We start from the raw sequence: 72,089 nt of genomic DNA, 5'->3' as shown, positions 1-72,089 counted from the left end.
TCTATGCTGGAGGTTCACAAATGGAGATCTCTAGCTCTGACCGCTCCCATGAACTCCAGACTCATATCTCCAACTACCTGCTAATTATCACCACTTGGAAGACTAAGAGACAACTCAGGCATCGTATATCCATGAGAGAATTCTCGGTCCTCCACTCCTAACCTTGGGCCCCACACCTGCTCTGCCCTCTACCTTTCTCAACTCAGTAAATATCAGCTCCAGGGTACCTGTTGCCAGGCCAGAAAATTCGCCCTGACTCCTCTTTGTTTCTTACACCCCAATCAACAAACACTGTTGAGCTGCATTCAGAATCTTCTTCTCACCACATTCATTGAGTTCACTGTACTGCATTTTACATCATTGTTTTCTTAGATTGTTATAGCAGCTTCTTAACTGGTTTCTCATTTAATCATTCTCTCCCCCTGTGTTTTATTTTTTACTGAGCAGCCAGAGAAAGCCTTTAAAAATATAAGACAGATAATGTTTCTTATCTGCTTAAAATCTTCCAGTGGCTTTCCAGATCAAAGTAAAAGCCAATGTCTTGCCACAGCTGGCTAGGCCTTCAATCTTCTTGTTCCCTGATACTTCCTCGATCTCAAGTCCAATCATGTTCTCCTCTCTCATTGCCATCCTAAAAGATGCCAGGAATATGTGTTCTGCCTCAGGGTCTTTGCACTTGTGGTGCCCTTTGCCTGGAATGCTCTTCCACGAGATATCACCATGGCTTACTTCCTCTCTTTATCCAAGCTTCTGCTTAATATTACCCTATGATAGAGGAGTCTCTCTGACCACTACATTTAAAATGGCATTTCTAGGGGCGCCTGGGTGGCGCAGTTGGTTAAGCGTCCGACTTCAGCCAGGTCACGATCTCGCGGTCCGTGAGTTTGAGCCCCGCGTCAGGCTCTGGGCTGATGGCTCAGAGCCTGGAGCCTGTTTCCGATTCTGTGTCTCCCTCTCTCTCTGCCCCTCCCCCGTTCATGCTCTGTCTCTCTCTGTCCCAAAAATAAATAAAAAACGTTGAAAAAAAATTTTTTTTAAATAAAAAAAAGTAAAATGGCATTTCTATCATTACCTATTCCCTTATATCACTTTATTCTCCTTCATAGCATTCTTACTACCCGGCTTATTTTCTGTGCACATTTTAAAACTTCCTCACTGGTTGCTTCACCTCTCCCCTATGTGAGCTCCATGAGATCAGGGACTTAATTTTGTTTGTTGCCATATCTCCAGTTTTAAAAATAGTACTTGGCATATAGTAAGCATGAAGGTAAGTATTGCATGCATGGATAGGTGTTTTCCAGAGGTACAGTTTTTATTTTATTTTATTTTTATCTTATTTTATTTATTTTTAAAATTTAGATCCAAATTAGTTAGCATATAGTGTAATAATGATTTCAGGAGTAGAATTTAGTGATTCATCAGTTACATATAACACCTAATGCTCATCCCAACAAGTGTCCTCCTTAATGCTCATCACACATTTAGTCCATTCCCCCTGCACAGCACCCCACCAGCAACCCTCAGTTTGTTCTCTATGTTTGTATTTAAGAGTCTCTTATGGTTTTTCTCCCTCTCTGTTTTTATATTATTTTTGCTTCCCTTCCCTTATGTTCATCTGTTTGGTTTCTTAAATTCCGCATATGAGTGAAATCATATGATATTTGTCTTTCTCTGACTGACGTATTTCACTTAGCATAATATATGCTAGTTCCATCCATGTTGTTACAAATGGCAAGATTTCATTCTTTTTTATCACCAAGTAATATTCCATTGTGTGTATGTGTGTGTGTGTGTGTATGTAACACATCCAGTTAAGTTATTTTAAAGGTTGTTTTAGTGGGCTGGGTGCTGAATATTCATTTCTGAAAGAAGAGAAACAAACAAATAATAGGGGGCCCAAATCATTTCTGCAAGTTTTCCCTCAATCTTTGGACTAGCTTAATACCCCCACATCTCTTCGTTTCTGGACTCTTCATGACTCACTGTGTCTCTGGCCCATTATTTGATGATTGTGTTCTACCTTATATTGGTGGATTCATTTTTATGTACATGTCCACTCTTTCTCAGAAGACTATAAATGTCTTCACAGTAGGGACTAGATCCTATACTTGTAGTAGATACAAAAATGAGATTTTGACACATAAGTTAAACCTAGTTTGGTAGAATCGATTTTAGTTATATCTTCAGTGCATATAAGTGATTAAAGATTAGGGCCATATTGCCTATTACATGGCTTTGGGTTAAAAAGTTAGGGTAAAGCATAATTTAAAGAAAAAACCTGGAACATATCACCTGTACTCTTTGCTTCTCTAGTCTGAGTTTTATTTGTTCTATATACTATATTTTATATCTGACTTAGCAAATCCCTGACTTGCTGGAAGTTGAATGTACTAACATCAATACCAACCTAAGTATTCACTTGAAAAGGTCCCAAGTGACAAATATTTGGACAGAAGTGTTCTATATTCCATTTTAAGAGTGTGAATGGCAGTTTAAGTATTTTCTAAACACTTTCAACACAGGTTGTGTAACACAGGTGTTTAGTACAAGAAGAAAGGGTGGGTTCCCTTAGTTATTTATGAAGAAGAAAAAGATCCATAACTTTCTTCTGTGCCATAAAATACCCCAAAATCATGTGTAATGCAAGATTTTAGAGTTAGCTCCTGATGGGAGGAGAAGCCAAGATGGTGGAACAGCATGGAAGGTTTTTGTGGTCTCTCATTCATGAAATATAGCCAGACCAACACTAAACCATCCTGCACACCTAGAAAACTGATCTGAGGATTAACACAATGATCTGCACATTGTGAACCACGGAATTCAGTAGGTATGCAGTGTGGAGAGGTGAACTTGGGGTTAGAGAAGCCACGGAGGGCAGGGAGCTGCTTTTGCGTACAGAGGGAGGATGGAGATAGGGGTTGGGAAGAATATGGGAAAAGCACCCCTCCCCAAAAGCAGCTGGAGAGAAAGTGGAAAATTGGAAACAGCCACAGGGAATGAACTAAAAAGGAGAAAGGAGAGCTAGAAAAGAACTAGAAAGGAGAAAGGAGAGGGTTTAAAGTCCATTAAGACTGTAAAGGGGGGAGCGCAGAGTCTGAAACTCTGTAGCTAGATACCTGGCGGTGCTTTGGTGGAAAAGGAGAATCCCTAGGAGCAGAGTGGGGTCCAGAAGGTTCTCAGACCACCCGGGGAAAAGCAGTTCCACTACTGGAAGGATGTTTGGTAGAGGCTGTAAGGCCACCTGGGCCCACAGACCCCAGAGAACGGCCACATTCACTGGTGCTGGAGCAAGGTCATTGGGAGTGAAGCCTGGTGCCAGATGTGTGTTGTGATTTTCCATAAACCCTGAGGCGCTGCTGCTATGCTGTCTCGTGAACTTTTTCTGCGGTGGGCTGGCACCTGGCCACAGTCTCTGGGCATTGGCAGCAGCACGATTCCGCAAACATTCCTGGGTGAGGCCGGCACCCAGCCATTGCTTGGTGAGACCCTCTGCAGAGAGGTGGGGTGGGTCAAAGCTGCAGTCCCTCAGAAGTGGAGTGCCGGGGAAGGCAGCAGCATCTGAGACAACACTCGGGAGGGAGGTGCTGCCTGGGGCTTGGTCACAGACAGTGCGGAAGCAGGGAGTGGATGGGAGCCAAAGACAAAGGACGGGTGTGCGATTGTTGATCGGGGAGAACAGACTTCCGATACTAGAGACTGGGTAGCTGGGTGATGCCATTTTCACTGCTCCCGCGCCTGTGCATGCACACCTACAAGCGCCACAACAATCCACCCCAGTAGGATAGCAGCACCATTTAGTGGAGAATGGAGCCATTAGACTAAGCCCTGCCCAACTGGGCCAACCTCCCTCTTCAAGAACATAAGTCTCACTGCCTGCTTAGTATATGGACTATAAAGCGCTTCATAGTTTGACTTCTAGGGGAAAACGAAGTAATTTCAGGTGTATTTCAGTCTGTTAGCTATAGGTCCAGCTATTCAATTTTCTTTCTCTCTTTTTTTTCTTTTTTTCGTTTCTTTTCTTTTTCTTGAATACAGAAAGAGAAAAAATTAATTTTTACTTTCAATTTTTATTAAAAATATTTTTCTTTACTTTTTTCTACTATCTTTTTTACTTTTATGTAAATTATTTCAAATTCTATTTTACTTCCATCATTTCATTTTAGTCTACTTCAGTGTATTCATTTTTTTCAAATTTTCAAATGATTTCTTTTTCTTTTTTCTTTTTGTTTTTTTTTTCTTTTTTTCCCCTTTTTTTCTCTAATCTATCAAGCCACTTTCAACACCCAGACCAAAACACACCTAGGATCTAGCATCATTTATTCGATTTTTTTTGTGTGTTTGTGTTTAATTTTTTAATTTTAATATTTTTTAATTTTAATTTTTTCTACCTCATTAATTCCTTTTCTCCCTTCAAAATGACGAAACAAAGGAATTCAATCCAAAAGAAACAGCAGGAAGAAACAACAGCCAGGGACTTAACCAACACAGATACAAACAAATGTCTGAACCAGAATTTAGAATCGGAGAGATAAAAGTTTCCCAGACAAACAAAAATTAAAGGAGTTTGTGACCACTAAACCAGCCCTGCAAGAAATTTTAAGGGGGACTCTCTGAGGGGAGAAAAGATGAAAAATCAATAAATAAATACCAAAAGCAACAAAGATTAGAAAGGACCAGAGAACACCACCAGAAACTCCAACTCTACAAGCAACATAATGACAATAAATTCATATCTTTCAGTACTCACTCTAAAGGTCAATGGACTCAATGCTCCAATCAAAAGACATAGGGTAACAGAATGGATAATAAAACAAGATCCATCTATATGCTGTTTACAAGAGACCCACTTTAGACCTAAAGACACCTTCAGATTGAAAATAAGGGGATGGAGTACCATCTATTGTGCTAATGGTCAACAAAAGAAAGCCGTAGTAGCCATACTTATATCAGACAATCTAGACTTTAAAATAAAGACTGTATCAAGAGATGAAGAAGGGCATTATATCATAATTAAGGGGTCTATAGATAGAGAAGACCTAACAATTGTAAACATTTATGTGCCAAATGTGGAAGCACCCAAATATATAAATCAATTAATCACAAACATAAAGAAATTCATTGATAGTAATACCATAATAGTAGGAGACTTCAACACCCCACTCACAGCAATGGACAGATCATCTAATCAAAAAATCAACAAGGAAACAATGGATTTGAATGACACACTGGACTAGGTGGACTTAACAGATATATTGAGAACATTTCATCCTAAAGCAGCAGAATATACGTTCTTCTCCAGTGCACATGGAACATTCTCCAGAATAAACCACATTCTGGGACAAAATCAGCCCTCAGCAAGTACAAAAAGATCGAGATCATACTGTGTATATTTTCAGACCACAATGCTATGAAACTCGAAATCAACCACATGAAAAAGATTAGAAAGGTAACAAATACTTGGAGTCTAAAGAACATCCTAGTGAAGAATGAATTGGCCAACCAAGAAGTTGAAGAGGAAATTAAAAAGTATGTAGAAGCCAATGAAAATGATAACACCACAACGCAAAACCTCTGGGATGCAGCAAAGGTGGTCATAAGAGGAAAATATATAGCAATCCAGGCCTTCCTAAAGAAGGAAAAAAGAGCTCAGATACACAACCTAACCTTATGGCTGAAAAAGCTGGAAAAAGAACAGCAAATAAAACCCCAAACCAGCATAAGACAGGAAATAATAAAGATCAGAGCAGAAATTAATGCCATTGAAACCAAAAAAACAGAACAGGTCAATGAAACCAGAAGCTGGTTCTTTGAAAGAATTAAAAAAATTGATAAACCACTAGCCAGTTTGATAAAAAAGAAAAAGGAAAGGACCCAAATAAATAAAATCAAAAATGAAAGAGGAGAGATCACAACCAACACAGCAGAAATAAAAACAATAGTAAGAGAACATTATGAGCAATTATATGCCAATAAAATGGGCAAGCTGGAAGAAATGGACAAATTCCTAGAAACATATACACTACCAAAACTGTAACAGGAAGAAATAGAAAATTTGAACAGACCCATAACTAGTAAGGAAATCAAATTAGTAATAAAAAATCTGCCAAAAAACAAGAGTCCAGGGCCAGATGGCTTTCCATGGGAATTCTACCAAACATTGAAGGAAGAGTTCAACCTATTTTCTTGAAGTTGTTCCAAAAAATAGAAATGGAAGGAAAACTTTCAAACTCTTCCTATGAAGCCAGCATTACCTTGATTCCAAAACCAGACAGAAACCCCATGAAAAAGGAGAACCATAGACCAATTTCCCTGATGAACATGGATGCAAAAATCCTCAACAAGATATTAGCCAACTGGATCCAACAATACATTAAAAAGTTATTCACCACTACCAAGTGGGATTTATACCTGGGATGCAGGGCTGGTTCAATATCTGCAAAACAATTAATGTGATTCATCACGTCAATAAAAGAAAGGACAAGAACATATGATCCTCTCAATAGCCCCCTGATGGAGTTTGCTGGATGTCTGTTGAAAGACTACTATAAAATCCAAATAAAGACATTATAATTTTTCCCTCAATTTCATTGTATTTCTTTATTTTCACATTTTCTATAGCATTCCAAAAGTTTTTTTTTATGTTTTCTTAAATATGTACACTCTATAGACATCTGGAGATAGTTCTATCTCTCCAGAGAGAGAAATCTGATCTTTAACACAGATCTGATCTTTCAAACTTTTCACACAGATATGATCTTTCAAACCTTTTCATATAGGTTATTCCTAGAGTTTTTTAATTATTATTTTCTCCCTCTTAAATTTACTTAGTTTTTCTGACTTTTTTCACCAGCAGTCCTAAGAATTAAGCATAGTACTGTGATGCTGATTCACTGGGTCCTTTCTGAGATGATCATGTCACTTTTAGCTAAGTGGGACTAGATGCCTGTGTTTATAGTACCCACACCTCAGTCATTGGTGTGTGTGTTTTTTTTCTCCTAAGCTGTCATCACTCATAGTAAATCTTGTTTTAGTTTCTTATAACAGTTTGGTGTCTCTTTTACTATTATACCTTTTCAAGGACCTTCCTTCCATTACAGAAAGGTGTTCTATAACATTCCCTGCAGAGATATTAGCTTACTAGGCTGGATCTTATTTTTATTGCCTGCCTCCATTTCTAATCTGACTGTACTACTTGGTTTCATTTCTCAGCTCCGAATGTTAACAACGCCGCACAGATGGATGTTGTCATTTGCCTGCCGAGGTTATTAACATGCTATTTGTTTCTCCTCCCTGAAGCCATTAATTAGGATGGGGAAAGCCAGTTCAAAAGTAATCCCTGTGTTATGGCATTAGAAACTCTCCCCCACCCCAAACAGACTTAATATACCATTACTTAACCTTTCCTTTCGTTTTCTTTCATTCAGCCCCTCGAATCCCTTTCAAGATGCTCATGGCAGAAGACACAGAGCCCAATTTTGTGATTTGAAATAGACAAGACCTTGATCTTTTGTGTTGTTAAAGTCAGGACTTGGGACCTTTTCTTTTATGAATTAGTATTAGCTACATCCAAAGAGCTTAATGAGATTCAGCTGGCATGATTAGTAAGGTGACTAGTTTTTAGAATTTACTGAAAAAGAGGGGTCCTTTGATTTGTTATGCTTCCAAGGAGTAGAAAACAGCAGCTGGAAAAGCATATTGAAATGGGTCAGAGAGTGTTAGGTTAGTGAGCTCCTTTGCAACAGTCTGGTGGGGGATAATTTTGTGTTCGAGTTATACTGGTATCGGTAGTCTGAACCAGACGACATGCATAAAGGCCCTATGGTCATTCATTGAACAACTGAATATTTACTCTAAGCAGTGGGATGGCAGTGATGAATAAAATAGACACATTTCTCACTCTGCAGACATGTCATACTGGGGTTAGCTGACAAGTGGAAAGACGATTTCAGTACAGAATGATCAGCGCTATTATTTGGCAAGTTCAAGGTGTCATAGGAACTCATTGCAGAACCACCTACCTTCTTGAGAACTGGTACTAAGCACATTTTTATGGGGGGAACAGTTAGCAGTTCCTATGGAACTGGAATAAAAAAGTTGGGTGAATCAGCATTGGGTACTAATTTACTTGGGTTAGTTAGCATAGACTAATAATTGTATTTCTTGGCAAAAAAAAAAAACCCAAGAAACAAACAAAAAAACCCCCTAATTTATAAAGTGAAAAGGAAGAGCATGGGAAGTTTTTAGAATGGGTGCTGAAAACACATGGTACACAATATAATTGTCATAAAAATGTGATAAGAGCTTGTATAAATGCAAGGCAATGTGAAGCCATAGAAAGAATACTATTGACTAATACCCATTGATTACTCTTCACAGCACAACTGTAAGTACTTGGTAGACATTTATCTAGTTGGTGAACAGAATGAAGGAGATACAGAGGGGTATAATTAGTTGAAATTGAAATTAAGCCATGTATATTTCAGAGGGCAAACTTCATTTGGGTGATTTCTAATGACTGAGAGAGAGGAGCTGTCTATCCCAGCATTGCATCCCTCGTGAGGCCAAGTCAGAGATTCTATGGTGTGGCCATCCAGCCCCTTCGCTTACAGAGAAATGGGTATCTATCTCCAGTGAATTTTAGGAAGTGCTCTTTAGGTTGGTGCTTTTGGTGGATCCCAGGAATGGAGTGTGATACAATCATGAAACATTTAAAGATGGCTTTGCCTCCCAAGGACACTGGCTAAGATAAACCATGAGGTGCAGCCGTCCAACCTGGCTATCCTGGCCTTTAAACTTGTAGGAATGCCCTTGGTGCAGAGACAATGCAGCTCGCTCTCTGGACAAGCTTTGCCTGTGGCAGTGGAGCAGTCTATGATGTGTTAGCTTGAGAATCTTAGATGTAGACTCTGCTTAGCACCAGTGCATGAACATCCTTGTTTGTGTTCTCAGGTTTTATTTTATATACATGCTCAGTTCTGATATTTTCCGCATATTCTCTCTTTAAAAATTGCTGCTGTACCAGAATATTCCTTGCTTCATGAAGGTGCAATTACTTGGATGGCTACTGACAGCATTCCCCTTCCACTCTCCTTTTTTACTACTCTTTTTTTTTTTTTTTTTTGGATTACCTGTATCTTCTACCCTGTATCAACTCCTGGTGTTGGCCTCAAATTCTTCTGATATTAGGAGTTCAAAATAAAAAAAAAATGACTTCTTTTACTTGCCAACATCTCCTTAAAAGAATGTAAGGATGAGGATAGAAGACCACAGAGTATAGGACAGAGAGAAGGAGACATGGTAGCAGGGCAGAAAACAAAAGAGTGTATGGATTGTGGTTAATCCACTTTGTGGGGACTCTAACATTCGTCAGCCAAGAGACTTTGGTGGTTTTTGCCATCTTAGAAATGTTCCTATTCTTGGGGCGCCTGGGTGGCTCAGTTGTTTAAACGACCAACCCTCGATCTCAGCTCAGGTCATGGGCTCAAAGTTCATAAGTTTGAGTCCCGCATCGGGCTCTGAGCTGGCAGCTTGGAGCCTGCTTGGGACTCTCTCTCTCTCTCTCTCTCTCTCTCTCTCTCTCTCTCTCTCTCTCCCCCCTCTGTCTCTGCCCTTCCTCTGCTCTCTCCCTCGAAATAAATAAATAAGGTTTAAAAAAATGTTCCTGTTCTCTCTGTTCTGACAATGGTGTGCAGCCAGTATGGTCTGCTGAGAAGAAGCCTTGATTAAAAAAAAATTACGGTTGTAATCTGGATTCTTCTGAGATGTCAGATCATGAGAAATGGATTGAAAAATGGACACTTACTGTGAAAAACCCCATTTGGGTGATAACTGAACACATGAAAGGCAGGCAACACTTTGGTGTATTGTGCTTCACCACAGTGTAGCTGCCTGCTAAATGAAAAATAATAAATTATAAGGAATTTTTATAGTGGTAAAACTATTCAGTTTCTAGACTGTGATGGTGGGTATGTAAACCTACTCTAGTGATAAAATTGTATCAAACAGGGGCGTCTGAGTGGCTCAGTCGGTTAAGCATCCGACTTCGGCTCAGGTCATGATCTCGCGGTCCGTGAGTTCGAGCCCCGCATCAGGCTCTGTGCTGCCAGCTCAGAGCCTGGAGCCTGTTTCAGATTCTGTGTCTCCCTCTCTCTCTGACCCTCCCCCGTTCATGCTGTCTCTCCCTGTCTCAAAAATAAATAAATGTTAAAAAAAAAATTAAAAAAATTGTATCAAACAATAAATGCACACACACAAATGACTACATGTATAATGGGAAAATCTGGATAAAATGATTGAATTATATAATGTCAATTTACTGGTTGAGATACTGTCTTGTGATTTTGCAAAATGTTGCTATTGGAATAAATTGGGGAAAGTATACAAAGAATCTCTATTATTTCTTATAACTGCATATGAATCTATAAATATCTCAATAAAATTTTCAATTAAAAAAGACTTGCAGTGAAATGTCTGTCTGGTCTCAATATTACATCATCATGACTTTTGCTTCTGACAAAAATAAATTAGAGCAAATTGCTTTAAAAATTAGGATATAAGAGTATAGTTGCAAAGGAAAAGCATCTCTGGAAATTTTAACGAACTAATTTGATTGTAAGGAGATTGATATCTTAATCCAAGAGTTTCTTGAAAGGAAATTTAGTTTAAAAGGTTCAGATTAATAAAAGCTATTTGGAAATAATGCATAGAGATGTATTTTCAATAAATTTAAAAAAAATTAATGTTTATTTGTGAGAGAGAGAAAGAGCACGAGCAGGGGAGGGGCAGGGAGAGAGCAAAACACAGAATCCGAAGCAGGCTTTAGGCTCTGAGCTGTCAGCACAGAGCCCGATGCGGGGCTTGAACCCATGAACTGCAAAATAATGACCTGAGCTGAAGTCAGACGCCCAATTGACTGAGCCACCCAGGTGTTCCAATTAAAGGATATGCATGTTCATATGTGAAACTTTAAATGAAAACTGTGAAATAGTAGGCACTATGACATAATTACATGATTATTTAGAGAGCAGAATCTGTATTCAGTATGTTTTAAAATCTGTAAAAGATGAGTTCTTCCACTACACATCCAGAATGTAGCCTAAATACATAAAATCAAGTAAAAAGTCAAGTAGTACAAATACTAATCTTAGCATTCTAGGCGTTTGCCACTTGAGTGTGTGTGTGCACGTGCACATGTGACCTTGGAGGGCCACATACTTATCCCAGCTATGTTTTCTTAGCTCAAAGTGTTCTCTAAATTTTTCCTTTTGAAAATGTCTTTGGACTCTATGGCACATTGATTTGGATATCATCAAGGGAGGGAAGTGTTTGTTTTTAGCAAAATAGTCAAACTCTATCAAGTTAAATCTGGTAAATAAAATGGTAGATGAGATTAAATCATATTCTGTTGGGTCAAAAACAAAGGGTAAAGCAATGTATTTTCTGTACAATGCTGTAAAGCAATGTATTTGCTTTTCTTGAGTGGTTCGTTTATTGGTTCTGAAAAAAGCAAGAACTGTTTAGAGCTCAAAGGGGTAAGCATATATGATACCCATTTACTTGGTTATGTTTGTCATAAAGCCAGTTATGCATATGATTTGATACACTGGTTATCAACCAGTTAATCAAGTCATATTTCCGAATACCTACTATATTCCAAATGATGAAGGGATTAAAAAAGAATATTATATGTATTCTCAACCCAATGAGAAGATTCTATTCCATATGTTTTATTTGCTCCTTATACTTAATTACTGGTGGACAAATCTGTTACTCTTGACCCATTTTATTGAGAGAGACTGGTGATGACTGCACCCTAGACTGTGCACCCAAATGGAGTATCTAGTAGGTGTGTGTGGCCCTGAATCCTTGTGGGTCAGAGCCACCAGGTGTGAGGAAGCCCTAATGACACTGAGCAGAAGGCATCCAGCGAACTCCTAGAATGAGTTGATAAAGAGTTTGGGAGAACTCTTGCGCTGGACATTCTGGGGAGATTTCCTTGTTCACAGAAAGAGCTGAGAAGTGCTTCCTGGGACCATTAGCATATGAAAGCTATGCTCTCCCATTTCTCCTCTAAGGGTGCTCAAGAAATGCTGCACTTCCTCACAGCTCACTTTTAGTTCAATACCAAGGTCCAGAAATCAGGGAATTCTTTAGGGTGTTATGTGTTCTTGAGAATGAACCTCTAGGCTCTTGGGCAAATAGGAATTAAATCCTAGTTACGTAGGGCCCTATAAATTACCCAAAGGCTCTGGTCTGGGCCCACAGATTGTGGGTTATGGTCAAGTCACTGAATATCCATGTTGCTTCTTCAATCAACCTTGTTTCTGAATGTTGATATCTTTTAAAAAAATATTTATTCATTTATTGGGGGGGGCAGGGGTAGAGAGAGAGGGAGAGAGAGAGAATCCCAAGCAGGCTCCATGCTGTCAGCACAGAACCTGATGCAGGGCTCGAACCCAGGAACCAAACTGTGATATCATGGTTTTGGCTGAAACCAAGAGTCAGACACTTACCCGACTAAGCCACCCAGGCAGTCCTGAATGTTGTTTTTGATCAAGATTGCAAAGTGACCTTAACCTTCTGGCTTCTGTATTGAAAAATGACTTCTCTGCAATCTCAAGTGAGTCATCTAAAAATTTAATTTAATGACCTATTGTGGTCTATGGACTACAAAAATAAACAGTATATATAATACATTGCATGTATAGAAAAAAATAACAAATATTTGGGCTACAGATATTACAAAAGGAAGGCTCACTTTTAGAGAGAGAATATACAATATAGACAGCTAGATGTGTTAAAAAAAGAGAAGGGGATTAAAAAAACAATTGGAATAAATTGTAATTCTTAGTTTTTGTATTTATCTCTATGTTTTGTGAGATCCAGTTCTATGACAGAATTTCCCCTATTATTATTCTGCTGATGGGCCTTATAATTGGGAAAAAACTCAAACTGATTGGGATCCCCCTTGCTAGGTTTTGGTTGAATAACTTTATTCTTGGATTTAGCATGAATATAAGGCTTAGATTCAAATCAAGCTTATAAAATAAAATATTCTTTCTTTCAAATTTGCCTCTGAAGCTTCCATTCTTCATCAGGTGTCAAGATTAATTCACTTATCTTGCATACAAGGCTTTTTCTTTACATAAGAAAGAAAGCATTGTTTTCTTACAAATAAGTAGAAACCGCTGAAAGATGGAGCCCCAGCATGGAGCTTTTATCTTGAGTTTCTGGGAGAGTCAAGGTGCTAAGAGATATTATCCATCCTTCTCTCAGATATTGTTAAGGATCCCTAGGCCTCCCATGTGCTGGAAGGTGAGAGAGGATTTAAAGTCTTTCTGAGAACGATTCCTCACATTACTGTGGTTTTCTATTACTTCTATTACTTATTTTCCCAACATCTGTGATGCAGCGTTTTTCTTTTTCTTTTTTTTTCTGTCCAAGGTAATGAACACAGGTAACTGCTCTTAAGAAGCAGAAGAATTAAGGGACCCCTGGGTGGCTCAGTCGGTTGAGCGTCTGACTTTGGACCAGGTCATGGTCTCACGGTCTGTGAGTTCAAGCCCTACATTGTGAGTTCGAGCCCTGCATTGGGCTCTGTGCTGACGGCTCAGAACCTGGATCCTGCTTTGGATTCTGTCTCCCTCTCTCTCTGCCCCTCCCCCGTTCACACTCTGTCTCTCTGTCTCAAAAATAAACGTTAAAAAAAAATTTTTAAAAAAGAAGCAGAAAAGTTAAGCATAAGTACTAGATTGTTTACACTTAGCTCCAAATGGTTCAAATTATTCATCTCCTGATATCTTTTTTGTTTTCCTAAGAAAAGTGCTGCTATATGTGTACTAAAACTAAAGAAATCTAGCTTTGGAGAAGCAAGTTAAGTTTTCAGCAGCTTTTGCCTTTGTTTTGGTTATTATTTATGACCAGGAGCTCTGGTTATCCCTTGTGGGCCTACCACTTGTAAAGGGTGCAAGTGTCTCTTTGGATGCTGCAGAAGAAGGCACGGATCCGTTTTGGCTGTAGAGGACTTCCAAAATGTGGAGTGTAGATTTCCATGAGGAAAGGGATCTTGGGTTCTTTAGTTGGCTGTTCTATCCTGATACCTAGTACTGCAGAGCAGATCCTTAGTAAATATTTGTAGAATGAATGAATGAGTCCTCAAGAAAAACTGTAGGATGTGGGGTTTTTGGAGCTTGATCTCCAGTGACCTTTACATGGGGAGAAAGTGTTGTCAGTGAGTTTGCAAGGATGACTTTATTCACTCATCCTAAGGACAGCTCGCCTCACCTTCTTCCAGGTTCCATACCTAAGGGAGCAGAGCTCTGTGGCCTAGATTGCCAAACTCTGCAATTCTTCAAGGAGCCATAGATGGGAATTCAGAAGGTCTTGGAGTGGCTGAAGCAACCCTACGGAGAAATGCCAGGCAGCACAGTGCCACGGGGCTTGCTGGGTAGAGTGCTGGCCAGGTGCAGAAGGTTTCTCAGACTCGTTGCATGCATGCCTACTTAAAGTTGTTTTTTTTTTAAATTTTTTAATGGTTATTTATTTTTGAGAGAGGAAGAGACAGAGTGCGAGTGGGGGAAGGGCAGAGAAGAGACAGAATCCGAAGCAGGCTCCAGCCTCTGAGCTGTCAGCACAGTGGCCGAAGCGGGGCTTCAACTCACTGACCATTGAGATCATGACCTGAGCCGAGGTCAGCTGCTTAACCAGCTGAGCCACTCAGGCGCGCCCCTACATAAATTAATTTTTGAATGACATAGAATTGGTCAATAAAATATTACTGGAAACCAATGATTATATTTTAGAGTTCTTATTTCATTATAAAAAACTCAAACTATGTGAAGGTATGTTGAAATGTGTAAAGAAAAGCTAAGAGCAGAGTTTTGGTGAGACCAACATGTGACTTGCATAACAGCTCTGAATTACAGTCTGAAGTATGAAATGCTGACAGTTCCTTCTTTCTTATTTGTGATCATTAAGATTTTATTTCCCTCTGTAACAGGTCATTTTTGAGCCAATTTTAAGATGAGAAAATACGTCGAAGAATTCTGCATGATATGGAGTACCTCTCCCCTGTTACCGGTGGGGGTTCCACTGCCTACAGAGTGGCTGGAGATGATGTTCATGTCTTTGTGTCGACATAATGGCTTTTGACAGATAGACTGAAATAATTCCTTTTCAGCCATGCAGTTGTCTGTAAATCTGCTTAGTTGGTCATCCGAAGTGATGACATTTAAGATAGAGTTGATATGCTGTTTATCTTAAAGAAATATTTTAAAATTAATTCTTCAGAACTGTGCAGTATTTTATCTTTCCAGTTTAATACTATCCAAATGTGCTTTTGGTTGCTTTTGTGGAGCAAAAAAACACATGTGTGTTTCTTCATAAATCAGTCAGTTAGCTTTGAAAATATGGTGCACTCCAAGTATGTAGCAAAGGCCCTCAAAACACAATTATGAAAGCAGCATGAGGAGTGGAGTTTGCTTTTAGTTGACTTTTAGTAGACTCCACTGTCGTGTACTGAAGAGAGAAATATGACATAGAACTCTTTGGTTAAGAGCCAAAACTTTTTCTCTTGTATCATTTTGATCCTACTGTTTCTCTTGATGCTCATAATGGAACGATTCATACTGTTGGGTAAAATTATTAGAAAGTATAATTCCTATAAACCTGCTCTTTTGACTTGTTAGGTAAATATGCTGGCACATGAGCTCAACATTTCAAATTATGACTTTGTAAGAAATTTTCATGTACTTTTGATGTTGTTATTATACTTGTGTTCTTTGCTTGATTTATCGTAAAATTATGCGAGACCTTGATGTACGTGGAACTAAAACACAGAACTTGAAAGTCGTTTCAAACTACACACCAAATCCATCGCTTTGTTCTGTCACTTTTTTTTCTAGACAATTCTTATATTTCTGCATTTATTTTCATTCCAGCTCATCACCTCAGTCCAGATGACCATCATCTCTTTATAATATGAACTACCAGAATAGAATCCTCTCTTCAACACCCCAAAATAGTTAACAACACAAGAAAAACACTTTATGTAAAAAAGCGGGAGTCCAAATTGAATATTCAAATCAGTTGTGATGGAAACACACCAAATGTTAACAGAGGTAGAATTAGGAGTGCTGTTTATTTTTCTCTTTCATGCTTTTTAATATTTTCCAAATATTCTACGATAACCATGAATTACCTTTAAAAGATTTTAGCAAGATTTCAAGCAATACAGGGGCTCCTGGGTGGCTCGGCCGGTTTAGTGTCTGACTTAGTTCAGATCATGATCTCTTGACTGCCATGGGTTCAAGCCCTACATTGGGCTCTGCATTGACAGCTTGGAAACTGCTTCAGATTCTGTGTCTCCCCCTCTCTCTCTGTCCCTCCCCTGCTCATGCTCTCTTTTCTCCCTCTCAAAAATAAATAAACATTAAAGAAATAAACAAATAATTCAAGCAATACAGAAAAGTTCAGAAGAGAACAACTTTCACCTGAAGTCCTACTACTTCCAAATAATAATCATAAGGTGAACATCATGCCAAATCTCTCTCTCTCTATTCATATACATACTCACAGACACATGCACACATATACATACACATATACAGAGGACAAAGGACAGCTAGCCAACTGCTTAGACAAAAGGTAAAATTTTATAAATTCAGGAATAAACTGTACATGTTTTCTTATAACAGATTAAATTAGCTTAATAATTTGTATTCCCCCCCCCCCATTAAACCTTGTTAAAAATGCAAGGTGTCACCTACTGAAACAGAAACAGCATGTGAGTGTAGCTTTTTATATTATAGATTTAGAATACCAGCTGCATCAAGCTATGTTCTGGTTCTTTCCCTGCTGGCTTTGTTCCTACCACCCCATCATGTGTGTGATTTTTAGAAGAAACGTAGCTAACATATAAGGCCATTAAAGACAATATGGCTTATTGGGAGGGGGAGAGGTAAGTGCCCTTTCCTCCTTTGTGGTGAGCTCTCTGTAGAAGCATTGGGTGCTTTCTTCCTAATTTTCCAGGACAGTTTTTATACTCAGCCACCAGCCAGTGGGCTAGACCATTTCTTACCAAACACATTGGACTTCTTATGTAAACCTTTCAAAAAAAAAAAAGTATAAAAAAATTACATCTGAGATTCTTCACATTACAGACTATAATAATCAATAATTAATGAATAGGTGGAGAATAAACAAAGGAATTTGCAGTTAAAAAATTTCTGGATTCAGTAGCCTGTGGGTTTATGGCCCCAAAGATAGAACCAGATATCCTGAGAACCAGTTAATGGGACAGTTGGTAGAGATTTGCTGTCTTTTCTTTTCTCTTGTTACTTGATTTTCTTTGTCTTCTTCTTCTTTTTTAAGACATACTCCTGGACTTTTCTTTCTTTCTTTCTTTCTTTCTTTCTTTCTTTCTTTCTTTCTTTCTTTCTTTCTTTCTTTCTTTCTTTCTTTCTTTCTTTCTTTCTTTCTTTCTTTCTTTCTTTCTTTCTTTCGTTTTATGTATTTTTGACAGGGGGTGGGAAGGAAAGAGTGAGAGGGGGACAGAGGATCCAAACCTCACGCAGGGGCTCAAACTCACAAACCCTGAGATCCTGACCTGAGCCGAAGTCCGCCACTTAACAGACTGAGCCACCCAGGTGCCCATTACTTGCTTTTCATGGGGACTTGCCCAGTACCACCTTCCCCACCTGAAAGTCAGAAAGCTTTTTGTCTCAGATGGCAAAGTGCTGGTGTTGGCTAGAGCCCAGTCTTTGCTAATGGACTGAATTGGATTTGAGAGTTCTTTTTCTGCAAGCTAGTGTCAAGTGTGACTCTAAGTGTGTCAATTAACTTCACTGCCTAGGTCCTCACTCTAATATGGAAATAATAAATTCTCGCTCTGACAAAAGATGTATGTGACACTCTGTGTTACAGTAGGGACTGGACAAAAGCTCATTTCCTTTCCTGCCTTTCACCATCTAATTTAGTGGCTTTTTTGGGAGAAGGGGCTTGTATGTTTTAAATACATCTTTTATAAGTAACTTAGAGCTGAATTAAAAATTAGATCTGAAATACTGTTTTTAAATTGGTGATTTTAATCCATTTATGTTTTATGTGATTTTTTTATACTTGGATTTATTTTCATCATCTGATTTTGTGCTTTATATTTTTCCTTCTTTTACTATGTTTTACTATTTTCTTTCTGACTTTTTTGGACTGGATTTTGATTTTAAAAAATATCTTCTTCTCCCTAAATTGCTTTGGAAGCTATAAGTCCCTTTTTTGTTCATTGCATGGTTGCTCTTAATCTTAACAAAATCCGAAATTAATCTCTGTTCTCCCTAGCAATGCATGGGAGTATGCTAATTGTGATCATCCTCCCACTGTTTTACATAGTATTTGTGTGCATTATATAGATTGCATCTTTTCTCATATATTTACATCATTATTATTTTATATATTCAACGTTTGTTTATATTTACCAGTTCCTTTGTTTACCATCACTTATTTCGTCCCAGACCCTTTCTCTGGAATTTTTTGACTTCTTACAAATGTATTTTCTTTAGCAATTCCTTTAATGAGGGTCTGCTTATGTTAAGCACAGATTTTTTTTGTTTGCCCAAAATGCATTTGTTTTGCCCTGATTGTTAAAATGATAATTTGGCTGAGTAAACAATTTGGGATGGTCATTATTTGCTTTTAGCAATTTGAGAATAGTGTTCCACTGTGTTCTAGATCCACTGCTATTCTTGAAAAAATCTGTTTTTCATATAACTGTTATTCCATTGTGGATAAACTGTTTTCTCTGGCCATTTTTAAGATTTTTCCTTTTCTTTGGTGTTTTGCAATTTCACTGTGTGCCTAGATGTGATTTCTTTCTTTCTTTCTTTCTTTCTTTCTTTCTTTCTTTCTTTCTTTCTTTCTTTCCCTATTCTACTTGGGAATGTTTAGCTTGTCTTATTTTCTCTACTCCTCCCCCTTTGGGTCATAAATCAGACATTTGTTATACCTAGCAGGTTGCTCTTTTGTAATTTAACTTCCCTTTCATATTTTGCATTTCATTATGTCTCTGAGCTCTATTCTGAATAACAACTTTGAAAGTCATTATGTTCTCAGCTCTGTATGATTGTTTATTTATCTGATCTACTGAATTCTTAACTGTAGTGATTACATTTTTCATTTGAGAGATTTTATTTGGTTCTTTTTCAAATTATCTTGATTTTTTAAAAATAGTACTTTGTTCCCAGTTTATGATTTCAATGTCTTTTTTGAACAATTAAAAATATTTATTTTATATACTACATTTCTAATAACTGAAGTCCTGGGTGGTTTAATTCTGCTGTTGGTTGTTTCTGCTAACTCGTAAATATAATTTTTGACATTTAGATTGAGGTGCATGAGTTAATGTTTAAAGTGCATCCTCTGCAGAGAATTTGTATTTGTGTCTCTTGGACTTTCCAAGGTATAACCAACCTAGGGTAACTAAAAATAGTTTCTTGTTTGAGTTTTCTTGGACCCACTAAGTAGTATCATTTTAAATCCAAACTTTGAGTATGGGAAGCTTGTGGTTGTCACGGAAAACTTTAATTAATTAATTAATTCATTCATTCCCTAATGCTAGACTGAGAATGACATTTTTCTTTATCATCTCTTTTTGTCAGTGGAGGGACATATTTTTTAAATTAACTGGTAGACCCTGGCTTTACTGATAGATCTTAATTTTAACTCCCTCTTCAGGTTGACATCAAGCTTTGCCTCCTGTCCCCCATACAGCACATAAAACTCAACCCTCCAGGCCAAGGAGTTGGCACAAAAGCCTGAGCACACCACTGCTGTACTGGCAGTTTACCACTCTGGATGTCAGTCCTTGTTTCTTTTCTTTTTTTTTTTTTTGATCCCTAAAAATTCCTACCCCCCTTTAAAGTTAGTTATATTATTATGTCTATGTCAGTTATATATTTAAAATAATTTTTAACTATTGTTTTGGTATTGCTATATGTTTATATGATAAAACTTTCGGAACATTTCTTTTACTATATTAGCAACAATGGAGTGTGCAATATCCTCTTAATTGGTCTCTCCCTTCGACAGCCTCTTTCCAATCCGTTCTTCCTCCAGCGGGCAAGTTGATGGTAACATGCAAATACGATCATGTCACTTCCCCAGTAAAAATCCTTCAATAGCTTCCTGTTGTGGGTCGGATTGTATCCCCTGGTCCCTGTGACTTTGCAGATGCAACAAAGTAAAATGAGATTGTACTGGATTAAGGTGCCCCCTCATCCACGGACTGGTGTCTTCCTAAGATGGAAACTTGAAGACAGAGACAGAGCTGCCCAGGGAACAGCCATGTGATGAATGAAGTTATGTTGCCACAAGCCAGGGAGTGACCAGGATTGCTGGGGAGCACCAGAAGCTAGAAGAAGGCATAGAACAGTTTTTCTGTTTGAGCCCCCCATTAGGAACAAACCATGCTATCAACCTGATTTCACACTTCTGGTTTCAGAACTGTGAGAGAATAAATTTCTGTTGTGTGAAACAACCCACTCTATGGTAGTTAATTATAGTCACCCTGGGAAATGAATACACTGGTAAATAGATGGACCAGTTAAAATTAGTACAGCAGAGAAAACTGAAAACAAGTGTTGTCAGAGGTGAGGCCTAGACACAGGCTCATTGACATTGCAGAATAAATACTTCCTCTTATAATTAGCGTGAAATAAAAGATCCTTGATATGGTCCGTTACACCTTTGTGAGCTTTCCCACTTTAGTTTTCCAGCTTCTCATTGCTTCCATTACTTTCACTGGCCTTGTTATGGTTCCTTGAACAAGCCAAGCTCTTGTCTGACTCAGGGATTTTGTATATGCTGATCTCTCTGCCCAGGAGTTGTTTTCACCTAGGTTTTGCTTGGGTAACTACTACTCATCCTTCATGTCTGGTAAAAGTCACTCCTTGAAGACCCCTTCCATAATATTTCCCCCCATCAGCCATCTGCTTAAGGTCTCTTAGTTGTATATTCTCATGCACTTTCCTCTCTTCCCAGTGTTTCTCAGATTGTGACTAGAATGTGTATGCTATTTGTAGGTTTTTTTAAATGTCTGTCTTCTCCACTGGAGTGTATGCTCCATTAGGCAGCAAGCATATCCATTTTACTCTTCTTTATTTCCCTAGCTACCTGCACAATGATGGGTATGCAATAAATATTTTTGAATGAATGAAAGCACATTTTAAGACTTGTAATTAAATGGATGGACACAAAGATAAAAATACCCATTTTTCAATTTTTTTTATTAAAACCAGAGTATTTGGCAAATTATTTCAATCATTTTTACTTATGTAGATATTCTGGCAGATTAATTTTAAATATCATAGTATTAAAAGAGCAACCACTCTTTATTCACTCAATTCACAGTTTGAAATATATTTGAAGTGCCATATATTATTACCATGAGTGTATTTTACCAGCTGCTTCTCATGGGTACTATGTAAGCTAGGTTGTTCAGTATTCAAACTCAGTGTTTTGTATTAAGCAGAAACAATCACTGAAGATGCATAAAACATGTACTTTCTTTAAAAAAATCAATATAGACGTGTGCTTAATTACAGGTAGTACTTAAGATGATTCAAGATTTTCTAGGTAAAAATTCTCAAAATTCTTTGTAGAAATGTGGCCTCTGAGGCCCACATCATGGAGTTCTCCACCTGCCTTGCTTTGGCAGAAGGCCAACTTACTTAGATCAGGCTGTGAACTCACCTCTTAAATGATATATATTTCCTGCATGTTTTCTCTGTACTTGTGCCCTGAGACAGTTAAATTATGGAGGGCACAATTCTATAAATCAAAATTTGTCACAAATATTCTAGGTGTGGCCCTAGAACCCAAGGAATTCTCAGGGAATATGACTGAAGTAACAACTACTTCGCTGAGCTCCAACTATTACGTTAAACAACTTACTCTCCCTAACCTCAGTTCATAAGTAAACTCTGTCAGCAACCGCATTGGAGCACCATGTATAGAAATGCCACTTCACGAAATGACCCCTCGGTCTATTTCTTAAGAAATATTGTGGATGGCCCTTATACCTTGGGCTGCATAGTCCAGTTGCATTACATGTTTTCCAAATTCTGGAAATGTTACCTAAATTTTCATTGAGCACAATTGATAATTACTTTTAGTGTGGAAATGATGACAATGGTTTAGGTTGTATTGTGAAAATGTGCTATAGAAAAACAGTAGAGGTATATAGCTCTCCCATTTTTCTGGTTTATGTCAAATGTTTATTAATAAATGTGGTATATGGTTGAGGAAGGTACCCATTCAGAAGATCCCTATCCATATAGGCAGGTGTGATGTGTGTTTTTTTTTTCTGTAGAGGTGTCCTGCTTAATTCAGGGGTCAGTTGAGGTTCAAGAATATGGACTTTATTGTTGTGAGTCCATATATGACCTGAACAGGACTGGATCCTTTTTGTAACTGTAAGAACTTTAGGAGGCTAGATGATGTCTGAAATGCTCTGGTGGCTTTGACATATAGAATCACAGACTTTTAGAGCTAGAATGGGTCTTTGCTTATATTTTGTTTATCCCTTCCCCTCATCTAAGAGATGAGGCCTAAAGAGGTTACTTGATTTGCTGGAAGCTATGCTTCTAGTTAAGGGACACCAGCATTAGAACCCAAGGCTTTGGATGATCAGTCAGCTTAATGCTTTTGCACTGAGCTACATCTGAAAGATGCCATGTACCCCATGATCAGTGAAGAATGGTCTGTAGCTTGAACTAACTTGTTCCGTTTAAAAGAAAAAGACAACCACAAACAAAACCTTTTTCTTCCTGCAGACAAGTGGGTCCTGTTCATGCAGTTTGGTTTAGGATACTTTGGGTTTGTCCTGGAAGTCAAGTACATCATCACTCAACAGGAACAAGACCTCTGGAGACACCAGTGTTTAAGGAAACCTGATGGTCAGATCTATGCAGTCTGGCTGCCAGAACCTTATTGCCATTGCCAGTTGAGTTCATCTAGTCTTGACATCCATAAAGTAAGTTCTTACTCCATATTTTAAAAGGCAGTACAAGGATTCGTTGAACCAGAATAAATGAACTTAAAATATATAAGGAAAACTGCATATATATATATACATATATATATATATGTATATATTAAATATATAGGAAACATAAGCTAATAGATCAACTAACTAAATATACTCTACATTATAGATATGGTGTTAAATTTGAATTCCTCTGTCTTTGGAATTCATGGAAATCAGAGCCAGAACTGGCAAAGAGAGTTTGTCTACATTATGTGTTATAGGATGACCTCTGTTTGTGCCCTGTGGAGCTATGTAGGATTGTTCACCTATGTGTTTCCCAGCATTGGATACCAATTGTAGAGATTTGATGGTTTTCTCAAAGCTCTCAGAGTTCATATTTAAATAAAGATGGCTTCTTTTTATCAATTAATGAAGATGTAATTTATATATAATGAAAGGCATACACTTTAGGGGTAGAGTTTGATGTGTTTCAATAAATGTATGCAATATAACCAAGATGTAGGACTTTTGTCACCCCAGAAAATTCCCTCTAAGCCCCTGTCTGTGTGTCCCCTCCCCAGTCATCTCCCAGCCCCAGGCAACCACTGTCATTCTTCTGTCACTATATATTAGCTCTACTTGTTCTCAAGTTTCATATGAATAGAATCATGCAATAAGTACTCATTTGTGTCAGGTTTCTTTTTTTCAGCATAAAAATAAAAACAAAACACAGTATATTTTATCAAATATTTCACTTAATGTGTCAAACAATATATAGTTGGCCACTTTATCTTGAAAATATCTTGACCAAGGTGGTCTGCTTGGTTCTCTCTAGCAGTCTGAGAGAGTCTGCTACAGCTCTATGGGTTATTTATAAGAGGGAGAAGTTCAGAGGTCAAGGTCAGTGCTTAACTAAAAAAGGTTTCCCCATCAGAAAATGTTCCAGCACTTCCCATATATGATGATTAAACACCCCTGTGGCTACAACTGTCTGAACTTTGAATGCCCCACCATTTCATAGCTACTGGTCACTTTAGAAGCAATTCTTTTTCCTATTTGACTACTTTGATCCACTGGAGCTTACATTATGGGATAAAGCCTGTGCCTGGAACTGCTAGGAGCTAAGAGTGAGTAAGACATAGCCCTTTTCACAGAAAGTCCAGGGTGTGGTGGGAGATGTTCATACACCAGCTCTAATCCCCAAACTGTCTTTTCTCTTCTGTTGTATATTTGGGAAAGTGAGGAGATTTGTGGGTCAATGTTCCTCAGTGACTTGCTTGGCCAGTGTTCCTCCAAGCTACGTATTCTCCTGTGCCTGCCTGGCTCTGGGCCACCATTCAGTCAGCCATGAGTTGTGGCCTGGAGTTCAAGGATATAAATCCACTCATAGCCATTGTGATACCACTGCATGAAAGAAGGCAGCGGATATTATTATGAATATGGGCTAGTCTCCATTCTCCTGATGGACTCCAGAGTCCTGTCTCTGTCACCACCATTCAAAATTATGTGGAAAAGAGAAGGACTTTGCAGTGGAAGATTTTAAAACCGTCTCCTAATTATTACTTTTCCTACATCCAAGGGAATAGTTCCCAAGAAGTTAAATGTGTGTGTGGTCCTCCTATTATGAATTCAAATAGTCTACAGATAAAAGTAGCTTGCTAAGAGGATTTTCCCAAACTGTGGGACATTAAAGTTTTGTACTAATTGTATTAAGAGCTTGTTATGAAATATAAATTTTATATATTTTTTTCCAGAAATACATTTTTCAAAGTGAAGTTTTGGAAATTGTAAAAGGCATATTAAAAAAAAATTTAAGTATGCCACTTTTATTTCTGGGGATTGAAAATTAATATGTCAATGTCAACCAAAATAGGAGAGAGTTACGGGGCATGGCACAGAGCCAGAGTTCCAGTGATCTAAAATTACTTTGATATGATTTTAAGCTTATGCAATAGAAAGAGATTTGGAATTTAGGAATATATAAGGATATATTAATCTTTTCTCAGAGGTTATATAGCAGATGAGAAGAACTCTAAAAAAACTTCTGGCTCTAATGCAGGGTATTCCGACAAATACCACCTCCAGAAAAGGCATCTGAATGAATAGGTTGGCCAGGAAATTAGGTTGAAAATGAACACTGCTGGAAATGATGAGTTTGGAAAATGAATACGTTTTCCCTGAGATGTGAAGTGGAAGAAAAAAGGAGAAAGAAATACGATTTATGGTGATTTTTCGATCTGGTGCTAAACAAAGTGGACTAGTTAGAATGAGTCAGCCCCCAGATAGATACTGTCATATTGTGATTTACGGCCATGATCTGAGAGTGTGTAAAGGGTTCTATCTACGTGGATCGTATAGTCTTATTTCATTAGAATTTAGGTCTTTAAAATAAATGGAAGGCGTTTGATAACATTTGTGTAGTAAATTGTGGAGAATTGATTACAAGTGATAAAATAAAAAGATGTTGGAAACGAACTGGCGAAAAAGATTAAAAAACTATAATTGCATGTGAAACTAAAACTGGTTTATTCAGCTCTGGATCCGGGTCCTATTTTCTTATGGTTTGACAGGCAATTTAAACCACAAAATTAAACAACAAAGGATATGGCTTTAGAAATAAATGAATTTAAAGAGCTGCAGTTTTTTAAACTCTTGAAGAAATTCAAACTTCTTATAGCCAACTTTGTTGTTCTAGTGTTCCTTGTGTTTAGCAAAAGCTTTTGTTTGCAGGGGTTTACAGTGAATGACCAATCTGGATTTATGGTAAGATTTTTACCACTGAACAACAGCTTTCATGAAATATCAGAAGAAATTATTATGATTAGTTTAAGTTTATTTATTTTGTCAAAGAGTGATGTGGGGAGGGAGAGAGAGAGACAGAGAGAGAGAGAGAGAGAGAGAGAGAGAGAGAGAGAGAGAATCCCTGATGCAGGGCTCTAGTTCACGAACTGTGAGATCACGACCTGAGCCAAAATCAAGAGTCTGATGCTTAACCGACTGAGCCGCCCAGGCGCCCCCAGAAGATATTATTTTTGCCCCAGATCTTTCATCATAAAGTTGTTCAAGTGATTCCCATTTGCAAAACCTACTTGGGGAATTTTCTTTAGCATTAGGATCTTTTATTTGTGTTTTTGATGAGTACTAGCTACTTTTCTTGCCAGCAACCCCTCTCCAAAGGCAAAGAAATTTGGGTTTCTAGGGTTTTTTCTCAATGGTAACCCACAGAAGTTCCTAGATCTAAGGATCAGCAATGCGGTTTTGCCCTAGACCCGAGAGTCAGGAGTGACTTAGTGGATGTGTGACCTATCCACTTGCAAGGGTTCTATGCTTGGAAGGATTCTGCACCTGATTTAAAGTTTTGCTGTCGATGTGTTGAAATTTTAATTTTTGAACAAGGACCCTGCACTTTCATTTACACTGGGTGCCACAAATTATATAGTGAATCTGGCTGATAGTCGCAGAAGAGCTGACATTTCTTGCATTCTTCCTGCACACCGGGCATTGTTTTCAGTATCTTATATGTATCTGCTCACATATTTATATATTTATTTACTTATACTTGAGGATAGATGACACAGTGTTAGACTAGTTGCAGATCATCTGTGTGTGATACTGTGCTCCCCACAAGCATAGCTCCCATCTGTCACCATGCAGTGCCACTGCAACACCACTGACTTTACTCCCTACGCTCTGCTTTTCATCTCGGTACCTTGCTCATTTCACAACCAGAAGCCTGCCGCCCACACCCCCAACTCACCCGTTTTGCCCAGCTTCCCACTGCATGTCCCTCAATCATAAGCTGGTTCTCAGTATCTGTAGGTCTGATTCTGCCTTTTGTTTTTCATTCGTTTGTTTTGTTTTTTACATTTCACATAAAAGTAAAATCATATGGCGTGCCTGGGAGGCTCAGTTGGTTAAGCGTCCAACTTCGGCTCAGATCATGGTCTCACTGTTGGTGAGTTCTGTGCTGACAGCTCAGAGCCTGGACCCTGCTTCAGATTTTGGGTCTCCCTCTCTCTCTTCCCTGTCCCCACTCACACTCTCTCTCTGTCTCAAAAATAAATAAACCTTTAAAAATGTTAGAAAAAAAAAGTAAAATCACAGGTATTCGTCTTTGACTTGCTCACTAAATATTTATGATAACCTTCTGACTTAGGTGTTATGGTTACCACTTCACAGAGAAGAAAAATTAAACGGGCAAAATTAGTAAGCAATGGTGGAGAGATTCTGGCCCAAATCGCCTGCTTCCAGAATGGATGCCCCTCCCCGCTAACCCTGCTGCCTCTGTTCCAACTTACTTTCTTTTCTAGTCCTCAAAGGAAACTCTTCCTGCCTGTGGTGTGCTAAAGCAGGCGGCACCCCACAGAACACTGCATAAGGTTTGCTTGTCGAGAACGTGTTTGGCAAGTGCAAATACAGGACCTGGAAAAGCTGAGCGTAATTCTTTAATCTCATCTACATGAAGTAGGTGTTATCTTGGGCAGGTTTCTGACGGAATGAAAGGAGGAAGGGAAATGAGGGAAAGAGGTTCCCAAAAAAGGAATGTAGACACGCAAGGCCCTGGGCAGCCCGCATGGCAGCAGCAGGGTGGGGCAGAGCCTGGGCAGGTGAGCAGATAAAGGAAAATATGGGGAAAATACAATCCAGGTTGCCTACTTGGCAATCTGATTAAGGCTGATGCTGGAGACAAATGTATAAGGTTTTAAACTGGTTTAGGGGGACTGAGTGAGAACAACATTTTTCTGATTTGCAGGTGGCTGGGTGTATGAGTGCTGGCGTGTGTGGCTGGAGGTGGCTAATGGAGGCCAAATGTTAGGAAATTTGGCAAGATGCCTTCATGCACCGGGGTTAGGCCTGGGATTTATACGCTAACCGGTTTCAGGCTGCCCCTCAGATCATACCATCTAGGATGTGGCTGGCACCTCGTAGGCCCTCACTAACATGTGAGCAGCGAAGGGATGAATCTAGCAATTGCCCACAGTGCTGGCGTGTTAAGTCAGGCTCAATACTGAACAGCTATTTTTCTGAATGACCTGACCTACCAAGTTATGATTTTTTTCATACTTGTCTATCCCAACCCTTGCTGTGGTTGTCGGTGTGCAGAGCAGAGTGGGGGTCTTGAGCACTTGGGTCGGCCAGGGGCTGCGCTCCCAGTGCCCAGCACAGGGCGTGCTCTGTCCTCAGGGCTTAAATCTTTTCTGAATAAATGATTAATTGTTGTTAATGTGGGATAAAAATCAAAGTCTATCTTTTAGGTCTCATGTTCCCTCTTTTCTCTTCTAGGCTAAATGTGGTGACCCAGATCCCTGCATTTTGATAGCCTGATACAACCGGCTCATTACTGATAAACTCAGGTGAAGCCTTCTTTCTTTCAGTTAGCGACAGTGCTAAAAGCTGGTAAACTGGATGGACAATCGGCTTTGAAGATGAGTCAGCTATGAGGAGGCTCTGAGGTATCTACCTTCCAGATAACGTCCTTTTTGCAATAGTCTTTGGAAGACTATATATATATATATATATATTTTCTTTTAATACCATCAAATGTACAGCCCCAAGAACTGGTAGTTACATGATTATAGTTAGCTATGATATCTATCCGTGCCATGCCTAAAATTTCTATTTTGGGGCTGGCCTCATAAAGTACATCACAGTACTCCGAAGTCTATATTTTTAACAAGCTGTCCTAGATGTGTACTTTCTTTCTGGAGATTTTACAATCTATCACTTCTTCTTTTTTTTTTTTTGCCAGACCTGTATTTCTGATCAGAGAGGTTAAGGACAGTTGCTTTGTCACCTCTGCTTATTATCAGGGATATTCTGTCACATTTAGGGTGGCTCACTACTCGTCTCTGGTGAAAAAGTGGTTTTATATTCTGGTTCTGGATCTAAAAGGCACAATACCTAAATATAAGGAAATAACAAGAAAATATTCTCATATATTATACAGTTTTGAATCTCAGTTACATAAAAATAAAGGAACCTGCATGCAGGCTAATTTGTTTCCACATTTTAAAACAATCTGAAAACTCAACAAGTTAGACCGTGCACTTGATGTGGGCAGGGATTCTGATCATCTTGTTTATAGCTCACACCTACTGCCTACCACCGTGCCTGGCAGAGATTAGGAACTCAACATTTGTTGACTGGCTTCTCAGCATTCTGAAATTATTTTAATTTTTTTAAATGTCTTTATTTATTGTGAGACAGAGAGGGACAGAGGATGAGCAGGGGAGGGGCAGAGAGAGAGGGAGACCCAGAATCCGAAGCAGGCTCCAGGCTCTGAGCTGTCAGCACAGAGCCCGATGCGGGGCTCGAACTCACAGACTGTGAGATCATGATCTGAGCCAAAGTTGGACACTTAACTGACTGAGCCACCCAGGCGCCCCAATTCTGAAATTATTTTTGTGTGACAGAGCCATTATCTTGATTTTGAATATCATCAAAATTTATTAAATAGTAATAATTAAAAATGGATATATTCATTATTATCCCCTTTTACTTTGTGTACTTGGAGGAGGGATGGATTGGTTCCCTAGATGTTATGTGCAGGGCTGCTGGGTAAAGGCAAGGGTACATACATCATTGAGAGGATGACAATTACTATCTCCAGGGGCGTCTGGGTGGCTCAGTCAGCTAAGCGACCGACTTAGGCTCAGGTCATGATCTCACAGTTCGTGGGTTCCAGCCCCATGTCCGGCTCTGTGCTGACAGCTCAGAGCCTGGAGCCTGCTTCGGATTCTGTGTCTCCTGCTCTCTCTCTGCCCCGCCCCCACTCATGCCCTGTCTCTCTCTCTCTCTCTCTCTCTCTCCCTCAAAAATAAATAATAAAGATGAAAAAAAATTTGTAGAAAAGTTTAAAAAAAGAATTACTATCTCCATTGTTTCCCTATTGAATGTGGGGCCAGTGGAAGGTGTAGGGAGGGGGTGTTTTCAAGAGGAATGTGTAGGATGACAGGGCTCATGGCGCTTGGCTGTGCATGTGACTTGTCTACCGTCTAGTTATTTACTGCCTTCTCTGCCTAAGCATCAGGGGAAAGCACGTTGTCTGAAAGAACATCTTAGGAATGTTATGCAAACAAAGGATGTGCATCTGGTCCACATGGGGGTGTTCTCTGCTAATTAGTTTGGCAGATGGGAGTGCTTTTGAAAAACAGAATCCTGAATCCTAGGAAATCATTTTCTCTTTCTGCAAGAAAACTCAAGAGGCCGAACCTTTATCTACTTGTTATTTAGTAGTGTAATTCTAGGTGTCTATTAAAGGTTTAAAAGTGATCAGGTGCAAAATATCCATGTGGTGTCAGGGCAACAGGGAGCAAAGCACCCGCAGCAGGTGTCAATTCTAGCAGTGCTGACATCTGCTGTCCCTGTAGGTAGCAAAGACTTTTACCGGCAGTCCTTCACTTCCTCAAGCATGCTAGAAAGGTAGAAATCCTGAAGAGAGACTCCAGATTCAGGGCGAGTTTGAAATTGCATTACAAGCTGCTATTACTAACTCCTGGTTGCCCACAAGCCACAGACTTTGAAATGAAACACATTTTATAAATTGGGCTTTCCCATTATTTCTTTCAGGGAAGCAGCTGTACTGTTTCTTCTAATAAGGCAATAAGCCTGAAAATGCAACGTTAGCCTTCAGGGTGTATGATCAGAGAGGCTGGCCCGTGCAGACTGAATGTCTTGGAGCAGTGGGACTTCTCCCCAATCATGCAGCTCCAGAGCTGTGGTAGGGAGGGCACTTTGGCCAATTCTATTGTTATGTGGAGAAAAAGAGACAGGTAGATCAAGTGTGAGGAATGGTGACTTCCAAGAGCAGAACCGGACTGCAGGGAACCATTTTCGAATCGGCAGGAATGTCATACTGAAGTCCTTATTTCTGACCACACAGGGCAAATTCTAGAATGGAATTTTATTTTATTTTATTCATTAATTAATTTTTAAATATCATTTATTGTCAAGTTAACTAACATACAGTGTATACAGTGTGCTCTTGGCTTCGGGAGTAGATTCCTGTGACTCATTGCTTACATACAACACCCAGTGATCATCCCAACGAGTGCCCTCAATGCCCATCACCTGTTTTACCTTCTCACCTGGTCCCTCATCAACCCTCAGTTTGTTCTCTGTTTTTAAGAGTCTCTTATGATTTGCTTCCCTCTCCGTTTGAAACTATTTTTTCCCCTTCCCTTCCTCTATGGTCTTCTGTTAAGTTTCTCAAATTCCACATGAGTGAAAACATATGATGTCTGTCTTTCTCTGACTGACTTATTTCACTCAGCATAATGCCCTCCAGTTCCATCCATGTTGTTGCAAATGGCAGGATTTCATTCTTTCTCATTGCCAAGTAGTATTCCATTGTATATATAAACCACATAGACTAGATTGTCCATTGGAGTGGGAAAGGAATTGGAGTGGGAAACGAATTCAGCCCAGAGGTCTTCTCAAAAGAGTCAGTGCAAGGAAGGTGAAATGGTTTCAAGAGGACCTTGACTTTCCCTGGGCTCCTGACTTCCTTCATACTCAAAGCTCATACAGAGGCAGATACTCTGCAGATTACAAGTGACTGCTGGCTCTTCTCATTGGTAACTCAGCAAAGTCTATTCACAGATGACCCAGTATAGGCGATCTTTTGTGACTATTATTGCCAGGAAGCTTTATGTTTGGCTAATGGGTATGGTAAAAACAATTTGCACAATATGATAAGAATAATAATAATGTTCGCTTAACAGGGCTTCCTGCCTGTCAGGTAATGTTCTAAGCGCTTTAAAAAGAGGCTATACTGCTTTTCATGCTTACCCTTGCCTTATGAGGAGGGTATTGTCACTTTCATTTTAAATATAAAAAAGGGGAGGCTTAGGGAGGTTAAGTATCTGGTCTAAGATCAAACATCGAGGAAGTGGCAGAGTTGTGGTTCAAACTTAGGTCACTTTCACCTCAGAGCATGTACTTATAACCACTGTCTTCTAATTTAAAACTTAAAATGGGGAAGTACTACCTAATATTATAGTGTTGTGGTTTCAACCTGAGAGAAGTACCCAATGATTCTAATTCTTCCTTCTCTCTTCTCTGCCAAGACCCATTCAGAACCACCGGTGTTACACTTTATAAATTTATAGATGGTTTTCATGTACATTTTCTCATTCACAAATTGGGATGTTTTCCACTTTTCTACCCCAGACAGCTGTCTTATTTCCTTTCAAGACAGTGTATGTTCTGAAATACAATGTATACAGTAAAATACAATTGTAAAAGAGTATAGAATGAGTTTGCTAGATAAAATATTCACCCAGTAAATCTGAATATCAGGTAAACAACGAATAACTTTTAAACTTATAAGTATGTACCAAATGCTGCATGAGATATGTTCATACTCAAATATTATTCCTTATTTTTCAAGGTTCAAATATATCCAGGCATCCTGTATATTTGTTTGCTAAATCTGGGAGCTGTAAATTAAATCAGAGAGACTTGTGTACAAAGAACGAATTCTTTGTGTACAAAGAGCTGGGTTTGTTGTCTCAAGCCATTTCCACAGTAGCCAAGGGGAAACTCATATGAAATGGGTAAAAGAGAAACCTTGGGGCAACTTGTACTGAGTGCTTGGATCTATTTGCCTTGTATAATTAGGCTAATCATCAAATCTCGCTCATATCAAACAGTGTGTTCAGTCATTGATATTTTGTGAAGTATGGAAATGGTTAGAAGCTTTACAGGGGTTATGTTAACCTTTATCCATTGTTCAGTGGAAGCTACCAAGGCAAAATCCTCAATGCAAACCTTGTTTTAATATTTTCATGTTTTCACTTTTTATCTGAATGTACCACAGAGCCCTTGAGATCTTCTGGAAAGCGTTCTCCCATAAGCAGGAACATGAATTTGTTCAATGGAGATCAGCTTTCTGCTTTTGAAAGTTGGCACATGGAGAACTAAAGTTGCCCCTTTATCCACTGATCCCCAGTAGTTGACCGGACACAGTAAATTCTCCAGTTACTTTCCTAATTCCTTTCACTTTGATTCAGAAGAGCTACCTCTTTTTTTATGGAAGGAAAGCATTAATGCTTCACTGATGCCCAGTTTTTTGAGCAAAGGAAGCTTCTTTGGTAATTGTATCTTAGGAACTGCAGTGGTGGTGTATCTTGATAGGCAGAGGAAATGGGGAGTGTGTTTCCTTGGTAGTGTGACTTTGACTGAAAAAACTACTTGGCTCTGGAAATTTACTTGAAGAATATTTTAGCAATATATCTGTTCATTGAGTACTGCATATTTTAAGCAAAAATCAACACATAAAACTGCACTGTAACGACGCTTATAAAGAAGTTGCACATGGTATAGGAGCTAAACATTAGTGGGACTTTGTGAAATGAAAGAAATAAAGTAAAACTTTTATTTTCTGACAGCATTTATAGGTTTTTAAGGCCCTAATTGCCTTTGCTTTCTCAATTGCCTTCTCTATGATTGATGATGTGTCCCAGATTTGGTTACTTTTCCCCCACATGTTAATTTCAGGTGTTTTTCACTGGGTGACTATGGATTGATAATATCCAGGAAAGTAAAAACACACAGGAGAATTTTAATATGTAATGAAAAGGAATTCCATTGTAAGTGATCTGAGAGCTCAGTTCCTTTACCCACTCTCTGTTTTATTTAACAACTCCCAGTCTATTAAGACTTTCCTTCACTCAACGATTTCACGTTAATCATCTTTTGTTTTATAGCCTTTTATTTTCCTGCTGGAATCAATATCCCATCAACTTCACCGACCATCTACTCTGTGATCTATGAGATGGCACTGCTACAGGGCTGAATTTCTACCAGAGCAATTTGCTTTAAATGTTACCAGCATTTTATCCCAAACATTTCTTCCAGTTTATTCTCATAATTTTACTATTTCTCGCAAAGTTGCTTCCCTGCTTTTAAAGAACAAGGAGTGACAAGTAAAATGTAAAATGCCTATCTATAGGCTATAGAAGTCGAGCTTGAAAACACCAAAGTTAAGTGCATGAAATTATGGAGGTTAACGGGAGAAGGTTGGCTCTGTTTTCACACTGTGGAGTTTGTGTAACATAAACCTGATGAATTCATTTCTACCTTGCTGGCAAACCTGGATCATTTCGGCGAGACCATATTTTAAAGCAGTTTTGCATCCTGCTGGTGTATTTAGGTTGCCTGGATTCAAGCAAAATCAATCAGTTTTGGCCTCCTGTAGATGCATTTTCCTGATAATCTTGGACCCCTTTTCTTCTCTATGCTTGCCTTCATTTGGCTGGTGACAGCTATTCTTCAGATCATTAGTATAAATCCAAGTTGCCCACCCCAGAGGGCTCTGAGTTCTTTGTAAAGATTAAATTAGAAATTAGGGTCATCTGGGTGGCTCAGTCAGTTGAGTGGCTGACTTCAGCCAGGTCATCATCTCACAGTCCATGATTTCAAGCCCCAAGTCGGGCTCAGTGCTGACAGCTCAGGGCCTGGAGCCTGCTTCGGATTCTGTGTCTCTCCCTCTCTCTGCCCCTCCCATACTCATGCTCTGTCTCTCTCTGTCTCAAAAATAAAAATAAAAACATTTAAAAAAATTTAAAAAAATAAGAAATTAGGGGCATCGGGTTGCTTGGTAGGTTGAGTGGCTGACTTGGGCTCGGGTCATGATCTCGGGGTTCAAAGGCTCATGGGTTTGAGCCCCGCGTCGGGTTTGGTGCTGACAACTCGGAGCCTGGGGTCTGCTTTGGGTTCTGTGTCTCCCTCTTTCTCTTCCCCCACCGCCCCTGCTCATGCTCTGTCTCTGTCTCTCTCTCAAAAATAAATGTTAAAAAAAAAAAGAAATTAAAAGTGCATTATCCGTCTCTAAAAATACATTATCCAGATTGTGATGCTGGCATTTTTAATAAAATGAATGATTAAGTCACCTTACTTAATCTTATCACCAAATGTAATTGCTTATCACTGAGAGGTGGGCAATGAATTCTTTCTTTTTTTAAAATATTAATTCCAGTATAGTTAACAGTGTTATATTAGTTTCAAGTGTACAATATAGTGATTCAACAATTCCATACATCACCTGCTGCCCGTCAACCACAAGTGCACTCCTGAATTCCCATCATCTATTTAACCCTTCCTCCACCTACCTCCCCTCTCGTAACCATCCGTATGTTGTCTATAGTTAAGAGTCTGTTTCTTGGTTTGTCTCTCTCTTGGCAATGAATTATTTCCTTTTTTTTTTTAAAGTTTATTTATTTTTGAAAGAGAGACAAAGTGTGAGTGGGGGAGGGAAGAGAGAGAGGGAGACACAGAATCAGAAGCAGGCTCCAGGTTCTGAACTGTCAGCACAGAGTCTGATGCGGGGCTCAAACCCATGAACCATGGGATCGTGACCTGAGCCAAAGTCGGCTGATAAAATGACTGAGACACGGCAGACACCCCAGCAATGAATTATTTCTTGATGTCTATTAAGACATTTTATCTCACAAAAGGATTGTAACGGTAATGATCACATCTTTTACCTTTCAATTATTGTTATATTCATTTCAAAAGATACCACAGTTGATTCTTGAACAACGTGGGTTTGAACTGCACTTACGTAGACTCCTTTTTCAGAAAACATAGTATAAGACTGTAAAGGTATTTTCTCTTCCTTAGGATTTTCTTAATAACATTTTCTTTTCTCCAGCTTACTTTATTGTAAGAATACAGTATGTAATACATATAATATTTACAAGATGTGTTAAGTGACTGTTTATGTTATCGGTAAGCTTCCGCTCATAGTAGGCCGTTAGTAGTTACGTTCTGAGGAGACAAAAGTGACACTCAGAGTTTTGACTGCACAGGGATCAGCACCCCTAACCCCTGCATTGTTGAAAAATCAAAGCTATTCTTAAATTTTCTTTTAATGTTTATTTATTTTTGAGAGAGAGAGAGACAGAGTGAGAGTGGGGGAGGGGCAGAGACAGAGAAGGAGACACAGAATCTGAAGCTGGCCCAAGGCTCTGAGCTGTCTGCACAGAGCCTGACACGGGGCTCGAACCCACAAACTGCGAGATCACGACCTGAAGTCAGGTGCTTAACCAACTGAACCACCCAGGTGCCCCTCAAACCTATTCTTAAATGGAAACATTTTCTTTCAACATGGGAGGGGGGCTGATTCTTAGTGTCCACATGAAGCAAATATATTTTAATTTGTTCCAAAATGTCTTTTTTTTTGCACTGTGTTTTGTTTTGCATTGTTTGTGTATAATTAAACAGTGGAAAAACAAACTCAGTATGCGTATCATTCACTTTGTTGCTGAATTGCTTAGATGTGGTTCTGTCAGGGAATGTTGCAGGCCTGATTCCAACAAGAATAACCCCTGCCCTGATATCCACTCAGGGCTGCTTGAGCAAAATGTGAAAATGCTTTAAAAACAAAATTAGTACCCAACATCAGTATTATTTGAAAGACTGTGAGAACACGAGAATTAAACAAGACGGAGTACATGGTAACATATCCAATGTCCAGTTACGTTGTTGAAAACTGAAAAGCGATGTCAATCCTACTTTCACTTGTGTCTTCTAACTTCAAGCAACTATGAATTCTAATTTCTCCCTCTCCCTAATATTACTGTCTGTAACTTTTTGCATTCAGTCATTTGATAAGAAAAATCCCATTTGTAGTTGCTATTATCTCCTTACCTCCAGAATTTTGAAATCATCTGTTACAGCTTGTTGTGTCTGGTGGTCACAAGCGGATGTTGCTTAAAGTCCTAGATACCAAGTTTTTTCTGGGAGCATCTGAGCACTCTGAGTGACTGGCATGACTATAGTGGGAGCTAATCCCCTTTCCTGGAAAGACTGCTTCATAAGAGAGTTTCATTTTTTCTTACAGCATTGTGTGTAGGGCCCCTGCCACACTGATTCAGTTGTGACCTTGCACCGAGCTGTGTCCTCCTAGATTCATGCTGAGAATGGCTACCATCTACAAATGAATCATTTTGCTGAGGGTTTTGTCCCTCACTGATAAAGGATGGAGAAAGTTAGAGCTATTTATTAGGTGGCAATTACTCAAAGGCAGTGTCATGCATTTATAGGAAAACTCTTGTAAATCTAAAGAAAAGTGATTTACTCACAGTGGGAATAGATTTAACACAGATTAGAAACATATTTTCCTCCTTTTCTGCCTTATCGCTTGTATTTTATAAGAGGTTAAGGCCAGCTCTGAAGTATTGCTAGTGAGTGTTTTATTTTTACCGGCAAAAAGGACTTTTAGCCGTGTAATGAAATTCCACCATTTACTAATGATGTCTGCCTTTGAAGTATAACTCTTTCACCGAAGGCACAAATCATGTTATGGACGTGATGTTGTGCCATATAAATGTGAGTTTTTGACATGCTGATTTATAATGACTGGCAGATGAGACGACCGTAGGGGAAAGCTAAGACTAGCACTTGGACAACTAAACTGTGTAAGGGTGATGGATTCAAAGAGCACTTTTCAGAAAGAATTATTTATTTATTTATCAAGTAACCTCCATGCCCAACGCCAGGCTTCAACTCACGACCCCAAGATCAAGTGTCGCCTGCTCTATCAACTGAGCCAGCAGGGCGCCCCTGGAAAGAATTATTTTTAAAACATGTATTTAAATGTGACTAAGTAGACCATCACTACTCTCCAGGATTTACGGGTGCAGAATGCCAGGACCGCCAGAAAAATGAATTCAAGGATCAGGTGATTTGGAGTTTGGACTGAACCTGATTCCACTGTGAATCCAGCAAGAAAGGGCAGAGCATTCCAGGAAACGGATGTCGGCAGCCTGCCAGGTATCGGTTGGGCAGTGTGATGGCCCATGTCCCGAGATGGTCCCCAACATTCCTCCTTCCTTTGGATGTGCTTGCTACTCTTCACATCAGAAGGCAGAATGTATTTCCCCCCTCCACTTCCAGCCAAGCTGGCCTTGCAAAAGCTTTGACCCACAGCATGCTTGCTCTTGAAATTCTCACTCTTGGAAACCACTTGCCATATTGTGAGAAGCCCAAGCTGTATGGAGAGGCCATTTGGAAGAAAATAAAATGCTCTGGGGAAGATGCCCCAGAAGAGCCGACAGTCAGTAGCCAGTACCAACGCCACCCATACGAACGAGCTGTTTTGAATATGCCAGCCCTGAGCCCCAGATCAAGGGGGCTCTCAGCTGTTATCACATGGAATGGAAAAACCGCTCAGCTGAACTCAACAGCCTACAGAATCGTGAAAGGTGCTGCAGCATTGCTTCTACCCAAAGGGCACCTTCCATTTTCAGAAGGGCTGCTGTAGGTGGGGCATGGCCCTGAGTTTTAGAGTGAATCCCATTAAAGGTTATGTGATCAGATAAGGATTCTGTAGATCTGCAGTTGACCTGCCTGCAGAGAACTGCCTCCACAGTCTTTTTTTTAAATTTTTTTTTTCAACGTTTATTTATTTTTGGGACAGAGAGAGACAGAGCATGAATGGGGGAGGGGCAGAGAGAGAGGGAGACACAGAATCAGAAACAGGCTCCAGGCTCCGAGCCATCAGCCCAGATGCCCGACGCGGGGCTCGAACTCCCGGACCGCAAGATCGTGACCTGGCTGAAGTCGGACGCTTAACCAACTGCGCCACCCAGGCGCCCCTCCACAGTCTTAACAGTGTAGTAAAGTAGATTTTTGCATTTTAATGGGTGATTAGAGTGAGTTGGCCTGATGATAATTCACAGGAGATACGGTGCCGGTGCCGGTAAAGCCCTCGAGGGTAAGGTTATAGGGTTAGAGTTTTGCTTGGCGAGAGGCACCTCCCCAGTTCTTGGAAGATGATTTTGGTTGTGACAGTGACAGTGGGCGAAATGCTGACTTTTATCTGAAAAAGCTTCATGGGATTTTGTCACAGACTTCTAAAGGAACCTTGATCATTAAGCAGGAATACAGTGCTTTTATGTTCTAATCCACATGGCGGAGAAATGCAAGCTTTGTCCAAGAGCTATTTACACATTTACGCGTTCTATTAGTTTTATGTTTTCCAAGTTTATGTTGTTTTAACTCTTCTGCCATTATGTTTTGGCTTTTTTCCACCCCCCCCCCCCACCCCCCATGATTAAATCAAGCCTCCTGTGTTTAGATGTATATCTGTGGTTTTTCAAATGTTTAATTCCTCCCGTATCTTTATTAGTTTTTGTTGTTTCTTATTAAAGATTATCTTAAAACATTATGAAGTTTATTTTATCCATGATGTGGTCTGATTTTTTTTTTTTCCTGAGAATGAAGGTCATGATAAAGCCACCAGAGTATACAATCCATGTAAAGGAAGGAGAGAACTTTTAAAAACTTTTAATTTGAAAATTTTCAAACCTACAGCAATGTGAGGAGAATAAGAATAGTCAATAGGACAGCAGTATACTCTTTACCCAGATTTACCTGTTTTATTAATTTTGTTCCATTTGCTTTATCATTTGCTTTCTGTCTCCCCCCCCCCCCCCCCCCCCCGTGTGTAGGTGGGCCTTTTAAAGAGTTCTTTTTTTGTGTGTGGGTTATACCATTTGAGAGTAAACTGCATGCATCATGGCCCTGAAATCTTCAGTGTGTACTTCTAAAGAATAAGGATATTCTTTTAAATACAGTACAATTATCAACTTTACTATATTTAACAGTGCTACAATAATTTTATCTAATCGGCTATTCATATTCCAATTTTGTCAGTTCACCCAGTAATGTCCTTCATAGCCCTCTTCCCCCTGCAGTACAGGATCCCATTTAAGAACAGATTGTCGTGTCTCTTTAGTCTCCTTTAAGCTGGGAGGAACATTTCCACAGCCTGTTTTTGCCTCTTATGACATTGACGTTTTGAAGAATACAGTCCTTTTTTAAAAAAGAGAATGTTTCTCATTTCGGGTTTGTCTGATGGCTCCTCGTGGTTCCATTCAGGTTATGAATTCCAGGCCAGAGGTGATGTGTGCCCTTCTCTAGAGGCACAGGATGTCCATCTGCCCCTTGATATTGATAATTTTGATAACCTGGTCAAGGCATTCTTTTGTTTATCCCCATACTGCCCCCACCCTGCCCCAATGTGGAACTAATAAGCTATCTGGGGAGACCAAGAAAATATTCTATTGCTCATGAAACTTTCCCCCGAGATTTAGCATCTACCGGTGACGTATGCCTGAGCTAAAGCTTAATATGATGGCTGTGAAATTATGATTTTCTATGTTCACCACTTCCTCCACATTTACCAATCAACACTCAGCGTTCTACTATAAGCAAGAGCCCTGTTTCCTCCCCACTGACTTATTTTTTTTATTATTTGTTTGGACTCATTAACTCTGTGTTTTCAATGGTCTATAATTCATTACTGTCCTTGATTATTTTAGTGTGTAAATGTTCCCAGATTGGGCCTGCTGGAGCTGCTTCCTGTGTCCTTGTGATGGCCCCATCATTTTTAAAAAGCACTTTCTTACTTTCCTGCATAATAAGATGCTCTGGGCTCATCTTGTATCCACTCCACTCTAGCTCTGAAATCACCCATTTCTTTAAGGAGCCTTGGTTTCTTTCAGTGGGGAATGGTGTAAGAGATAAAAAAGACATAAGCACTAGGTATGTTAAGAGGGTAATTTTTGGTGGGATAAAACTGGATTTATTTATTTTTATTATTATTTATTTTTTAAGTTTATTTATTTTGAGAGAGAGAGGTAGAGAGAGAGATAAAGAGAGAGAGAGAGAGAGAGAGAGAGAGAGAGAGAGAGAGAGAGAGAGAGAGACTCAGCACAGAGCCCCTTGCAGGACTCGAACTCATGAACCATGAGATCATGACCTGAGCTGAAATCAATAGTTGGACGCTTAACCGACTGAGCCACCCAGGCGCCACTATAAGGCCTTTTAATCCAAATTTTAGTTAAGAGCTATGGCCAAAATGATGTTTATCTACATTTACAAAAGACAGATAACTAATTTTCTGCCTTACACCAAGAGTATCCATAAATTCAGGTGACCGTATCCTAATGAGGTACATATTTGAAGACATTGTCTAGATAATTAACCCCCCAAATCTGCTCTTGAGGATGAGGTTTTATTTTTTTTCCTGTACAGTCTCTTAATACTATCACTTGCAGTGAAAAATGTGATATAATTAATAAATTTGCTGTGTTCTAAGAACACAAACTATATTACCGAGCGCTAATGAGATTTTGACTGCATTCTTTATTGAAATTTTAGAAATACTGAGGAGTTTGCTAACCTAGTATAATGGAGGTTTGAGAGAAAGTCTCAGTTATAGAGAATGGAGATGCTACATTTTCTTTGATTGAACAGAAGAGTATATGATGTTTGATTCCATTACATACTCTGCGGCGGATGGAGGGCCGAGATCATTCCAGAATCCTGGCAGGCAGGCTTTCTTACTGGGCAACCCCCTCCACACCCCTTACCTTGCTCTCATGGCTGCTCTCACTAATTTTGCAAGCCCGAAAATTGGATTGCTATGCCTGTTGCCCACGCTGTGTTATGAAGCTCCGTAGAGAGTCCCAAGTATATATTTTGAGTTTTCCTGGGTAAGTTGTCCAGAGTATTCACTTATGTGTGAAATAGATTTGGTCCCAAACCATTTGAACTCAGGAGAATTAACTGTAATTGGTTCTGGGAGATAAAATATGTTTCCCCAGGAGTTGGTGATTTTGAAAGGGTAGTTTTTCTTCTGGGCCAGATAGACATGAATCATCAAATAGGAGTACGGTGTGGTATCTTTGTTTCTGACCATAGAATCCAGATGTAAGCTCTAACTAGTGGGTCCAGGTTTCTGGTCAGTCTCACTGGGTTAATCATAATCACTAACATTTGGCTGGAGCTTTAATGTTTTCACAGTACCTTCATGTGCATTTATCACATTAGATGGTGTCTCTGGTGGTGAATGATTTGTGTCTTCACTTACTGACCCCCACACCCTGCTTTGGGGTTTTGTCTCTTTCTAGGAATTTCTTCATGAAGTTGATTTAGTTACTCAAATCTGTTTTAGAATAATACAGAAATGAGTAAATAGACCCTTGGCCTTTCCTTCTCTAGAAGATCCAAGTTCCCTGTTTCTGGTTATAGAAGATAAACCTTGACTGGTATTGGGAGGTGTTTTTCCTTTAACCTCACTGTCTAACTCTTTTCTGTGGCATTAAAATGAAGGAAAATATTATCATCTTGATTAAGTATATATATATATCAGATTTATATATATATCAGATTTATATACATCAGATTTATATATATATATATATATATATATATATATATATATATAACAGAATAGGTTAAATGACATATATGAGGTCAGTTTTCAAGAATGAGCAATTAAGACTGTGGGTTCAGCTCACTCTTTCAAATTGCTGGTAAGAATTTCTTTGAAGACCTTGTAATCCATAGATGTTCCAAAAAGGGCTGAATTTAGATGTTGGCCTATATTTCTGTAGGTGGCTAAAATGGTCAGAGTTGGAAGGAATCACAGTAATCAAATCTATTTTTAGAAGTACATTAGCATGTGGTTTTGCAAACTCACATTTCATTCCTATAAAAACCAGTGAGTGCTGTCATAAAAATACTGTCAAGATTTACTGCTTCTTCATGAGACCCAGGACTAAGCCAGAGGGACACCATATACCCCAAACCTACTCATAGCTGTTGCCTCTGAAACTCTACTCTGTAATTTGGTAAGTGTTTTAAAAAATTCAACTAAATGGCTACCACATGGTGGAAAATTAGCAATCTGGGACTGAAACTTTTGTGTGGTATTAAATCCACATATGGAAAAAATTAAATATCATCCTCAATGCCCTCCATGTGTTCAGAAGTATTAAAAGAAATGCTTATAAAGTGTGACATTATTTAACTTTTATAAGGTTTGTCACATCTAGTAAAACTTATTATTCTTCTTTTGAATAGCTTCATACAGGTGCCTTCTGAGCTCATATCAATCTGAATGTCCTATAATATACATATAATTTGTGGCTGAATATAGCACGAGGCAATCAAGAGTAGAACTTAATATAGCACAGAATGCAGTTCCTGGCAGTAGGCAATGCTGTGGTAGGTTGGTCCCTAATCTTTTCTATGGAAAGGATTTTATAAAACATAGAGGGTGAAGTGTGTACCATAAATTGTTTTAATAAAATTTGGCTCTGGAAAATAATTGACTCTAAGTATCTTCTATTTCCCTAGATTTAAAGGGTAGTTCCAGGTGACCTTCATGGTCTGTATGTACAAATGTGCCGAAGCTGCTTAATGAATAATGCCATAATCACATTGATACCACTGATAATAAGGACTCTTGAGGAAATTTGTCACCTTAACTTGGTTTACTCTGGTGCAAGAAGATGTTTCCTTAGTTGTTCCATTTGCTAGAGACTGACTAGTATGGAGGATATTTAGAACCCAGGTGTTCCCAGGAACCTTTAGTTCTGTTTCAACAGGTGTGGTTTACAGCCCATCAATGTCAGAACCCCCTGGAGGATTTGTTAAGCACAGGCGATCTGGGTTTCATTCTAGACCTACTGCATCTGCCTGCATATCAAACTCGCCAGGTGACTCTCATTCGCTGCAAAGTGTGAGGCTCTCTGACAGTACAAAGCTCTTTGGTTCTATAGAGAAAACCAAGGCTGAGAAGCTTAGCAAATGTCCCAACTATATTCACTAGTATACGCAGCGCGTAACGATGCACTCTTATCCAGCCATCCCTGGGGGTTTCAGATGTACAAATGATAACTACATAGAATTGGTTCTTGGGATAAGGTGGCTTGTTAAGGCATATTGACTAACCTACTGTAATGGCAGCCCGTGTTAGAATGAGGCACCTCGGTGCATTCAGAATTTCAGCCTGGTGGAATTATTTTTGCTGAGACTCGAGACCCAGAGGTCTCAAACTCTCCATGCAATTTATGCAGGAAGTTTACATTCCCTACCTCTAGATCCCGGTTCTGGAGAGTTTTGTTCTTTTGTTTCTTTTTTAACTGTAGGCCAAAAGAGTTTAACCTGCTCATATTTGTAATAGATCAAACTCCCAGACAATTTAAAAGATGTACTTCATTTCATACAGAACATAGCCAAATTTATCAAACCAAATTCTTCTCTGTAAAGAACATGGCTGAAGTCCGTTTTAATTGCTTCATACTGTGAGAAAAAGTCTGCTGGGTGACTGCTGTGGTTTCTGGTTGAAGGATCTTGCATCATAAGAAAGACCTGGGCTAGATTTGCGCCTCAGACAGCCAGAAAGAGTCCGTGATGATGCCTAAAGAAAAACAAATGAGGCATTTTCCAGGAGACTGTCGTTTCTCAGGTAGGATTACTCCTACCACCCCATATTGCCGCGGATCTCAGTCATAATGTCATTGTGGCTTCTGTTACAGTATCTTTGGCTCTCTGGGTCTAGTTTTTCCCATGGTGTAGCAAGCTGCTTGAGGCAGCTGGCACACGATCAAGTGCTCCAAGAGCTGCTAAAAATGTTACTACCTGTAAATGCCAATGTTTTTCAAATAAGTGTTTTTTCCTTTAGTTCCACATTTTGTGCTGTATTTTAATGTCACTCGGGAACTAGTAAAATAGTGTCAGATCAGGGCAGTACTGCGGTCGCTCATTCTATATTTTTATAGGCCAGTGGCAAGAGCCCATGAACAGTGTAGTTTTGTCCCATAAGTGCCTTGTTTTTTGTTACTATCCAGAATATTCCTTTGTCTTGGGTCATCTGTGGGGAGTGACTGTTAACTTCTCATGTCTAACTGCCTTAGAAGTTCCCAAAGAATCACCAGAATCAGCGGGCAATCTTTTTCTTTCTAAAAATGGTTCAGTCTGAGTTTTACAGTGCAAAAATTTTGCTCCTCATTTTTTGCCACTATTTTTTTTGCCACTATTGACAAAAAAGGAGCATTTACCTACCAGTAGCCAAGAGTCAACAATTTTCAAAGAGATTAGTAAAATGCATGATTCTTTTGCTTATTTATATTTCTGGTGGAGTGTACAGATGGAGAACTCTTGGATTTTGGAATCAAGTGCATTTTCCAATGAAATATATGGTTCCATTTGCCAGGGACAGGAGACGCCGCTATCTAGTTTTGAATGCTGCAGTTGGTCCTTGATTGCTTTGAGTCTATGAAGGGGAGATTATGGGTGGTTGGTCCAGTTGGAATGTGCTGTGACTTCTTTCCTGGCAGCAGGAATCTGGCATGATTGGGGTTTGGCTTCCACTTGCCAGGGCAGTATGAGTGTGGAGCAGAGGGGAGCTGTTGTAGTAAATGAAGCTTCACCCCACGGCAGGGTTGCCTTCTGCCTGGCGTAGGGCCCCACGGAAAGTCTTCCTGCCATCTGGCTCTGGTGAAGAGGGGTGTGCTTCTGATGCCTGAAAAGCTTACTCCATCGTCGAGATGAGATCTGCGTGAGCCATTGGCCGTTTGTGACACTTGAATGGAAAGGAAGTCAGAAAACAGACGTCTCCTCCAGTTTGGACAATACCAATCAGGAGAATAATAAAACATTTCAGAAATTATCTGATAAGATTAGAATTGATCATTTACTGCTTAATGAATACAGTCAACGTTATTTGAGATGTAAAATGTATCTATCTCCATACACATATTTATGCATATAAATACATGCTACACATACATATTTTTTTAATGTTTTTTAAATGTTTTATTTATTTTTGAGACAGAGAGAGACAGAGCATGAACGGGGGAGGGTCAGAGAGAGAGAGACACAGAATCTGAAGCAGGCTCCAAGCTCTGAGCTGTCAGCACAGAGCCAGATGCGGGGCTCGAACTCACGGACCATGAGATCATGACCTGAGCTGAAGTCGGATGCTTAACTGACTGAGCCACCCAGGCGCCCCCACATATATTATTTGAACTTAAAAGGCATACACATATATTTGCCAATCTTTTGATGTAGGTCCAAGGCCTTTCTTTAATGCTTGATTGGCTGGTTGGAATCCTGATGATCTTTATTCCATTTAGGATGGTCTCATCCCTATTTAGCCATTCCAAAACAGTCACCTCAATTTTTAATAGAAACAATAATTCTCTTTTTGCATTTCTCGTCCTTATCCATTTCAACAGGTACTGTAGGTACCTGCAGCTAGCACAAAGTGTTTGGGTACAAACTCAACTGACTCATGGTAACTCCAAAATATCTGGGATGGGGGAAGGGAACAGGCATGCCAGAGAGTTCTGTAACCAGAAGTTGGCATTGCTCAGCACGTTTTGCAGAGGAAATGGCAAACATTGGTTGATCAAGGGAGTTGGATTAAAGGAAAGTCAGTCAAAAGAGGTTCTGTTGTGTTTAAGAGGAGGAAGCTGGTATCTATCACCTGTCTTGGTGATGGCTCCAGAACTTAGAATCTATGTGGTGAGCTAAGGAGGGGGAGTGCAAGTCTGTACACTGTGATTTGTGGCTTTACTGTGACTTACATCCCTTCTAGGGACTTTCTTAGGGATACAAAGAAATGATTCTAATTATAACTTACTTAGGACTCTAGGCCCTGAGTGTGTACAGGCTATTGCAACTTCTCTGACAGACATAAACTTGGGCAGGTAGGAGAGCACTAGGGTGTGGACCGGCTCATACTATCATTCTTGGACGTTATCTGTCTGGTCCAAATCTTACTGAGAGAGTAGACTATAATATACCATTGCCTTTCCGTATATGAAAAAAATTGAGACTTGACAGCCGCATTAGAAGAGAAAGATATTAGTTGAAGAGAGAACTGGAGAACCACATCTGGTTTTGGTAAAGTCCAGCCTTTGTGCCCAATTTTACGGCTAAGCTGACTGATGTACCACAAGGTCATGACTTGTCTAGGGTCAGCTCGTCGGTCAATAGCTCAGTTGCTATATGATCCCCAAACTCTCGTAACTTTCAGCACTATATTTTAACTATGAAGTCACGTGGCCTGCTACAGACTATGCCACAAAATGTCCCAGATGTGCACTGAGAGAAATCCTTCCATGACCCAGCTAACATCAAGTCCCCTTAGGACTTTGTGATTATTAAATGTTCTTGGATACCTCTCCTACAGTGTAAGCGCATTAACCCAAATGTTATGAGGATTTCCCCACATGACAGTGTTATAAGATTTTCTGATGAGGTCACTTCCTAGGAAGGCAGGGATTTAAAAGCTGCCACTATAGGCAATGAAGCAAAGGAACATGTGGCTTTGCTTTCAGTCTGACATTTTGAGCAATGGAGAATTTATATGGATAAGATTTTTAATACAGCTGATGTGGCTTTTTTGTTTGTTTATAGGTTTCGGTTTCACCTTGAAAACATCCTCTCTGAACATCAGAAGTGCACTTTATCCCTGAACGGTATATTAACTTCTAAAATTTCTGACTTCCAGTCATGAGAATTTCAAAACCAATTGCATATAGCAGTGAGGCTTTTCACTTTTAATGGTGCATTTGGGAGGCCAGTTTTTTCCTATTTTCTATGCTATCTTCATTCATCCCATTAACTACTATCAGCTCTGATAGAAACCATCCCTTCTTCTTAAAAAAATGAACGACGTACTAAGTTCCTTCTTGCCTCTTAAAGAAAGTGTTCAAATCACTCCGGTAAACCGTACTGGGGAAGAATGTCTTGACTGCTGGTGTATATTTCCCCCAAACTATGAGTCAGTCTTTTATTTCCATTGAGGTTGGCCAATGGCTTTTAGCTTGGGTCCCAGTATTGAGACTTAATATAGGGCATTTCTGAAGAAATGTCATGGAACTTTTATGGATATTCTATTGTTCTTTTTAAAAACACCTACTTTCTTAAAATTTTCAACAAAGTTTATGACTTTACTGAGATTTAAAAAAAAAAATGTATTCACTCCCCCAAAACCTCCAACTCTGTTTGTGATCGTCTGAAACAAAGTTGACTGAGTTTATTTAACAAAGGGCTGCCTAAACCAAATTCTGCCCTACTTTTCTTTGGTCTTTCACATACATTTACTAAATCTGTGTAATTTGGTATTTTGTTTCTCCAGAACACACTGCCAGTCTTGTGTAATCCATCAGCAACAGCGGCAGGCCACCTGGCACATAGAGACAAGGAACACAGCGGGAGAAATGCAGGAAGCCAGGTGGTGGGACAGAATGGGCCGCCCAACACGAAACCTCAGAACTAAGGGCTCAACCACATTCTTACTTGTGTGCTTGCCTTTTCCCAAAATGGTTCTGGGAAAAGTCAGGATGTCACAAATAGCCTCCATTTCCATATCTAACACAGGATTAGTGATGGAGCCAAGTGTGTTTGAGATAACTTCCTCTGTCACTGCTTTATTCTGAGGCTTTAGAAGACCACTCCAGTGTCAGTTTCTGTCTTGTTCTATGGGCTACATTTTGGAAAAATAGGACATAAGTTGACATGACAGAAGCCAAAAAGAAATTTTTCATAGACATAGTATAAGAGGGGATTACACCCAATTTAATAAGAAAGACATTTACTCCTTCCTCCCTCCCTCCCATCCTTCATTCTTTCCTTAATACTGAGTATCAATTATGTATAAGACCTAAAGTACAGTGGGAAACAAGACATCAAATATCTTATTTTATGTCATATGGCATGAATCTTTAAAGAGTGTATATAAATTACACAGAGCAACACTGTCATTAGCAATAATTACCTTTAAGTCATTCATCAAAATATATAATAAAAGTTTTAAAAATTATCAGTCGTAACTTTTTTTGATGGTAATGATCAAGATGGCAAAAGAATACTTTTAAAAACTAGCTCAACTTCATCCTCAAAATATGTTTATTGAATTGAATGATGGCTATGGGATTCAGAAGGGCTTATGTGAAGAACTTTGAAAAGAAAATATAATTTATGATTTTCCTGACTACAGAGTATTACTTGTTTGTTATAGAAGAATGGGAAAGCTCTAGGAAACATGAGGAATAAAATAAAAATTATGCATAATTCTATTACCCAGAGATAACTAATACTATTCTTATTTTGATATATTTCTTCTGGCCTGTGTATGTGTATGCATACACATAAAAAAAGAAATGTAAATATATATATGTATATGTATACATATTTATATAAAATACATTTAATATTACACTGTCTATATTAATTTTAAAATTGTTTTAAAAATTTAATATATTATAAGTACTGCCTTTGATTAATAAGGTTTTATAAAATATGATATGATTTGTTTTTTTGAGAGAGAGAGAGAGAGAGAGAACTCTCACGAATGACAGCAGGGAAAGGGCAGAGGGAGAGAGAATCTTAAGCAGGCTCCACACCCAGCATGGATCTCAGGACCATGAGATCATGACTGGAACCAAAATCAAGAATTTGACACCTAACCGACTGAACCACCCAGGCACCCCACGTTATTTTAATTCTTTAGCATATATAACTTCTAATTAGGTATATTTATATATGAACCTTGGTACATGCCTTTGACCATTTCTAGAATAAATTTCTAGAAGAAGAATTACTGGGGTTACTGAGCCAAAAGGGATACTTATTTTTTAGGGCTTCTAATTTCCCTCCACAGTATTTCTGTTAGCAATGGATGAGAATGATTGCATCCTACATATTTTAATGCTTGGTATGAATTTTTAAAATTATTGTTTTGGGGGGAATATTTAAGCAGAACCTGTATTTAGATTATGGAAATACTAATAGATGTGGTCTGAGAGAATGAATCTTGAAATATTTTTCAATTAAATTTACATAGCTATTATTCAATTTATTAGTTACAGTGCATAGTGAAACAAAACAATGAAACCAGCTAAGTCATTGACTCATAGAGACTGACCGAAAATGGGACTTTCTTCCATAATATTTCTTACAGAGGATTATTCAGTTTCTGCTTGAACACATCCAGGGACTAGGAATTCACAATTTGGCCAGACAGCCCTCAGACTTAGTCTTAAATTATGTGGATTAAACGTATGTGTTCCTGTCTACCTTTGGGTCTGTGGAGGGGATCAGAACACACTTCATAGCCAATATTGTTGGTTTAAACTCCCCACAAGTTGTGTGCATGCGTATTATCTTCCCCATGTTTTAAAATTTACAGTGAACTAGGAACAATACTAACAGAACCCAGCAAACTAATGGCACTAGATGTAGGTCAGTTTCAAGTAACCTAATTATGATGTTATACATGACAGTGTTGTACTCTGTGTCTTACCTCCTAGAATGATGAATTTGTTATTAAGGAGAATCTCTTCTTGGACCACAAGCATTCCCTGAAATATAATCCTGCAATGTGGACACTGGAGATTATATTGTGGAAAGTTTCCTGGTATGTAGAATTCTGGGAAGAAACCAGTGTATTTGTGGGGTTGGCAAACATGATGATTTCTTATTGTGTTATTTAGTGTTACCGTGATAATAACATTTATATAGTACTTATTTACAAATTATTGCACAAACATTTAATTTTGTAAGATAAGTGTAATAATTATGTTGTTATTGTTATTATTACTGGACATAATTACATTTGCTCCATTTTATGGATTAAGAAATCAAATATCTTGTCAAAGGTACACAGCTAGTTAACTTGAACGGAAATCATTACTGCAATTTAAGAACAGAACTTTTGATTAGATATCTTGTGCTCTTTTCACCTCTTAATTTAATATTGTACTTAGGGGTGCCTGGGTGGCTCAGTTGGTTGGGTGTCTGACTCTTGATTTTGGCTCAGGTCATGATCCCAGGGTCATGGGATCGTGCCCTGAGTTGGACTCCATGTTGAGTGTGGAACCTGCTTAAGATTCTCTGTCTCTGTTTCTCCCTCTGTCCCTCTCTCCAAAATAAACTGAAATAAAAATACAGATGGTTCAGTTTGTTTCTTTTTTTTCCTCGCTCATTTAACATTCTTTTTCTTTCTCATATTTTGTGTTTTTTTTTTAAGTTTATTTTGAGAGAGAGACCGAGAGAAAGAGAGAGAAGTGTGTGTGTGTGTGTGTGTGTGCAGTGGCAAGGGGCAAAGAGAGAGAATCCTGAGCAGGCACCACATTGTTAGAGGGAGCCCAATGCAGGGCAATGTGGGGCTTGAACTCTTGAACCACGAGATCATGACCTAAGCAGAAACCAAGAGTTGGACGCTTACCCAACTGAGCCACCCAGGTGCCCTGATATGTTTTGTTTTAAAGTAAAACATAGTTGACATACAGTGTTACACTGTATGTCAGTTTCAGGTGTACAACATAGTAATTTAACAAGTCTATACATTATACTATGTACAATGCTATTGTAATACCATTGACTATAATCCTTATACTGTAGCTTTTATCCCCATAAGTTATAATGTAACTGGAAACCTGTACCTCCCTCCCTTCACCCTTTTTTTATATGAAATTTATTGTCAAATTGGTTTCCATACAAACCCAGTGCTCATCCCAAAAGGTGCCCTCCTCAATAGCCGTCACTCACCTTCCCCTCCCTCCCTCCCACCCCCCATCAACCCTCAGTTTGTTCTGTTTTTTTTTTTTTAAATTTTTTTTTTCCAACGTTTATTTATTTTTGGGACAGAGAGAGACAGAGCATGAACGAGGGAGGGGCAGAGAGAGAGGGAGACACAGAATCGGAAACAGGCTCCAGGCTCTGAGCCATCAGCCCAGAGCCCGACGCGGGGCTCGAACTCACGGACCGCGAGATCGTGACCTGTCTGAAGTCGGACGCTTAACCGACTGCGCCACCCAGGCGCCCCAGTTTGTTCTGTTTTTAAGAGTCTCATATGGTTTGGCTCTCTCCCTCTCTTTCTTTTTTCCTTCCCCTCCCCCATGGTCTTCTGTTAAGTTTCTCAGGATCCACATAAGAGTGAAAACATATGGTGCCTGTCTTTCTCTGTGTGACTTATTTCACTTAGCATAACACTCTCCAGTTCCATCCACGTTGCTACAAAAGGCCATATTTCATTCTTTCTCATTGCCACGTAGTATTCCATTGTGTATATAAACCACAATTTCTTTATGCATTCATCAGTTGATGGACATTTAGCTCCCTTCACCCTCTTTACCTATCCCTCCTCCATGCCTCCCCAATGGCAACCAGCATTTTGTTTTGTGTATTTATGCGTCTGTTTCTGCTTTTTATTTGTTTGTTTTTTTACTCATTTATTTTGTTTTCCAGATTCCACATGTAAGTGAAATCATATGGTATCTGTCTTTCTCTGTCTAATTTATTTCACTTAGCATCATACCATCTAGTTCCATCCATATTGTCACAAATGACAAGATATCATTCTTTTTTTGGTTGAGAAATATTCCAGTGTGTGTGTGTGTGTGTGTGTGTGTGTGTGTGTGTGTGTGTGTACCACATCTTCTTTATCCATTTTTCTGTCGGTGGACACTTAGGGTTGCTTGGCTATTTTAAATAATGCTACAATAAACATAGGAGTGCATAAATCTTTTTGAATTAGTGGTTTTTTTTTGTTTTCTTTGGATAGATACCCAGAAGTGGAATTACTGGATCATATGGTATTTCTATTTTTAATTTTTTGAAGAACCTTCAAACTGTTTTCCACAGTGGCTGCACCAATTTTACATTCCTTCCAATAGTTTGTGAGGGTTCCGTTTACTCCACTTCCTTACCAACACATATTTCTTGTGTCTTTGATTGTAGCCATTCTGACAAGTATGAGGTGACATCTCATTGTGGTTTTGATGATTATTGATGATTAATAATTTCTTTGATGATTATTGATGTTGAGCATCTTTTCATGCTTCCGTTTGTCATATGTATGTCTTTGGAAAGATGTCTATTCAGGCCCTCTGCCCATTTTTAAATTGGATTATTATTATTATTATTATTATTTTGGTGTTGAGTTGTGTAGGTTCTTTGTATATTTTGTATATGAACCCCTTTTTAGATAGTCCATTGTTTCTCAATGCTTATTGATTTTATATGATTTTTACTATGAAATAAACATCTAAGAGTTCTGTCTAGGTCTTAGTATTTTTCTAACCCAAGGACTGTATTCAAAATGCCCAGTGACTCAGGTCAAATGAAGTTTTGTGTGTTTTTTTTTTTTAAAGAACTTTGCCTTTGTGTACCATGTCCAGAACCATTGTTTTTTCAGGTGTATACAATTTTATCAGCAGGGGCGAATAAAGTCCTCAACCTTTCTTGCTAGATTCAGCTGCCGGTCACACTTGTCAGAGAGGAAGTCTAAAGCAGGAGAAGCAGACTAGCAAGTGGTGAGTGTTTGCTGTTGAAGAAGAGTGGAAGGGGGAAGACAGAGGGAACATAGGGATTCCCTGAGCGAGGTATGGCTTTTAACTCCTTGAATGAGAGCATTGGAGTGAAGGTAAAGGTCATGTTGGGAGTGACGTGTCAGGATTTTCATTAGTACATGAATCAGAATTTTATTTCAACCTAACTCTTCATACTGGCACCCTAGGGCATAGTAAAACAGAGTTCTAATCAAAACAGTATAATGAAATATAATCTAAAAAGGAATAGGTTTATAGGTTAGCTTTCAAAACAGACAGGTGTTTTGTTATTTGAAGAATAAAATCCTCTAACTGGCAAGTTTCTTTTGTAGTTGAATAGGATGTGTAAGATGCATTTTTTTTCAAAGGGCTTCAAGAAGTCCCACAGTAAGGCGCTTAAAGGTCACATAAATAGAAATGGAAATGGGACTTGGAAAATCTTTCAAGTTAGAAGCAGCGTAGGGCAGAGCTAGTATTAACTTTCTCAGGGATCAGTGTGCATTCTGTTTTTATGTGGATGAACTGATTCAACTCAGTTAACTTGTTTATTCATATAATTAGTAAATATTTATTGAGTGCTGTCTATGTGTCCGGAGCATTACTAGGTCTTGGACCTTACCTGGTCTTCTGCTGCCACAGGTGGAAAAGAAAAATTCAGAAGAGAGAAGGTAAGTGTGAACTGACAGAAATGCATCCAGTGATTGCATTGAGCTATCTGCACAATACAAGGCAGAGAACGATTAATTAGCTGCTGTAGTCACTGAGTCAGTGGAAATTGTCTACCAAACTGGTGTTTTTATTTTGTAGCAGTTCCAGGACGCCAACATTTATAAGCTGTACAGCTTTTATAAGATTAAAATGCATTAAATGCAGACAGTTTTTAAAACTGACAATCACATGTGTTTATTTATGCAAATTTATTTTGTACCCTGAAGTTTGATTCTAAACCTTTGTCATATTCAAAGTCTAAACTTTCTCCAGAATCATTTTTAGTGTCCACAGTGATGCATAATATAATAATGACAGATGATTTCCTATAATCCACACTCCTGCTCTGGACCTCCTTAGCACGAGGAAAATGACTTGCCACTATACCTTGGAGACACATTGAAGAATACTATGTCTAAATTTGTTGTTTTGCTTTTTCCTTATTTGATTTATGAATCTCTGAAAAGTCTCTGAAAGGTAAGTAACTCAATGTTTCTGATTGGCAGATGTTTAGACTTTGAGAGGCAGTCCTTCATGGATTCATAATAACTTTTCCTAGCTCTGAAAATTCTGTCATCTATTCCAAGAGATCAGGCTAAGTTCATATGTATATAGACCATAACAAATTAACAACACTAGTTACAACACTAGTTACAACACTGGTTATAACACTGGTTACAACAGTAACTAGTACCTTGCAGATGGCAAATTTGTTTGGATATGGATTGCAAAATTAATCTTTATTTTAGAATGTTAAAATAGAAAACCATGATCTTAGAATGGAGGAAATAGAGCAATTAAAATAGAAGTGGGCATGTTGTTTCCTAGGAAGGCGATTGGCTGGGCAAACGAGCTGGTAAAACTCATCTGTCCCTGCCTGATGTCTGATAACATCAGATATTTCAGCTGCATCTGACCCCTCTGAGGGTATGAGTGTATGTTAGTGGTGGACTGCTTTGACATCTTCGCTTCTATTTCAAAACAACACAAGCCAAGAGCAACTAAACTAATTTTATCGGTTGTACAAAAACACAGAAAGCAAATATGGATACAGCAAGAGAGTAAGGGCTTTCATACTGCTACCATCAGTATTTGAAGAAATAGCACTGAAACAAAACCAAATAATTTTTTCCTTTACTAGAAAAATTCAACACTCGCATAAGAAAGTTTAAAAAATACAGCGTTGGAGTGCCTGGGTGTCTTAGTCAGTTAAGCGTCTGACTTTGGCTCAAGTCATGGTCTCACGGTTCGTGAGTTCGAGCCCCATGTTGGGCTCTGTGCTAACAGCTCAGAGCCTGGAGCCTGCTTTAGGCTCTGTCTCCATTTCTCTCTGCCCCTCCCCCACCTCGTGCTCTGTCTCTCTCTCTCTCTCTCTCAAAAATAAAGAAACATTAAAAAAAATTTAAAAAGTGTCTATTAAGTAAAAAGTATATGTATATATTTTTACAGCTAATGATATACTTCAATCATACCAAAGGAGAAGGAAAATCAAAACATCTTCTTTCTGATACTTAGTGCACATAGTGTGCACACACAACCACTGTGGCTGGCTGGTTCTTTAGCAATGATGGATTGTCAGCGGCAAGAAAGAATGTGTGTATAAACACAATTTTTATTGTTTTTACTATAGAACTTACAGAAAAATTACAAGCACAATACAAAGAACTTTTTTTCCTGATTCTCTTGAGAGCAAATTACCGGTTGGATGCCCTATCACTTTTGAACACACTATGGTATATTTCTGAAAAAATAAGAGCATTTTCCTACATGTCCTCAATATAACCATCAAGATCAGAACATTAACATGGCTACATTACTACCATATAACATGCAGACACCATTTAAGTTTGCTAATCGTCCCGGTAATCTTATTCCTTATACGAAAAGGATCCAGTTCAGAATCTCATGTTATTTTTAGTGCTCGTGTTTTTTTGCTTCTTGCAGTCTGGAAAAGTTCCGCCTTCTTTTCTTGACCTTCATCATTGATACCTTTGAAGATTACAGGCCAGTTATTTTGTAGAATGTCCATCAATTTGGATTTGTGTGGTGTTTCCCCATGATTACATTCAAGACATGTATCTTTGGGAGAAATATCACACAAGGGACACTGTTCTCTTTGCATTGTATCAGATGGTGCACAATTTCCATTTGCCCCATTTCTGGTAATGTTTCTGATAATGTTTATGCACTTGATTAAGATAAGTGCCTGCTAGTCTTTTCTCCTCAAGTGACTCATTTTTCCTTTGTAATTAACCAGTACTTTGTGGGAGGTACTTTGAGTCTGTGAAAACAATTACATTCTTAATCGAACTTCAATTAATTTATATACTTATTTATATCAGTATGGATTTATAGTTTTCTATTTTATTCAACAGACTATCATCTATTGCTGTCATCTATTTGATTTTCCATTTTTTCCCCCTAGCTTCTGCTACGAGGAGCCCCATTAAGTTGGCTTTTTGCCTTATAGCACATCTCGGTGTGGATACCCTTGCTTCTCACCTCACTTGAAATCTAACACTGCACCAGCTTCCTTCCCTTCCCTAACTCCTGGGTACCTTCTTTCCCTTGCCTCTGGCACTCTGCTCTGGGCCATTTCTCTGCATCCCCACCCACCTTATGAATGGCCTTTCTTGCCTAACCCCACCTAATGGCTTTTAGACTGAGTTGTTCAGGAAGGGAAGAAGACGATGAACTTTTATTGTCATTGTTGTCCTTCAGGGCCTCTTCTAGATCTTCATTAATTCATTCAAAAATATTTTTGAGCACCAATATTTTGCTGGGTACTTTCTTTGTCTGGTAGATACAAATTTGGGTCACGTAGTTGTCTCCTTTGGAAGCACAACGTCTAGCAGGGAAACTAAAACAGAAGTACAGCCATCTAAAATGAACAGAGCCAGGGCTTTAGCAGGAATGAATGAGAAAAAACACACAAAATCATCATGCTGCCCACTGTTGCAAGGGAGGCTTCAGAGAAGAGGGTGCATTCAAGCAAAGAGGATATTCTGGCCTAAGGCAACAGTATAGATAGAGACATAGAGGGCCAAAAAGTCCATGAACCCTTTGCGGAATAATATGTGCTTTAGGATATTTGGGATCTGGAGGAAAGTGGAAGGAACTGAGACATGAATATATATTAAGATAAAGACAGGTAAAAGAAAAATTGGGGCCCGGTTAGAAGGACTTTGAATGTCATGTTAAAGTTTAAACTTTGCATATCAGATGAGATTTGTGTTTTAGAAAGATTACTTTGGCAGCAGTGCGGAGAAGAATCTGAAATTACATGAGAGACCAATTTAGGAGGAGACTGTTGTACCTTTCTTCCCTACTAAACAAGAGGCCCAGGTAGGGTCTACACTAAGGCCTACGTGAGGCAGGGAAGACTGGGGAATTCTGTGGCTGTAGGTCTGAGAGCAAGACAGTGGTATGCTGGTAAACCAGCTGTCTGGAAAAAGAAAAAGTCCTGATGTGCAGCATTTGTATAATCTCTGAGGTTTAAATAAGTATGCCCACTATGGCCACTTCCAGGCTCCCAGCATCTCATTACTAAACAGAGTTTGGAAGAGATTAGCACGGTCTGCTCTCCCAGCCGGTACAAACTGGCATTAGCACACTACGGGAAGGTGAAGGGACTTCCTTTAATGGAAAAGAGGCTAATATTGGTGTCTTAGTCTGCTCGGGATGCTATCACAAAATACTAGAGACTGGGTGGCTTAAACATTTATTTTTCACAGTTCTGGAGACTGGGAAGTCCAAAATCAAGGTGACAGCAGATCCAGTGTCGGGTGAGGGCCCACTTCCTGGTTCATAGAAGGCAGTCTCTTCACTGTGTTCTCCCATGGCAGAAGGGGCGAAAGGGCCCTCTGGAATCTCTTTTATGAAGACACTAATCCCATCTTACACCTCCCCCCTCATGACCTAATCACCTCCCAAAGGCCCACCCCCCAGTATCACTTTGGAGGTTAGGATTTCAACACAAGAATTTTGGGAAGACACATTTAGTCCATTGGAGGGACATTACAGGAAATGGGTCAAAACTGTAATCTTTATGAAACAGGTCAAAGACTTACTCTATACCAGAAGTGTCTGAGGCCATCAAGCACTTAACAGCGTAGGGGGACTAGAGTCCTGGTTCTGGTTGCCTAGAGAGGAGATGGCATAGATGACAAGATGTGCCCTCGAGGGAAGGTTTTCTGAGAGCAGGTTGACAAAAACCAGGAGCAGGACGTGCTGCACTAGAGAAGTTTAGAGCTGCTGTACTGATCAGGGACAGAGCTATGGGAAGAAACCATATGGGAGGGTGGCAGACCACCCAGCAAGCCAGGCACTGAGAGCTTCCCCACTGGTATGCTGAGACACTGATCCGCTGGGGCCTTCAGGGTGATTTTTTGGGACCCTTATACTACCTTTTCTGCCATATACTTCTGAGACAAGGAATAGCTACCAGTTTGAATTTGGGGTAAGGAAATAAAAATAACAAACAATAATGGGTAATACTGAGCCCCTATTATCCTACGGACACTATTCTAAATACTTTGCATGTGTAGACTCTTTCGTCGTCTCTCAGTTTATAGATGAGGAGATTTAGGCACAAAGAGATTGACTTGTTGAAGTCACAGAGCTGGTGAGGGTACAGCTATGGAATGCACCATGGTAGTTTGACTCTGGAGCCACATTCTACAGGTTACTCACTCTGCTGGGGAGGGAAAGGGAAGAAGGCGGGGAGCACAAAGTATTGGTATCTCAAAATATTATCCCCTGTGTAAATGAGTTCAGCTCAAAGTGTGGCATAAAATAGATGTGCAGTAAATGTTTTTTGAAGAAATAAATGAAAAACTTCGCTTACATCACTTAATCTTTTTGAATTAAGTGTTTGAGACTTCTGTCCTGCTTTTTAATGTGGGTGTTTCAGAATTACAATCCTGTAGAGTAGTGCATTGTATTTTCCAAAATAAGAATTTGAGGTACACCGGAAGAATATGCCTTTCTTCATTTCTGAAACATTGTTCCAAGCGTTTTGCTCCTGGACGGGGGAGCGCTTCTTCATCAATAGATTTAATTAGTTCAATTATTCATTCACAACAGCTCTTTCTCTCTTGACTTATTTTGCCCCGAAAGAATTACTTATGAGGCAGGCAGGCCTGGCTGTTACTGCTGAGAGTTTCGTGAGGTGACAGTCAGTGCTCCAGGAGTCTGCCTTGATCTCTGTGCAGGGTCCATATATCCTGCTTGAAACAGGTGCTCTGGGATCTGTCTTTACCTTCCTTTGAGCGTATTGTTTCAAAAAAGTCTGCTTTTCGGGAGAAGTCAGGAATGTGTTGTTACATCTCTATGATGAGAGGCAGATCTCCCACTAAAAGAAAAACTTTGCCTCTTGAAAGGCTGAGTAGGTTGGCACTTAAAACGAATTCCAGCTGGTTAATTTAGGGTGCTGAGAAAAAGATCCAGCTTAAGAATGCTATCTGGCAGTGGGCCCATAGCATTTTCAACTGATTGTGAATTGGAGAGATTTTCATCATGTTGGGTATGTTGCTTTCAGTATTGTGTTCTGACACAGGAAAACAAGGGAGGATATACAGGTTAGTCCCTGGTATCATAGCTACACTCATGAATGCGATCAATGCCAGTTGTATCAGAATCAAAGATGGCCTCATGCTTGTTGACATATTTGAAGGAAAAAACTGAACAAGAATTCAAAAATATTTCTACTCAAGGTTTTTTTTTTTTAATCGTTCTACTTTTCTTTCCTTTTGCATCTAAGAAACTATTCTGAAAATATGAGAGACGTTCAAGTAAAAGCAAATTTTAGAAATTTGTTAATTTTCCATATTATTTTTTCCCCAGTGTATTGACACACAAAAAATGTATATGACCAGGCACCTTGCCAGGGCAGCTGTGGTCCTTGAGATGGCTCAGCAACTCAGATTGCTTTAATCTTGTTGTCTGCCACATAGACAGGACTGCCACGTTCTTGGATCGAGACAAAAAGAAGCTAACGGGATATGTAGAGGTTTTTCATGGCTGCAGCCTGGAAGTGACACATGTCATTTCTGCTGCCATTTCTTTAGCTAGAAGGTTCTGCGTGACTCTGTGTAACTGTAGGAGTCTGGGAAGCATAGTCTTCCATGTGCCCAGAAAGAAAAGTAGAACTAGATATTGGTGAACTCCAAAATGGCAGCCATATACGTGATATCCAATCAAGCTCACCAGACATCAGCATAATCCCAATGGTACACAGTCCAAATGAACACATTCAACTCTCAAGGTTGCTGCCACCTATACAAACTAACAAAGTGAAACTTCCCATTTGTGAAGTCCACTTCTTGTTTCTACAAAGCATTTGAGGTTCCCCAAATGAATTTTTTATCTTTCCCATTTTTCTCCTCTTCTATATTTCAGCCAGAGGAATGTTGCTCAAGTCCTCGGATAGAATCTGAATTCCTTATGCAGCAGCTGTAGCCCCAGGAACTGATGTATTCGTCAATACCTCTAGATATGAATTAGTTCAATTCTGAATCTTCCGTGTACTATTGTAAAGGCATCTAATGTTGCAGGATGCAGTTGGCCTCAATACCATTAGAGTACATTTTTCTGAGCTCCCTTACATGATTGTAGGACTGATCCTTTCCCCCTATACCCGTTAGGGTGATTAGCTACTTAGTTTTCCAAGGGAAATGGCAAATTTAAGGATGATTGGGGCAAGTACCTGTGTCCATGGATCTAATATTTATTTATTCCATTTCGAACATACTGTATGGTTTTGTGTAGATACAGTTTCTGTCTGCTATCATATTCCTTCCTTCTGAAGAATACTTTTAATATTTCTTACAGTGTAGACTTGCTGGCATTGACTTCTCTCAGTTTTTGCTTGTCTGAGAAAGTCTTTGTTTTTCCTTCATCTTTTGAAAGACATCTTTACAGAGAACAGAGCACTAGGTTGACAGCTTTTTCTTTCAGTACTTTTAAGATATTACCCCATTGTATTCTGTGTTGCATGTTTTCTGATGGGAAATCTACTATAATTTTTTCTTGCTATAGAGAACTGTAAAGGGTCTAGGTTTTTACCCTACTTGCAGGCTAAAAGTTTAGCCTGCTACATGTTCATAGAAGCTGGCAGAAGATAAAAGACTCCTGAGTGAGAAACAAAGAATTTTATTATTCATGGCACAGAAAACAGCATGAATACCAGCATATTTGCATGAGTTCCACTTGCCCCCAAGTCCTACAAGGCGGAGGCAGATGGTTCCAGATTGCATTATAGGAGAGGAACCCCGAGTGCAGGGGAACCAAATCTTTTATAATGAGCAGTAAGCATGTCTGCCCTTTGTCCTTGAGAGAGACAGGATATCTTTTACAACTGTAGGAACACCTGCTCTTTGACCTGGTGGGAGACAGTATTTCTATCTTGTTAAGCTGTTTTATACACAATTGTATGTGTATAGATAGCCTGTAACAATAGGCAATCTGTGCCTCCCTTTGTGAGACATTCAGAAACGTGAGAGACACATGGAGAGTCGTCTCCCAATAGAAAGTATCTCTCCCTTTTTATCCTGTCTTGAGGATTTCCTATTCATGTTTTGTTTTTAGCAGTTTGAATATGAAGCACCTAGATGTGTATGTCTTTGTGCGTACACATGTGTGTGTGTTGTTATTTATTCCTGCTTAGTGTTCTCTGAGTTACTTGGATCTGAGAGTTAGGGTCTGTCAGTGATTTTGTGACACTCTTGGTTATCATTTTTTCAAATATTTCTTCTGTCTTGTTTTTTCTCTCTCTTCTTGTGGGGTTCCAGTGGTAGATACATTAGATTATTTGATATCTCACAGTTGCTGGATGCTCTTTGCTTCCTCTACCTGTCCCCATTCTTTTTTTCTTTGTGTTTTGGCCTAGGTAATTTCTGTTGACCTATCTTTAAGTTCACTGATCCTTTTCCTTTTGTTGAGTCTTGATAAAGCTGTCCAACGTATTCTTCATCTTTATTCCTGTGTTTTTAATTCTAGGATTTGAATTTGATTGCTTTTCCCCCCACCCCCCACTGCCTGAGATATAATTGACATATAGCATTGAGTTTAAGGTGTATAATGTGATGATTTGATACATGTGTATATTGTGAAATGATTACCACAGTAGGGTTAGTTAACGCCTTTATCATCTCACACAGTTACCATTTGTGTTTGTGTGTGTATGTGTGTGTCTGTGTGTGTTGTAAGAACATTTAAGACCCCTTTCTTAGAAACTTCAAGTATACAATGTAGTATTGTTACATATGGTCACCATGCTGTACATCAGATCCCCAGAATTTATAAATCTTATAACTGGAATCGTATACCCTTTGACCACTATCTCCCCATTTCCCTTACCTTTCATCTTTTACTAACCACCATTCTACCCTTTCTCTGTAAGTTTGGCTTTTTTATATTCCACATACAAGTGATATTGCACAGTATTTTTCTTTCTTTGTCTCATTATTTTACACAGCTTTGTGCCCTCAAGATCCATCCATGTTTCAACACTTACACACACACACACACTATATATGCATGCCCATATTTATATATAATCAAAAGATGGAACTTTGTCCAATGATCTTTTTAAGTAATTTCTTTCACTACCTCAGAGATAACGTATGTAGATGCCTTTATATACAATGCCATATGTAACGTGCCTTTGGGCCTGTCATGGGTTGAAATATCATGTATCTCAATAATTCATATGTTAAAATCTCAACTTCTACCTCAGAATGTGACTGTAGTTGGAGGCAGGTGTCTATAGAGGTAATCATGTTATGATGAGCTTATTAGGGTGGACCGTAACACAATATGATTAATGTCCTCATGTTAAGGGAAGATTTGAGTGAGGACAGGCACAGAGGAAGAATAATGTAAAGGCACAGGCAGGAGACAGGCAGCTATAAGCCAAAGTGAGAGGCCTGATACAGATCCTTTCTTGACACTCAGAAGGAAACAACCCTGCTGATACCTTGATCTTTGACTTCTAAACCTCTAGAACTGTGAGACATGGATTTAAACCACCCAGTTTGTGGTACTGTTTTTTTTACAGCATCCCTAGAAAACTAATGTAGGAGCTATAGGCATAGACTTTATTTAGTTATTAGTGCTGCATAACAAATTATCTCCAAACTTGGAGGCTTAAGGTAACCATTTATTATGTTTGTTGATTCCTTACATTAAACATTCAGACTGGAGAGTGAGGATAGCTTGTCTCTATTTCAGGATACCTGGGTCTTCAGCTGGGAAGACTTAAAAGACAGGTGCATGGACTCATCTGAACACTTCTTCATTCACATGTCTGATCCAGGGCTGGGACAATGCAAAGATTGGAGCTATTGAGTGAAGCTTGTGCAAGTGGCCTTTCCATGTGGTTTGTTTTCCTCCTCCATATGGTCTTTCCATATAGCTTTATGGCTTTAGGATAGTTGCCCTTCTCCCATGGTGGCTCATGAATGTTCCAGTGTATGAGCAGAAGTTGCATTACCTTTCATGATCCATCTTGAGAGCCATCCGGAGTCCCTTCTGCCATAGTCACTCCTTTGGTCTAAGGAGTCACAGACCTATGCAGGTTCAAGGTTGGATGGGGAGGAGGGTGATGTCATCAATGTTTTAAAACCTTCACAATTTCCTGAAACTATTTCCTCTGGAGGACAGGCATGTTTAATCCAAAACATTTTATTCCTTAATAGTAGTCTTTGCAAGCCTTACTCCACATGAGGTTAGAGAAATAGGGTGAGGTCAGATTAAGTCATGTTTAAAAGCCAAGTGGAGAAAGCTAGATGTGATTAGCTAAGAAAATAAAGATTGGTTTAGCTTTTAAGAGAGAATATGTAAAGTGCAATGAGTGGAACACTCCGTCTCCTTTTTAAGAAAAAGATCAAATACCCCAAAGTTATTCTCTGAGAGTGTTAAGGTAGGAGAGCTTTCAGATCAACATGCTAATCAAAGCCTCATGCCCTAATCTAAGTCAGGGTTTGCCTGAGCCAGAAGTTCGCTTGACAGAATCAGAAATACTGAAACTCAACGTCAAAAATATGGTTACATCTTGCAGTTTTATATGAAAGTCAATGCCAGACAGATGCAGTCTTTTCTCCCTGATGAGAATGAATATGTGATATACCCAACATGAAAAAAAGGACTCCTGATGTAGCTGTAAATCAACTGAACACCTGGGCAGGGTGCTGTGCTAGGTGTTATTGGAGGTATTGAGATAGGTTAGGATGTTTATTTTGTTATAATTTAGTTGGGACAATCTCCATAACAAGCTGCAATAATAAAAGTACAGAAAGGTGAAGTATTTTAGCTAATAAAGGCTAGGGCTAGGTTCAGTTCTTCTGTTTATTCCAAGCAAGAACTCTTTCTATTCTCATTAGTGCCTCTTTAATGAGAAATCAAATGTTACTTTGGACTGTTCTTTGAAAAACAACAATCAATTTGATCAATGGCTTTCGATTGTAAAGCCAGGAGGCAGGTACAAGGATGAAGAGTTTTCATGGGAGGCCGATCTCTCTAAAGTTGGAGTGTACCAAGCCTGATTTTGAGTGAGTATAGTGTGAGAGTTTCTGACCTTCGGGAAAAGGATTCCATGCGTGCCAGAGACACTTAAAGCTCTTTGAATGTCCTTTTTCTCACTCACAGGTCACCGCTTCTGTTGTAGTTAGATTGGAGCTACGTCATTTGTACTGGCTGAGGCTGAATGTACAAGTTGTTCATGTGAGCTCCAAGACGAAGCATAGGCTGATTCTTGTTTGTTTTTCCCATGTTTTGATAGTGAGGTCACATGTTGAGATGTGAGTGTCTATCACTTTGCTTCCTAACTAGGTCAAGTAGAGGTCCCACCGACCTATACTGAACTTGAGTGAGGAATACATCTTTATTGTGTTAAGCCCCTGAGATTTCAGGGATTAATTTGCTATCAAAGGAAAACGTGGCTTATTATGACTAAATATGCCAAAGGTTGCTATGAAAAGTCTGAGAAGCAAACCTAGGGTTGAGAATAAGTGGTGACCAATAACTATATGTATCCATCTCTAACTAAATTAAAAGAAAATCTTTCAAATTATAATTTATTTTAAGATAATATAAAATTGTAAAGCAGTTAACAGTTAATCAATATATTTCAGGTAAAGAACTTGGTTTTTAGAGCTGAACCTCAGGGAAATGTCTGGTTCTCAGGCTTCAGCTCATCTCTCAAGTTTCCTCTTTACCCTACAAAGCAGACATCTTTGGGCTCTTGTTGTATAACCCAAAGCATAATTACCCAGCGGGTGCTAGCCACCTGAGTTTCAGGAACATACAGAGCAGAGTCTAATCACCCTTAAAGAGTGTGCCTTGTTAATTCAATTTAATTTTTAGAGAAGGAACATTCACAATTCCAGAAAAAAATATTTTAAAATGATTCATGCAGTTCTGCATTTTAGACTTTCTTTCCCGGACTATTTCCAGTTTTCTACTACCAGTAAAAGTTTAGTGCATTTAAAAATAAGCGAAGGAAGAACAATAGCTTTCTTTCCCACTGAAGGGTAGTCAAAAGTCCATTTCCCTGCCTTTCTATTTTACCAAGAGAGAATACAAGACATAAATGTATTCCAATTTTGCAAATTTGCTGTACAGTGTAATTTGATGTTTGAAGGTCCTCCTTGGGATCCCATCCAACGGGCTGAGTGACTATTTTATTAAAAGGACCTCTTCTCTCAGGTGGTCTTTTGAGTGGATCTTGAGGACACTGGGGCATTGTAAGTCTCTTTTTATAAAAGTCCTGGATTGGCACACCCATATTTTCCTACTTCTAGGAATTACCAGAAGCTTGAAAATAAGCCTTTGTCTATGTAGACAGATATAAAAATGCATATGCTATTAAATTATAAGTAATGCAGAAATGTTCCCTGGATGTTTACGAACTTCTCCAGCAGGATTGACTTCTGGATTTATAATTTAAGAGAGATATGCCTGAAATATATGTTAACTCAGGTAGATAAAAGGAAAGTTTAGATTTGTGTTTATGTATTATTCTCTGTGGTAGAATATTTCTTTTTAACATATGTTTTGTTAGTACTTGAAAATTCTGGGTTTGTACAGTGGTATATTGACAAGTCAATACTCCTAAAGATATTATATTACCATTTGTTCAAAAGAGCACATGGACACAAGAAGCTCCAAAAAAAAAAAATATTTTCAGTCTTTGAAAGGCAATGTGTCTTCATTCATAATTTTATATATGTGCAGGTACGACACCAAAGATGTCATGGTAATCATTTCTGTTTGCTAATGCAAATGCCTGGTGCTGTTGCTGTGGCATTGGCAAGTAAATAAATCAGCACTAGCAAATCCAAAATCATTCTCCAGGCAGGGATTCTACTAAACTAATCACCTGAGAAAACAAACAAACACACGACAAAGAGTAATGAGGAAGCCTGTGAAATCTGGGGGAGTAGGGGGTATTTGCTGGGAAGAAGGTAGGGAAGCAGAATCGACACACAATAGGTCACCCATTATTAAACATGGAAGACAGATCAAAGTTCCGTTCCAGCCTAATTAGATCAAACAAGGTGTTATTTGTATTCGTTCCTGAAAGACAACTAGGTTTATGGTGAAATATCTTTGTAATATATTCTGGGGGACAGGGTGCTTCAGATGTTGAATGTTGGCAAGGACTAAATTGTGGTAATATTACATTATAGATCTTAGGCAGGGATTTTTTAATGCTATAATGAATTCAGGAAAGAATAAAATGAGACTGCCTTCTACAAGGCATGACGTGACTGGGTGAACAATACTTCAGCATTCCAAAGATGGCGGACACACAGCCAAGGATAAGCCAAGAGACAGGGCATTTCGTGGTTACACATCATCACTTTCTCACTTGTGCCAATGGCAATTCTTCTCTCTCCTTCAGACCTCGTGGTTTTATTTAGTTAGTTTTACATTAATGTGCTCGGCAGCAGTTTTTGGTAATGTATTCACATTCCTTACACAGAATATAAATCCTGCAGGTTTTAAAAAATTGTGTTTAAGACCACAGGCTTATTTCTATCCAGTTAAAAATATATCTCTTACGATGCTCATTTAAGGCAATTCTTTCATCAGTTGGTGCTTGATTTTCATCTTACCTTCTGGGATTTGAGGGGTGGCTCAATATACCGAGCCTGTGTCATTAGTCAGCCTGTCCAGCAGTGGGTGCTCTTGCGAGATTTGGCCATGTTTGAGTGAGAGCAGCTTCATGATGTCTTTTGGAGCCCCCTGGGGATTCTAGTCTTTGCTTTTTCTTGGGGCAAATAGACTTGGCTGAGGCTTTTCATATCTAAAGTAAGGAAACTGAACTAGGTGTTCTTAAAGTTTCTTTCATCTCCTATAACCATGCTGGGATCATGAAAGTGGCCTCCTGTTTATTTCCCCTCATTTCCTAAGCACTTAGAAAAGGTTTACATAAAAATGGTTTTAAAAGTGTAGGACTGGAAGGGACCCGGAGAAGAATCTAGGCCTGAATTTAAGCATTTCAGATAGATGAAGCATTGATCACATTTCAAGGTGACTGGGGACATAGAAATTATTGAACATTTACCACGCTAATTTGGTCCTCAGAACAACACCGGCAGAGGGTGGGTCCTGCTCTCTTTGGCCCCAGAAATCTGGGGCTTGGAGCTGTACAGGGTTATTTAGTGGGCAAGGGACACATAACCCCAGCTCTGTCTACTTCCAGAATCAGAGCTCTTTGCCCTAAACAGCCCCTTTAAGAAAATATTAATTGAAATAAATTCTTATGAGTACCAAAAATTTGTTAGTAAAAATACTTCATGTGGATGACTATGAAGTGAGAAAAGTGTGGGACCGTTGCTGTTTCCATTGTATAGGTGTAGAAACTGAGGCCTGGAAAGGTTATGATTTGTTCCAGGTTATGCGTGAGTCAGTGGCAACATCAAGGGTGAAGCTCTACACATTTTCTCCTTGACTTTCCTTTCTCCACCGAGTGTAGAGAAGTCTCTTTGAGAGAGGGTCTAAGGCAGACTCTGAAGCCTGATCTGGAAGGATAGAGTGGCAAATGCCAGCAGTCCTTTCTGTATATGTGCTTTGAGACTATTCTCTCAGCTCCAAGATGTGTGCAGCAATGTGCCACTCATAGTATTGCTGTGGGGTTCCATGAGGTAATACTTGGGCAGAGAAGAGGCGCAGTAAATGTTTCCCTCATTTTCCAAATGTGCTGGGCTTGGAAGAAAACAGACATCAGTGTCTCATCTTTATAGTAATGTTATTATGGCTGGAAGTTGGATACACTGATTTTTCGGTTTATTGAATATAGAAGGTCTTCACAGGGCTGCATTTTGGGTGTCTAGGCCACTGTCATTGTATAGCCATGACCACAGACCCAAGATGGTTTTCAAAATAATTCAACCCCATTGAATTAAAAAAAATTTTTTTTAACATACAGTGTTATATTAGTTTCAGGTATACAATATAGTGATTTGGCAATTCTGTACATTGCTCAGTCCTCATCATGGTAAGTGTGCTCTTAATCTCCTTCTATTTCACCCACCTGCCCCCTCCCCTCAGGTAATCATCAGTAGTCTATAGTTAAGAGTCATTCTTTTTTGTTGTTGTTGTTTGTCCCTTTTTTTCTTCATTTGTTTTGTTTCTTAAATTCCACATATGAGTGAAATCATATGGTATTTGTCTTTCTCTGATTGACTTATTTCACTTATGTCACATGGATTCTAGCTCCATCCATGTTGCTGAAAATGGCAAGCTATTATTCTTTTTTATGGCTGAATAATATTCATATATATATATATATATATATATATATATATATATGCCACATCTGTATCACTTCTTCTTTACCCATTCATCTATTGATGGCATATGAGCTGCTCCAATAATTCAGCTATTGTAAAAAATCCTGCAGAAACATAGGGGTGCATGTATCTATTCAAATTAGTGTTTTCATATGCTTTGAGTAAATACCCAGTAGTGGAATTGCTGAATCATGTGGTAACTCTATTTGAAAATTTTCAGGAATCTCCATCCTATTTTCCAGAGTGGCTGCACTAGTTTGCATTCCTACCAACAGTGCATGAGGGTTCCTTTTTCTCCACATCCTCGCCAGGACTTGCTGTTTTGTGTGTGTGTGTTTTAAGAGACTCTTTCTTTCAAGTTTTTTAGTTATTTTTAGAGAGAGAGAAAGAATGCATGCTAGTGGGGGAAGGGTGGAGAGAGAGAGAGGGAGAGGGAGAGAGAGAGAATCCTAAGAAGGTTCCACCCTGTCAGCACAGAGTCTGACGCAGGGCTCAATCTCATGAACCCTGAGATCATGACTTAAACCAAATTCAAGAATCAGACACTTAACTGACAGAACCACCCGGGTGGCCCTGTTTCTTGTGTTTTTGATTTTAGCCATTCTTCCAGATGTGAGGTGCTTTCTCATTGTGGTTTTGATTTACCTTCCCCTGTTGATAAGTGATATTGAACATCTTTTCATGTGTCTCTTGGCCTTCTATAGGGCTTCTTTGCAGAAATGTCTTTCAACCCCATTGAAATTTAAGCATAAAGACAACATTTGAAGAAAGTTTTAGTTTCAAAACCAAAAACGGCCTTAAATGTGTAAACAACAAACATACATAAATGTCCTTAATGGTTCGTATAATGTTGCTGACCTGTGAAAAAGAAGTGTTAACATTCCTGGCGTTCATGCTGGTGTCTCCATTCCTTCTGACATATGGTGGTGGTAATTATTCAATACTGTGAATAAATGTCAATAGGCATCTTTCACCTTGACAAAAGATTTTCTTAAATATATAAGAACTCCTTATGATGAAAAATTAAAATGTTTTAAGAACCACTCCTTGATTTTAACAGTAACTTGGTTTGATGTAGCTCAATGTTCACTGAATTATTCAATATGTCAAAAGGGTGATGCATACATGTCATGAATTAGGCATTGTGTGCTCAAGATTGCTCATTTTAAGGAAAGTGCCCCAGCCACATAGAACTATTCACAGTACTTCTCAAGAATCTTCTAAAGATAATGCAGAAATAATTCTTAGCCTAGGTATCCAGCAGAGGACAGTAAAGTCCCAGTTTTCTTTTCTTCCTTTTCAGATGGCTGCAGTTGTAGAGTGTTCTGAAGCTCTCAGGTGGCTGATAGGTAATTGCAGACATTAAACATTTCGGAGGAGAAACATAAAATGTATCGTGAGGTCAATGAAATTCTTTGTCAAGATTTCTCTGCAGATCTGACCCCTTAACATGACAGTGTGGACCTGGAAGTTCTGCCCAGCACTCAATAGCTGGCGGTACGTTGCATACAGTGAACTTCATGGGTCAAACTTTTTTGTGTTGCTTTAATAACAATGGCATTCTCTGCGACTGTATTAGGGTAAGATCTTACCTGGCTGCCTATAAAGGAATTATGTCATTTTCAAATTTTTTCCAATTGCTTTTTAGCTTCAACTTTCTCTTGAGCAACAGACTGCTGGGATTTTATAAGATGGAAGGAGGTTTATGTTCTTTCTCTCTAGACCTCCAATTTCCTTCCTCCCTTGCAATTTTTCTTGGAAGTTGTCTGGCATTTTGGCTTAAGTGGAAAACAAAGATCATTTTCTTTCTTTCTTTCTTTCTTTCTTTCTTTCTTTCTTTCTTTCTTTCTTTCTTTCTTTCTTTCTTTCTTTCTTTCTTTCTTTCTTTCTTTCTTGCAAGAGAAATAAATCCTCAAAGGTCAGAAAGGAAAACAGAGAACATGGTGGCAGGTCTGGTGCATTCTCTTGGTGTTTTAGGCGTCAATCCTTAATCTGGAAATGCTATGTGTTACTTATTAAAGAGGTGCTGTCTAATGCAGGCACCACAATAAGCTATTTGTATGGTCAAATTGGAATAAAATGCTATGGGCGTAAGTAGTTCAGAAACACTAAGTCTTATTTTTTTTTTTTTAGAGAAAAATCATGAAAAATCTTGGGCAGTAACAGAGTGTGATATACCATGGTTTTATTTGTGCTTTCTGCAGCCACCCTACTGTTTTTGGTCCATGCTGCAGCTGACCAGAAGGCAGTCACATTATAGAACATATCAAAGACCTAGTAAGCAAGCAGAAAAAAAACTACACAGAACTACACACACACACACTCTCTCTCTCTCTCTCTCTCTCTCTCTCTCTCTCTCTCTCTCTTAATTTAGAAATTCTTAAAATGACCTATTACAGGTTGTAGCTCCAACTGAGTGATCCCATGGTTCTATGGCATCAGGAAGCCCTTGAAAGTCAAGGTTCAGTATTTTCTCCCTCTCGGACACTTCCCCAAACAGAAGCTCTTCAAAGCACACTCACTTCATGAAGGAGATACCAGCACTTAGCCCTTAGTAGGTCCTGAGTACACAATCATTGAATGAATGAATGGCATAGATAATTATTCTTTAAACATCATAACCAAATCAATTGATTATTTTCACCACACATACAGGACCTTTATTTTCCGACTGCAAACTATAGTTTTTTTTCCTGTTTAAAATCTTATTTCAGTCCATTTATTAAGTTTTCATATGACTCTTCCAGAAATGATTGAAATCTAATCTTTATGACATGAGTGCATTATATTACAAGCTTAAATAAAATATAAATGTCTTTAATAATTACCTGCTATACTAGGTATAGTGAAATAAACAAAGAAACTGGAAGACATTATCTTTGCCCTTGAAGTTTACAATATAAATGGCAGAGATGATGCCAACTCACATGAAAGTATAAGGATAATATAAGACACTTTATCATTCAGAGTTAGATTTCTTTATTGTAGATTAGGAGTATAATTCAAGTTAGGAGAAGAGAGAGAATACTGGAGACAAATGTGGTTTAGGATAACTTCATGAATGAGGTAGAACTTGAACCAGATATTGAAAGTGGAATGCAATGGGGCAGGAAGATGAAGGGTATTCAAGGCATTAACTCTACTTGGACCCTGAAACAGGCTTTGCCTATACCCTTTTTAGAGTGCCTGTCATACTCTGGTAATTATTTACCTGGATGTCCCATCTCCTCTATTAGAAGTGTAAGCTACTGAGGGACAGGGCTCCTCTATCTGGGAGGCTTCCACTTTGCCTGGCCCATAGTAGAAAGTTAATAAACACTGATTGCATGAAAGAATGAGGTTGAGAGCTGGAAGTGAGCTTGGCATGTGTGTGCAGGTGTAAGGTGAAGAAGAGAAGATGGGCTCAGTAAGGAAATTCCACTG

The 72,089-nt window shown here is 39.0% G+C and overlaps 1 long non-coding RNA gene across 1 annotated transcript; it reads left to right on the top strand.

Annotated features, from left to right (window-relative positions):
- The first annotated feature begins 27,069 nt into the window (after positions 1-27,069).
- LOC123384782 lies at positions 27,070-55,109 on the top strand. The gene is made up of 4 exons (XR_006596325.1): positions 27,070-28,470; positions 47,243-47,304; positions 50,140-50,246; positions 53,082-55,109. It is a non-coding gene; the product is annotated as an uncharacterized LOC123384782 (long non-coding RNA).
- Positions 55,110-72,089: the final 16,980 nt, after the last annotated feature.

This window comes from Felis catus, chromosome B1 (assembly GCF_018350175.1).
Source record: "Felis catus isolate Fca126 chromosome B1, F.catus_Fca126_mat1.0, whole genome shotgun sequence".
Classification (NCBI taxonomy): Eukaryota; Metazoa; Chordata; class Mammalia; order Carnivora; family Felidae; genus Felis; species Felis catus.
This window is presented reverse-complemented; position numbering and strand designations above follow the sequence as displayed.